This window comes from Mirounga angustirostris, unplaced genomic scaffold (assembly GCF_029215605.1).
Source record: "Mirounga angustirostris isolate CCGP_5_RB_7025 unplaced genomic scaffold, mMirAng1.0.hap1 SCAF_17, whole genome shotgun sequence".
NCBI lineage: Eukaryota > Metazoa > Chordata > Mammalia > Carnivora > Phocidae > Mirounga > Mirounga angustirostris.
The window spans coordinates 41,873,276-41,943,237 of record NW_026991725.1 but is presented as its reverse complement, the minus strand read 5'-3'; the positions used below and the strand labels follow the sequence as shown (position 1 = coordinate 41,943,237).

General features: G+C 56.6%; 1 long non-coding RNA gene across 1 annotated transcript; it reads left to right on the top strand.

Annotated features, from left to right (window-relative positions):
• The first annotated feature begins 11,717 nt into the window (after positions 1–11,717).
• Positions 11,718–45,527, top strand: LOC135363033 (uncharacterized). Its single transcript, XR_010408710.1, has 3 exons — positions 11,718–11,740; positions 12,085–12,124; positions 45,113–45,527. It is a non-coding gene; the product is annotated as an uncharacterized LOC135363033 (long non-coding RNA).
• Positions 45,528–69,962: the final 24,435 nt, after the last annotated feature.

Here is a 69,962-nt window from a genome sequence, read left to right as displayed (position 1 = left end):
CCTTGGGCGTGTCAGGCTGGAGAAGTCTGGGAGATACTCCACAGGTGCCCTTTGAGCTCGCCTGATCCTGGGGGACTGTGGGGGGAGGTGCCCCATCAGGCCTCCCTAGCACACAGGTGGGGGCACGGCCAGAGCGCGGACGGAGTGGCATGGGGCCACGGCACAGGCTAAGAACAGAAGGGCCAGGACTGAGCCCATGGGAGCCAGGATATTGCATCACCCACTGGAGGAGGCTGGAGCTCCAAAGGGGATGGGTTAGGAAAGGCTGGAGTGGCAGGAGGGGGACCGGGTGTGGGTGTCCTGTGCAAGACAGGGGCTGCTCAGGGAGGAGGGAGGGTCCAGTCAACAGGCCCACGTCCTGCTGAGAAAGACAAGGCTGACCAAGGCCACCTGATAATTCTGTTGAATGAGTTTGTCGGTGGAGAGAAAGGGGTAGGCCTTTTCCAGCAGGGAAAGGAAAGATCCAGAAGCATGAATGAGTTTATCAGGGAACCACAAGAAGCTCTACTTGGCCCAAGGGCAAAGCCGTGAGAGGGAAGCTGGGGCATGTGGGGCTACAAGGCAGGTTGCCACCGGTTAAGGGTCTGGGCCCTCCCGACCTTCCTGAGCCAGCGGGCGGCTGCCGAGGTGTCCGATGTGGTCGGGTTTGTGACGCAGCGTTGAGGCCAGACTCACAGAAGGTTGGTGCAGAGGTGCTCGGAGGGAGGGTGGGTAGAAGCTAGGGGGGCAATTCGGGGAGGACACCAGGGAGGAGCAGAGAGAGCAAGTCTCTGAGCCTGGGGTACTGGATCTGCATCAGTTGGGCTGGAAACTTCCATGCAGGAGTCCGTGGAGGGTGGAGCCAGGGCGTGGAAAACATGAAGGGCATGTGTTGCTTGGAAAGGAAGGGGCAAAGGGCGGGCAGCCCAGAGGCGCCGCTCGCTCACTCGAGAGGCTGAGCCAGCAGCTGGGGGACACGGAGAGCCAGGGAAGGGGGCGGCTGTCCAACGAGCCTTGCCAGGCATCCTCCCTGTGAACCTCAGCTCCACTCTAGTGTGTTTGTAAATCAGATGTCCTCCAGATCAGGCAGGGCTGTGAACCTCACCCCAGCATGTCTGTCTCAAAGTGAATATTTGTCCAGCGTGGACCAACCACGGAAGACGGTCTGCCCACACCTTGTCCTCATCAGCGGCCCCTCCCCAACAAAAGTCATTTTTGTAATTATTATTGAAAGTCCTGACCATGAGCCTCAGGGCCTCGGGAATGTCAGCATAAACACGTTCACAATTTATCATGTTTCCTGTCTCTGCAAAGACTTTGGGCGTGAGCAGAGGACAGCCACTATCTATTATTAAATAAACAGAACTGTCGATACAGGGCACAATCTGCAAATTAGCCGCTTGTCAATGTGGGTCAGTCGCAGGCAGATGCTCGCCAGGATGTGGGTAATAGGAGGCCATGTTCACTCTCCACTTCTGAGACCACTTCCAGCAGAAGACTCCAGAATTGGTAAGGCGAGCGGAGATGTGTTCATCCCGAAAGGGAGTCACTGAACAGGACTTTTTGAGGTGGCAGCGGCCGTTGGGGATGGCAGTCTCTAAGCCGGGCAGTGCCCTAACTCTCTCCTCGCCCCCAGGGGAAGCACTCAGCTTCACCCCTGCAAGAGCCGAGATCCCGAGGGGGAGGCCAGCAGGTGCTTTAAAGGGACCCAGGATTTGTCTAATTGGGCACGGTAAGACACACAGACACAGGAGTGATGGTCAGGACAGAATTTTTCTATGCTCACTGCTCCCTGGGAGCAGGAGGTGCCCCTCCTGGGGAAGCACCAGGGCCGGTCAGGAGGCAGAGGGAGCAGGAAAGTGTGGGCAAGAGCCTTCACTGTGGTTTCCATGGGAAGGACTGGGGTGGGGGGGAGGCAGGCAGGCATAGGACTGTCTAGTTGAATAATTGCAGCGGGCTCTGGAACAGGAGGACTGTCTCGTCTGGACTGGCCCTGGGGTGATGAGGGCAGGGGGAAAGCGTTCCCCAGTGCATAGAGGCTCTGGGTGTTGGTTTGCGTATTCAAGGCACACTCCTTGGCTAGTGGTCTGCTCTCTTTAGGAATTAGCCAGACCCCTTCAGGGTCAGGTAGGCCCCGAAGTCAAAGCATCAAGACGCAGAAGATAAAAGGCCTGGTTATGCAGTAGGGTTGGAGAACAGCCCAGGATGAGCCGGACAGAGGGGGTCAGTTAAGAGGGGGCTCTGCCTTTGTCACAGCACCTCCCCGTATAAACTCGCAGCCCCAGCACAAACGGGGGCATCGGACACCCAAGCACATCTTGGCTGCTGGTGCACAAGCAGGTGGCTGTGACTGTCGGGTGTCCAGGCTCCATGGCAGTTCCGGAAGTGGGTCTGCAGGGCTCAGGGGTCTCGGGAATCCTCGGTCAGCTGCAGGAAGAGGGAGGAGGCAGGTGATGTTGCTATTCCAGGGGAAGGGGCCTTGCCGTGGCCCTGCAGGGGCAGGTCCCAGCTCACAGTCAACACCCACCAGCCTTTTCTAGCCTCATCCCCCAGAGAAAGTGACAGTGACGCCCCTACCACCCGAGGCCACCAGCCACTGCCAATGTGGCCACCCAGAGAAGCCCCAGCTTCCCCCATGCGCTCAGGGACAAAGACACCCGTCTGGCAGCCCTGGGGGGGGTTTGGGATGATTTGCACCGAGTGCTTCCTAAACCACAGGAACACAGCACAGACTCGATAAATGAAAACCGCTCATCTTTGCTTTACACCTGTCACCTCCCGGGTAAACCCGCTAGTTTGGGGAGCACAGTTTAGCTCACACAGGTGGTGCCGCGCTCGTTTGGGTTTGGTTCTCCTTCCCAACAGAGGGGCACCTTGGAGCAAATGAAGCCCACCCAAGTCTCCAAACCCCCACCCTCCCAGGGTGTGAAGAGCTGCCAGCCTCTTCATCACTCTGGGGCCAGGAGGTTCGGGAGCCTCCTTGGAGTTTGTTGCCAACTTCCTTCCCTCCCCTGTGCCCCGGGGCTGGGGGCATGGAACAGCTGCACCCTTTCCTTCCTGTTGGGGGAAACCCAGCCCAGGTGGGCTGCAGGCTCAGGGAGCAGGTCCTGCCATTCTTGTCCGGGGATGGCCGGCCACCTCCTCCCCAGCAACGGGCCAGGCACCTGCTCTCCCTTAATCCTCACAAGGGTACTAAGGGGCTGGTAGTATCTTCACCCCCACTTTACAGGAGAGTAAACTGAGGCACTTGGAGGCTGAGTACTCTGAAGGTCTAACAAGCATGCCAGGCCTGGCCCTCTGCTGTGAGCACCCAGCACAGCCAGGGTCTTCCCTTCCCTGGGGGCTGCTGGAAAAAGCTGCGGGTCCCCCATCCCACGATTTTTCCCAAAATGGAAATCTCTGCGTCGCTTTCCTCTGTTTCTACAAGTGATTTCCTAGTTGTTGCGTTAAACTGGAACGGTACAGCCCTGTCCTCTGCGTCTCCCCGCATTACGGAAGCCACAAGGGGAGGTGCAGGAGGCAGACGGAGCTTCCCGATGTGGTCCCGGACGGGTCCCGGGCCTTCGGGCGCCCGCGGACTCTGCAGACAGCTTTCCTAACACCCAGCTCCCAGCGCTCTCAGCCCATTATCTACTTTTGTTTTCTAAGTAGGTTGATCAAGACCGATTTCTGAAAATCTTAGAGAAATGAACAGGTTGGTTTCTTAGGGGATTTGCTCAGGAAATGAGATTTTGCCCATCTCCCAGAGGAGAAAGGGCATGTCTAAATTATTGATAGAAAACATGCCTCCTCTAGGAAGCCAGCATACGGTCGTCTGTGAGCTGAGCGGCGCTGTCTGCCCCGCGCATTGTCTCAGTTCCCTGGCCTGTCTCCACCACCCTTCCCATCCCCCACTGGCGCCGCTCACAGACCCAACGGGGCAGCGCCACCCCCACGCGTCCCCCCCAGCGCTTCTGCCAAAGGGCCACGTTCTCCGTGCGGACCTGCCTCTCTCTGCGGAGAGGTCGTGCGTCTTCAGGTTTCTAAAGGTCACCTGCAGGGGATGTCGGATGGGTCTTGAGAACTGACTAGCATAGGAGACACCTTCCAACTATGGCTTTGAACCTAGCCCAGGCTGACTCAACGTACTCAAGAGCCAGCTTTTAAAGAAACAGAAGGGACAGGAGCCAAGACAGAGCAGCCAAGTGGAGACTGGACGGCCGCCCAGACATGGCCATCGCTGAACTCCATTTTAGCTGAGTGTTGTGGAGAACATGGCGTGCATGCCCAGCTCCGTGGGGAGCCGCTCAGCCCGGGCCTCTGCTGCCCCTTTGGTTTGCATTAGAAAGAAGAATAGCCTCCTCAGCATAATCAGACACCGGCATGCCAACGTGGCCAGGAAACCAGGCAACCAAAGGTGTGCAAGACCCACGGTCCGCGCACTCTCCAGGGGCGGGCACGGCATCCGTCTCGCGCATCGCCGTGCCCCTCCCGCCTGGACTCGATAGATAATCATTGAATGGGTAAACAGACTTGGAGACCGGGCAGCTGTGAGGTTGGGGGCGCTCTTCGGGAGGAGCGCGGCCCGGTGTGACATCAAGAACGACCGCGAGAACATGAGACCTCCATTGCTTGCCGCTTCCATCCCCATTGTGTGCTATGGACGGTTTTGTATCCATTTTCATAATGACATGAAATAAAATGGAAATGTGTCAGTAGATAAAAGTCAAGATCAGAGACCAGGAAAGATAGAACAGAAACAGACAGCTGTGGGGCTTTGAAATTCAACAAGTGAGGTTGGGCCACAGTTTTTGCTGTGGTTTTCTGAACTTGCAGGTGGCCAAACAGGAAACATGGGCAAATGTCTGATTCTCGCCCTCAAACGTGGCTTAAAACCCAAATGTTCATCGACAAATGAATGGATAAACAAACTGTGGTCCATCCACACACAGTGGAACATTACTCAGCCATAAAAAGGAAGGGCATCCACCCGGACACGTGCCTCAACATGGACGGGCCTCAAAAACCTTACAGTCCGTGCAATCAGCCAGTCCCCAAAAGATAAAGACCCTGTGGCTCCATTTACAGAGGTCCCGGGGGTTGTCAGATTCACAGAGATCGACGGTAGAATAGAGGCTTCCAGGAGCTGAGAACAGGGAGTTCGTGTTTAATGGGGACAGAGTTTCAGCTTGGGATGATGACAATGTTCTGGAGGCAGATGGATGCACAGCCAATGAGAATGTACTTAATGAACTGAACTGTGCACTTAAATGGTTAAAATTATAAATTTTGTTACGTATATTTTACCACAGTAAAAAAAAAAAAAAAAAAGAATTTCAAACAAACAAAAACCAAGTGGATTCAAAATACCCGCTGGGGGACTATCTGTTCTCCTGAGGGCCTCCACACCGAAAGGTTTTTCTCAGGGTCTGGTCCTGCGACGCCAGCGTGGGCGCCCAGCTCACAGAGGAGAGCGCTGGAAAGACCCCTGTGGGAGAGGTGAGAGTCCCAGGGGTCGGTGGTGGGAGTCAGGTCACGGAGGGTCACGCAGGGGGAGGGACGTGCTGCTAGGCCCCTGGACAAGTGCCGTGGCCGCTGTAAGGCACACGGAGAAGGCCCCAAGAGGAACGACCCGGGCTGCCATGACAAGTCCCCACACACGGACTGGGGACTTCAAACCAGGAAACGTGATTCCCTCACAGGCCTGGGGGTCAGCGGCCTCCCCCTGGAGGCCCTAGGGGAGAATCCTTCCTTCCTCTTCCAGCTCCTGGTGGCCCAGGCGCTGCTGGGCTTGCGGCCGCATCCCTGCTTCCCACGCCTGTCCTCTGCCTGCTGGCTCTTAGAGGCACGCTCACTGCACTTAGGGCCCCCCTTAATCCAGGGCGACCTCGTTGTGACCTTTAAACAGCTACATCTGCAAAGACCCTGTTTCCCGATAAGTGCGTGCATTCCTACCAGGACACCTGGTATCTCGTCTGCACGCTTTTGGCCTCTTGGGTTTCTGCAGACGTGTCGAAACAACCCGGCGCTGGACAGGTCAACAGGGGTCCCCACCAAAGGCCCACCCCCCTGCTTCCCTTCCATGACTGGGGGGCCCTGAGAATGTCCACGTCCACAGCAGGGCCTCTGGACGGTGTCGGCCTTGGGGACCTCGGGGCTCAGTTTCTACACCAGGCCGACCCAGGAGCAGGAGGGTGATACTCAGCAGTGCTCATGGACACCTTGGATGCTGTCAGTGCCCCTTGGCTGCGGACGACCACCTGTCCTGTAGCCAGTGGGCTCACCTCCCTTCCCAGGTCTGTGCTGAGTTCAGCTAACTCACGGAAGCATCTTCCCCACGCCCCCCCACCGAGGGCACCGTGCCTACAGACCCCCCCCCCCAACAGGCCTCTTCTATGGCATGAGCTCCGGGCTGAGGCCGCACAGGGGCCACCAGGTTGGGCCTGGCATTCATCAGGACGTTACAAAGCCCAGTGCAGCCCGGAGAGCTAGCTGGCCACAGAAGGTCAGAGAAAAGCAGGGCCTGCGGAGCAAAGAGATAGGAGGGTTTGCACAGATGCTGAGGCCAGAGGCTCACGAATCCACCAGGTGGGCTTTACCTGCCTTTGCTCACGTGCACGGGGTGAGTGTCAGCATAGCTATGATGACAGGGCCTGGGGTTTGTCCCTGCGGGCAGGAGGCGAGTAAAGCCCGGGGTGTGCCCTGCCCCCACTGGAGGGACCTGGAGGGACCTAGGTGGGGCACTCTGGCAGGTGGGCCCTGAGCCCCACCAGGCTTCCTAGGCCGCTCCTAGCACAGAGCAAATGCAGTCCTGCCCTGCCGCCCGTGGAGGCCCATAGTGGAGGGTGGGGGGCCCTTCCCTCAGGCCTGAGTGGGCTGTGTGCCCAGAACCCAAGGCCGCCCCTGCAGCCAGGCTGATGGCCAGAACCTGCTAGAACTTCCCAGTCTCTCCCGCAGCAGCTTGAGGCCTCTGAGACGTGAGGTAGCTGGCCTCCCTTCCTCTCTCCTCTCCAAAGGTGAATTTCTTTTCAGAAGGGAAAAAAAACCTTTAAATTGAAGTGGCTGTGCCATCATGATCTCCATCATCAAAAGTCATGTTTAAGCCACCCACAGTTAATTTTTTATTTATAAAATTGCGCCCTTCACCTCCAATTCCCCTTAGAGAGAGCACAAAACAGGCCATTTAACAAAATCCCAGTTAAGACGACAGGAGCACCAGCAGGCGGGCAGACCTCGTACAGCCACCCCAAGTCCCCCAATGCAGCCCTGCCCCTCCCCCAGGGGGCAGGGCCACCACCTGGGTGGGCAGGGGGCCCCCAAGGCCCTTCCTGGTGCTGCCAAAGAAAATCTGCCTTGACTGTCCCCGAGAGCCGGCGCTCACAACTCGGGGAAACGCAGATGGAGCAAAGCCCAGCGTGGTCGCTGGCCCTCTGGGTGCCCCGGACTGACCGAGCGTGTCCCCCAAATGCCCAGGCCGACATCCTAACCCCCACTGTGATGGTGTTGGGGGGCCTTAGCTGAGGTGGTGAGGGCGGCGTCTGTGATGGGATTAAGGTCTTTGGAGGAGGAGACATGAGAGCTCGCTCTGTGCCCACCCTGTGAGGTCAGTGGGAAGACAGGAAGCGGGCTCTTCCCGGGACGCCCGTCTGCCGGCATCCTGACCTTGGGCCTTCTGCCTCCGGCCCCGTTCAAGCCATCCAGGCTGGGGCGCTTTGTTACGACAGCCCAGCAGATGAGGACCCTGTGTCTTCGCAGGAAGACTCCCTCTCCCTGCTCCAGACACCCGAGCCTCCTCCTGCAAAAATGGGTCTGTGGTCTCCGGCCGCGTGCCTACCCCTTGAGCATCTGCAAGCATTGCCCTACTGGACCTCACTGCAAGGAGAGGCTTCCTCTTCGCCCTAGGGCCACGCACCCATGGCTCACTCGTTTATTCTTGCCCGTGGAGCTGAGAAGGTGCACAGGATGCGTTGTCTGAATACCATTCGTGGGAAGTGCGGGAGGCTCAGAGCAGGATGAACGTGTGATGACGGCCTCTTCTCTCCCCTGAACATCGGGGATGATAACGCCTACCTCTTGGGACTGATGTGGGGTTTGCCATGCACCCTCAGTGTCCGGCACATCAGAGTTGCTCAGTAAATCAGAGCCAAGACAGTGACGAGAGAGGCCCCTCAGCAAACAGGAGTCACAACCCGCCATGAACACTTGTTCTACTTTGTCCAGCCCTCTCCCTTCCTGCCCACGGCGGGGTGAGTCCATGCCCAGCCGGGGTGCCACAGCGGCGGCTAGCGGGGAGCCGTCACGAGGGAAGGGTCTGTGCTACAAACTTAGGGGAGGTTTTCTGGCAAATTATTTGGCATGATCCACACTAAAAACTGGTCTTACTCGTGGACACGTGTTCTTGGCATGATGAAGGCCAGACAGGCGGGCAGCAGTTTAATCTCTGGAGGACAGAACGTTTTATGGACAGAAGGAAGCAGGGTCACCGGGGTCCCCTGGGGCATCTGGATGGAGCTGAGTCGAGAGAGGAGCAAGTGCTGTTGAGGAGGAGATTTGCAGAGGAGAGCCCACGCGGGGTCGGCACGCAGGGGACTAGACCGAGGCCACGGGTTCGGCCGTGTGCTGGGAGCGGGTGGGCGCAGGCGTAAAGCAGAAGCAAGCAGGCAGGGAGATGGGGAGAGGGTCTCCATGGCGGGGGGGTGAGTCACATCTACAACGGGGATCCCCAGGAGCAAAGAGCACTTTAGAAGGACCCAATCCCTTCTTCAACAGTAGTGCAGTTCAGGTCCCTGGAGGCAAACGCTCACTGTCTGGTTCCTTCATTCATTCAGCAAACACGCACTGCCCCCTCTGTGGGGCAGCCGCGTGCCGGGCTCCGCACTTGGGATGTGCCGTCAAGTGTGGGAGGCGGCCGAGCTGGACCAAGGGAGTTCCCACCCCTGCAGGTGGAGAGCAGCCCCCCTCTGCATGAGTCCGCGCCCACCGGGGACCCCAAGCTGAGTCACCGCCCTCTCCTGGCTCCACAGACTTTGCATGGAGGCTGTTGCGATGGGGGTGGGCTGGGTGAAGATCCTCTGCGCTCAGTCGTTGCGCCTTGCTCTGTTTGGACTTCGCGAAGGCTCTTTCCACAAGCGCACTTGCGGAAGTCAGCACCCCTGGCCTAATGAGCTGTGTCCCTCTAGAAACCTGATCAGCCAGGCAAAAATCACCATAATTGATTATCCTGCTGAGCAGCGGAGAGCAGTGTTTGCTAACAGTGAGGCTGAGAATTGGCTCCGTATTTCCCAACCCACGAGCCTACCCTGGGGTATCATCAGCAGGGCCCCAGGCGCCTCGCTCCCTCTCCATCCCTCGCCCCGAGCGCAGGTGGTGGGGCAGGGTCGGCGACATGATGGAGTAGAAGACGGTGGGACGCCAGTGTTCATACCAGAAATGCAAGGCAGGCCCCATCTGGGTCAGCCTGTCCTTGTCTGGCTCACACCTGGAGTGTGGCTGGGCCACAGCAGGAGAGGGTCCAAACGGGAGCTGCTTCCCTTCCACAGAATGAGGTGTGTGGGAGAACTCCTTTACCCCGGGGATTCTGTACCCCAACAGAGGACAAGGAGGGGCCAGGGAATCTCCTGGCCTGAAGCGCTGGGAAAACAGGCTGGACCCTCGTGGGCCACAAATTGTGGAGGCATTAGGTTCAGCAGGCCCTCCAGATATCCCTCTGGTTCTGGATTTTTGGAAACACAGAGGCTCTTTGGAGATGAACACAGGTCCCAGCCTCTGAGTCTCCGGAGAGGGACCAAGCAGGTGTAACACTGGTATTGATACCAGATATTTTTGCTCTGACCAAATGAGGACGCTGGTGACAATGGGGGACATTTTGGGGAGCTCCAAGGCTGTTAGGGGTGGCTGGAGATCAGGGCAGGCGGGCAGGGATGGGGATGCCTTACCAGCTCTGACCTGCGCTGTTGCCTGGCTGGGGATTCCAGAGCGTCCCCAGCACGTGCAGGAGATTTGCAGGTTGGGCACAGAGCCTGGAGAACAGAGGATACGGAGGGGGATGTGGGAGTGGGAGGGAGGGACGCAGGGCAGGGCCAGGGCAGCGCTCTACCCCAAACCCCCAGACTGGCCTCGATAGAGCCTCCCGAAGGGCCGAGGAGCAGACTCGTCTCACCCAGCTCCTGAGCTGTGCACTCTGGGCTGTTTGCTCACCAGGGCTGGATGGATTGAATTAAATGGAACTAAATTGAATTGAATTGGGAGGAAAACTCACTTTAAGAAACCAAGAAAAAAGTCAACAATGAGAAAACCCCCAAATCAACTGAAAGCGGCGGTTGATGCGAGTTGATTGATTCAGTCCATCTCATTGTGTGACGGTGCCTTCTTCATCTGGCGGGGCCTTCCCCTCCCATCTGCCCCTCCTCACAGCCGCTCTGTGAGCCGCCCGTGGAAACGTGCCAGAAGTCGTTCTGGCCCTTTTGCCGGAGAGGGAAACTGCCGATCAACAAACAGGCTGCGGCGGGCCACCTCAATGAGGGCCTCCCCACCGCGTCGTAAAAGATCGCCGCGCGCCACGGCCCACAGCCCGCTCTGCTGCAGCCCGGGGGGTGAAGGGGGTGCAGGGGGGTGCAGGGAGGCCAGGGAGGGGAGATTGGGAAATGCAGTCACTGTGATTCGCACAAACTCCAACAGCGTTCAGGGCAGGCTCTACGCAGTTCAATGCTCCTTTGCTGCGGAGAAGGGTGCTGTCCACTAGGGGGTGACGGGGACCTGCCAGGGAGCCAGCTGTCCCTGCGACTGGGGGTGCCGCTGCTTAGCCAGATCCGTGCGTATTCTCATCTGAAAAAGGGGGACAGAAGTTGGCGCACGCTCCTTAGGGTTACAAGGGCCTAATGAGGCAATAGTTGTCAAGGGCCTGGTGCATAGAATGTGCAAAGCACATGACAGGGTCGACCTGCTCTTTGTGGCCATGTTGATGGCAGTAATGACCGCATTGTTTCTCCATCTCACGAAGGAGGCCCACTCTGATTGCCTTTGGATTCCAGAGGCTTTTCGCTTGCTTTTATCCTGTTTATGATAAGTTTAAAACACATGCACACAGTGGGGAGAGGGGAAGAGGGAGGGGCTAATTAATGAGTGTGCAGTTTTCTTTTGGGGTGATGGAAAGTTCTAGAACCAGACGGTGGTTGCACAGCAACGTGACTGGACTTAATGCCACTGAATTGTACACTTGACAATGGTTCAAATGGTAAATTTTATAACTATTTTGCCACAATTAAAAAAGACGTGCACAATATGTGCACATAAAATTATGAAACATTAGGGGCGCCCAGCTGGCTCAGTTGGTGGAGCATGTGACTGACTCTTGATCTCGGGGTTGTGAGTTCGAGCCCCACGTTCGGCGTAGAGATTACTTAAAAATAAAAATCTTAAAAAAAAAAGTTCTGAAATGTTATTAACATAAATAAGGAAAATTTAAGTCCAGAAAAAAGCACATGATGCACACATGCCCACACGCACATACCCCTCATTTCTAGTCTCTGAAGGGCCCTCGGAGGAAAGGGCAGGAAATCATGTGTGTTTCGGATTAGAATTCTCTTACTTCTCTTTAAGCAACAGTAGCCCGTCCTTTTTTCTTCATGTTAAGCTTTGACTAATATTAAAATCGATCTACATGCCATGACCCCACACAGAGTGACCCCTGGGAGGCGGGAACAAATCCGTGCTGACTGACGGGGCAGGGCCCAGGTTGGGATTAAATGCCACCATTCATAGTCTGCAAGGTCTCCATGTGTGAGTAACCTCAGAACCAGGTGCGGTGGGGAAGAAGAAGAAGAAAGGGGTCACTCCGAGTTTGGGGCCAACAGAAGAGAGAGAGAAAACAGAATATCCCAATGACAGAGACGATGCGTTAGGAAAATCTGTTTTCCTTTGTCTTTGTTAAACGGAACGTGGGCTCCCGGCCACGCTCCAGGTGCAGACGTGGACGGGCTTCTCCGGCCAGTCTCCGCGGCTCCCGGGGAAGCAACGCTCCCTCCTCCTCCAGACCTGACTGGTCAGCAAGCAAATAGCAGCCAGCAACGAGATATGCGCGGTGGCGACACTGATTGTAATTCTCTCTCCTCTCTCTTCTTTTCTTAGAGAGCCCACAGTGCCTCGGGAAAAATTGGCTGAATAAAAGGTATAAAGACTTTCTCTTTTTTTTTTTCCTGAATAGTTTTTGACAGATGTGAGCATGTTGAACATATTGGGAGCTGCTGACAATGAATGCTGGGGGTTTCTGGGGCTTCCTGCTCGCTGCGGGGGTGGGGGGGGTGGCTTGGGGGCAGAGGATGGAGGGTTTGGCTTGTTTAGCGCCTCGTCGTCGATGACATCTCTCTTGTCCCCCAAAGCGCCGGCCCCAGCTGTGCGGGTAAGGCAGGACTGGGGGCCAGAGGAGCCAGGAGGGAAAGGAGAGGACAGGAATGTGTTCATGGGCGACATTGCTCAACAACTCCCACCAGCCAGAGAAGCAGTCCCTCCCCACCGAACCCCCCCACTCGGCACGCAGGTGCATGTCTCTTGGACTGTGAGGCCTTCAGAACCCAGTGTGGTGCGTGTCCCCACCTGGCCTGGTCTCCTCGGGGATGGGCTGCGGAATGGGCTCAGTTTCCCAGTGGTCACCCTCATGGGGGCACACTGGACCCTCCTGACCCCAGCCCTCGGTCCATGTGCTCCTCGCAGCCAAGCCTTCATCACCCGCCTGCCACCGATCCTCTCTGCAAATTCCTTTGCAAAATTTTACTTTGGGGGAAAATTTTATCGTAGAAGTAATGTATGTTTGTTGTGAACAAATGAGAAAATGCAGGTTTGCCGTGTATTTTTAACCCTGGGCCCCTAGCCGGCTTCCCCTCCCGGGCTCCCGGCTCTCAGGCCTTGTGCACAAGGACAACCAAGAGTTGTCCACAGATCAGAAGCGCAATGTGAAGCTGTCAGGCGGCAGAGTCTGATGTCCTCCTGAGCCAAACACTGGAGATTTCTTTTGGTGACCTCTTTTGTATTGTTTTTGCCCCAAGTACACCCATGCCTCAAAAGTGGGCATTGCCCAAATGTCTAGGGAGCTCTGTCCATGAAGTCGGTCACCGAGGGGCCACACGGGTTCGTGGAGGGGGCAGCTCTGGCTCCACTCACTGGTGGGATGGGGACAGCAAAGCAGCATGTCCTGTGCATGACAGGGTGCCCTGGGAGTGGCCGTTCGGTCTGTCAGTGTTCAATTCGGTTCTAAGTGGGAGGAGATGAAGAGAGGGTACCACATCAGCCTCACGTTCATCAAAACGGTCTGCCCTTACAAGGCAGCCTCCTTGATGTGCCATTTTGTAAAGAGTCTAATTTTCCGGGGAAGTGACCAAAGGAGGCCTCGGGTGAATCTGTTTGTAGGTTAAGGTCTCCACCCTCTAAGGGATGATGTGATTTGTCTGGCTTTTGAGCTCAGATTCTTGCACATTTGTTTTTTGAACGGCTTTACTGAGGTATGCACATACAATTAACTATGAGTATTATAGAGTGTGCAATTTGATAAGTTTTGACACATGTTTATGCCCATGATGTCATTGTTACGGTCCAGATACTGGACATATCCATCACCCCCAGAAGTTTCCTTGGGCCTTTCGTCTCTTCCTCTGCCCTCCAGGCCCCCTTCCAGACAAATGCTGATTTGCATCCTGTCGCTCTAGAATGGTTTGTATTCCCTGGAGTTCTAGACATTTAACATCATACCAGATGTACTCTTCTTTGTTGGTGGGCTTCTCTCACTAAGCATGTGTATTCTGAGACTCACCCAGGTCACGGTGTGCGTTCGTGCCTTTTTATTGCTGAGTGGTAAAATACCTCTGAAGGCACCACAGGGTATTCCTCCATTCATCCCTGGAAGTATGCCAGGTCGTTTCCAGGTTTTGGTCATTACACATAAGGCTGCTGAGAGCATTGCTGCACAAATCTTTGTAGAGACATATGCCTTCTGTCTTGGGTAGAAATGGCTGGATTTTCTGGTGACCATAAAGTGAATGTCAAACTGTTTTCCAAAGTAGTTCTACCACGTCATACGCCTGCCAGCCACGTGTGGGGATTGCCGTTCTACATCCTCTCCAATACTCGGTGTTGTTGGCTGTGGGGATTTTCGCCATTATGATGGGCGTGGGGTGGTATCTCATTGTGGTCTAGTTTGCATTTCCCTGATGATGAGTGATGCTGAGCATCTTTTCACGGGTTGTTTGACGTCCATCATCTTTGATGAAGTGTCTGTTCAAACCATTGCCTGTTTTTTATTGGGTATTTGTCTTATTGTAGCATTTGGGGAGTGCTTTGTATATACTGAGTACAATTCCCTATAGGTACATGCTCTGCAGACATTTCCTCCTAATTCATCTATCTTTCCACTCTTGTAACAGTGTCTTTTAAAGAACTAATGTTTTAAATTTTGATAAATTCTAGTTTATCCATTTGTTCCTTATAGATCATACTTCTGATGTTGTATCTAAGAAATTTTAGCCTGATCCAAGGTCACAAAGATTTTCTTCTCCTGTACTTTTTTTAGACATTTTATGGGTATTAGATTTTGTATTTCAGTCTCTGGTTTATCTTGAGTTCCTTCTTGTGTATGGTACAAGGTATGGATTGAAGTTCATTTTTCTGAACTGAATCTGTGTGTTTTCAATTTTATTTATTAAAAAGACTATCCTCCTTTGAATTGCCTTTGCAAAAATCAGTTGTCATATATGTGTGGGCCCACTTTCGGTTCCATTGATCTATATATAGTCTATCTTGACATCCCACCCCACTCTCATGATTATCGTAACTTTATAACAAGTTTTGATATCAGGTCATTTTTTTTTAAGATTTTTATTTATTTATTTGATAGAGAGAGACACAGCGAGAAAGGGAACACAAGCAGGGGGAGTGGGAGAGGGAGAAGAAGGCCTCCCGCGGAGCAGGGAGCCCCATGTGGGGCTCGATCCCAGGACCCTGGGATTATGACCTGAGCCGAAGGCAGATGCTTAATGACTGAGCCACCCAGGCGCCCTGAAATCAGGTAATGTTAACCCTCCAGCTTTGTTCTTGTTTTTCAAAATTGTATTGGCTATTCTAGGCCCCGCAAATTTCCTTTTTTTAAAAGATTTTATTTATCTATTTGAGAGAGAGAGCAGAGTGGGAGAGAGAGCATGAGCGGAGGGAGAGGGGCAGAGGGAGAAGGAGAAGCAGGCTGCCCGCTGAGCAGGGAGCCCAGTGTGGGGTTCAGTCGCAGGACCCTGGGATCATGACCTGAGCTGAAGCCAGATGCTTAACTGACTGAGCCACCCAGATGCCCAGGCCCCTTAAATTTCCATATGAATTTTGGGATCAGCATGTGAATTGTAGGGGGAAAAAAAGCCTACTGGGATTTTGATCAGGACTACACTGAATCTATAGATCACTTGGGGGATCATTTATATCTTAATAATACTGAGTCTTCTGCCTTATAAACAAGTTATGCATCTCCATTTATTTAAGACTTCTTTAATTTCTCTCATCAGTAATGTGTACTTTTCAGCATATGGGTCTTGCACATCTTTTGTCAAACTTACCCTAAGTATTTTTATTTTTATGCCACTTTAAATGGTATTTTTCCTTCAATTTCTGATTGTTGCTAGTGTATAGAAATTTTTAAAAATTTTTGTATATAGATCTTGTACCCTGCATCTTTACCAAACTTACCTACTAGTTCTAGTAGCTTTTTTGTCGATTTCATCATATTTTCTACAGATGATCATGTTATTTGTGAACAAAGACGGTTTTCCTTTTTCCTCTCCAATCTGGATGTCTTTTATTCCTTTTTGTTGCCTTGTTCCACCGGCTAAAACCTCCAGTACACTGTTAAATAGAAGTGTTACGAGAGTAGATGTCCTTGTTTTGTTCCTGATAGTAAAGGGAAACTAATTCCTTGACCATTAATTACGATGTTAGCTGTAGGTTTTTCATAGATTCCTTTTCATCCCTAATGTAATGCCAGTGTGCTGAGAGTTTTTATTGGCTTTTATTAAGAATGGATGTTGAATTTTGTTAAAATCTTTTCCTGTGTCTATTGAAATGATCAGATGCTTTTTGTTTTTTAGTTTGTTAATTTGATGAATTAGATTGGTTGATTTTCGAACTTAAAGCAAGTCTATCACTCACTGGTTTTTTGTTGTTGTTTTTCCTATTTTTCTTTATATGCTTTTTCCTTTTTTTTTTTGGTCTTCTTTTGAATTTAGTTTTTAAAATTATTGTATTCCATTTTATTTCCATTCTTGACTTATTAGTTACAGCTCTTTGTTTTTTTATGTTGATGGTTGCTTTAGAGCTTATGGGGTTTTTAAGCTGGTTGCAGTCTACCTTCAAATGATGTTAATCCACTTCACATGCAGTATAATCATACTTCCATTTCTCCCTCCTGGCCTTATATACATATGTTATAAACCTCACAACACAATGTTATTTTTATTTGTTTGCTTAGATAGATAGTTGTATTTTAAAGAGATTTAAATAATAAGAAAAAAAACTCCTATGTTATCCATATAGCTCCCATTTCTGATGGTCTCTATTCCTTTTTGTGGATCCATATTTCCATCTGGTGTCATTTCCTTTCTATCCAAAGGACTCCCTTCAGTATTTCTTATAGTGCCAATCTACTGGTGATAAATTCTTGCAGTTTTTGTATGTCTGAAAAAGTCATTATTTCAACTTTGTTTTGGAAGACATTTTTGCAGGATGCAGAGGTCTGGGTTGACAGGTGCTTTTTCTTTCAGTGCTACAAAGGTTCAGGGCTTTTCTGGCTCCCATGGTTTCCAAGCCTGCTGTCATTCCCTTCTTTGTTCCTCTGTACAAAATGTGTCCTGTTTTCTGGTTCCTTCTAATATTTTCTTCTGCAATGTTTAATCTGCCATTAATTTCATCCAATATATATATTTTTTTACCTCAGACGTTGTAGTTTATATTTCTACAAGTTCAATTTGCACATTTTTTTATATCTTACATGTCTCTACTTAAGTTCTGGAACACGTGGAGTATAGTTATAATTGTGTTAATGTCCTTGTCTGCTAATTCTAACATGTGGGTCAGTTCTGGGTCAATTTCAAAGGATTGATTTTTCTCCTCATTTCTTGCATGCCTAGTAATGTTTGATTGGATGCTGGACATTGTAAATTCTACCTCGTCGGGTGCTGGTTACTTTTATTCCTATAAACATTCTTGAATTTTGTTCTGGGACACAGTTCAATTACTTGGATACAGTTTGATCCCCTTCTCTCATATCTTACTTCTAAGATTTGCTAGATAGATGGGCCTGAGCCATGGTTAGTCTGGGTCAAATAATCCCACTACCAAGGCAAGGCCCTCTGAGCACTCTACCTGTTGCTCCATGAACCGTGAAGGGTTCCAGTCAGTCAGGTGGGGACACGCACTTTTCCTGGCCCCGTGTGCATGAGCACCATTTCCCATAATCCTTTCATGTGGTCCTTTCCTGAGCGTCAGGGCTTTTCCTCCAGTGCATGGTGATCAGGACTCAGCTGAACACTCCTGGGACCCTCGGTGGTTCTCCAGGGTCTCCCTCCGTCCAGCTCTCTAGCTCTCTCTTGTCCAGCTCTCTGTTGTACAAGCCTAGCCATCTTGGTGTCCCCGGACTCTCAGCCCTGACTCTTCAGCTCAGGGAGCTCACCGGACTCGACTTGGGGTCCCTGCATCTTGGCCTGAAAGCTCTGCACACCGTGAGCCATGGGGGCTCCCCTCCATGGTTTCCTACCTCTCAGGGATCCCTGTGCTTCCTTGTCTGCTGTCCCGTGTCTTGAAACCATTCCTGAGTTGTTTGCTGTTGTGTCAGGTGGGAGAGAAAGTCAGTCCCTATTTCTCCATCTTGACTGGAAATGGAAGCTTCTTGCTGTTTAAACACGGATCCTGTCATGTACAGTGACCAGGAGGCCTGTCTGGAGACGCGCACGCACGTGCGCACACGCACACACATTTAGCTCCGAGGATGCACAAGTGCGTTCCTGGCTCTTGTCCCCATTCCCCTTTGCAGCTCTGGTAGGCCTGGGAACACACAGTCTGAGTACAGAGACAAATGCCATTGTTTTGTTTGTCTTGAGATTGGCCTCCTTCTCCTCAATGAGGAGGAATCTGCAGGAGCAGGAGCTTAGCTCTTGAAAGATGGTTACAAAGTGCAGAACCTCTTCTCAGGAATGTTTTGATGAATATGGAGCAGAATAGTACCTCAGTGGGGGGGAGGTCAGAAAACTGGAGCCCCCAGCAGCACCCCCGCCACCCCGCCTCGCTGTATAAACGCATCACAGCATACTGCAGACAGTGTCCTCCTTGCCCCAAGAGGCTTGGGGCCTTGGAGAAACCAAGCAGGGAGGAGGGCCCATCGAGGCCAAGGCCATTTGCTCTTCCCAATCCCCGTTCCTACACCCTCCTCTGCCAATCTAGGCATGGACAGAGACACACTCTTAACCTTTATCTGTCCCAGAACCTCAGACAGCCACCAGCACATCCAACACGTTGACCCTCACAGAAGGGCCCATTTTATAGATGGGAAAACTGAGGCTTAGGATGGGCAAATGATCTGCCCAGCCTCCCAATGCAAGTGGCTGTGGCAAGACCATAGCCCTGGCTATCCAGCGTTTCTTTTCATGCCGAGAATTTCCCTTGAGCAAAGTTGATGCTCCTGGTAAGAAAGCATGGTGTTCTTGAGCTTCGGTGTCTGAGCCTTTCTCATAGATGCCTCCACCTGCCACACCAAAGAAGCCAACTGACCAGCATGGGACACAGAGGACTCTACCCCTCCTGGCCCATGAGGGTTCTCCTCTCCTTCGAGAAAGCATTTCCATTGTCAGGGTCATTGCTGTCTAGTTTCATGGGACTACAAAGCTCCTAACTAATTGCAGAGCCTTTTTAGGAATATCTGATGTTTGGAGCTCTCGGATCTGTATGCTCACATGTGTTTAGACTAGTGCATTAGTTAGGCTGCCATGGTGGAAAGAAAAGGGTAGGGGGAGTTGACCACAAAGAGTTCACCCAAGCCCATGGCCCTTTCTGACTCTGCTAAGACCAAAGCTACCGCATCAGCCACACGAGCACCACAACCCAGAAAGTCAGCTTCCAAATTCCCACGTTCTGTGTCACAGGAACTGGAAAGGGTCCCCGATGCCTCCCTTGGATTTCAGGATATATCCAGCTGGGTGGTTTTGTGCTACCCACAAAAGAAGCAGGACATTAAATATTTGAGAGGGGATTGGAGGGTAACAGAAAGCAGAGTCTGTGTACTCACGCGTGTTTGTGCGAAAGTATAAAAACCCCGAGTCTGTGTTTTCCCCAGGGTATTAATTACAGTTGGAAAGGAGGCTTGTCCGGGCGTGTTCTGCTTGGGCAGAGTAATTTATCATCCGGTTTCGGGAAGCGGGAGGCAGGTCACGGTGCAGAGAGCAAGACACACATCTCTCTCTCTCAGACTTCACAGCCGCCCCACCTCCTCCAGGGTGGACAGGTCTGCCCAAGGCACGTGCCCGGGGGAGCACAGGGAGAGCTCTCCAGGGGAGGGAAGGGAGATGGTGAGGCCCTGACATGATTCTCATAGGACAGAGCCATGATGGGAGAGGCCTGTGCAGGTCCAGGCACTTGGATACCTGTCCTCGATGGGGGGAAGGCCAGCCTGGCTGCCCACACCTGATGCCTTATGATCCGGTTGGCCCTCGCGGAGGCTGACGGAAGGGCAGGTGGTCTCTGGGGGGGAGGTCCCAAAAGAGGGCGGATTCTGTTCCTGTTGATGGCTAAGATCAGTGCCTGTGTCTGCTCACCACGCAGCAAAGTAGAGTCCCTGGCAACGTGGTGGTTATACTTCAGGGCGCTGCTGGCCTTGGCGAGATGGCCAGAGAGGAGAGATCAGCACAGAGGACCCGGCCACTCGTCCCTCTGCCTCTGGGTCCCTCCACCCTCCCGCGAGCAGCAGGGCCACCCCTGGGCCCCTCCAGCCGGTCAGGGTCTTGCCGGCACCTGGCTTCTCTCCTGAGCCGTCACACCCCAGCTCCTCCCTCCCACTGCTGCAGGCTAACACCGACACTAGAGCCTGGAGCGACCGGACATTCGCTTTAAGCAACTGAAAAATTGTTCTTCTGGGAAGTTTTACATTATATAATAAATATTTATCATTAAGCCAACTCCTTAAGTGGACTTCTCCACGCCACCCTCCGCCTCCACCCCAGTGGGCAGACTACGGGCAGGGCCCCGCCCCCGCCCCCGCCCCACATCCTCCTGTGAAGGGACAGGCCTGGTGCAGCACAGGGACCCGTCAGCGCACGTGCCGTGAGCACCTACTGTGCGCCAGGCGCTGTGCTCAGTGCTTGGGATACGCTGAACCAACCAGACCGAGGCTCCAGCAAGTAATCATTCCCCGCAGGGCGGCGGGGCGGCGGGGGGGTCCTTGGTTTCTGCCATCACTGAAGCCACCTCCAGCAAGTCTGTGGGAACAAAGGGAAAACCACTCAAAAGTGGAGGCCTGCCTCACCTCTGCAGAGTCCCTTGCCTTGCAGCTCCGTCTCGCAGGACTTACTCTGCTATTCCTCTGCTGGGACTAGGCCCGCAGCATGGGTGATCTCTGCCAAAACCAGCAGGAAATCTCCACGGCTCCCTTGCTGGGAGTCCAGCCTGCCAGCTCACTGACACTTGCCGATGAGCTGGCGGGGGAGGGAAGCAGGGGGACCCAGGAATGAGGGCAGGAGCGGAGTCTCTGCTGCAAAATTCTGCAGCTGCCCCGCCCAGGCCAGGCAAGAGGCCACTGCAGAATGCTGAGAGGGGGTCCCTGAGGCCGGCTGGGCCCCAGCGCCTCCCCGACAACTTGGCAGAGTCTGAGTTTTTCCTTCTCCTGCTTCACAGTGCATATGCTCCCTTGCCTCCCCTTCCTCGATTTCCCCTGATTGGGTCTGTAATGCTGATCATTTCTCAAACACCCCTGTGCACCAGGCCCGTCACCTCGGCAACTCTGAAGCCCTATCACCATCCTGAAAGGTAAATGTTGTTATCCTCACTTTGCCAAAAAGGAAACTGAGGCTCAGAGAGGTTGAGTAACTTGCTCAAAGCCACACAGTGAGTCAGCAGAGCTGGAATTGGAGCCCAGGTCTGAGTGATGCCAGATCCAGGGTCCCCCCGCCGCAGCATCAGTGAAGCCACACCACGTGTTATCCTGATCAAGGTCGGAAGGGTAGGAGAGGACTGCTAATCAGGCCAAGAAGTCATCCCCACTTCTCCGTGGGCACTGGCTCTGAAGAAATCTCCAGGGTGAGTGGAGGGGATCTTGAGGTGTTCCTCCTTAGACACCTGGCCCTCCCCGTCTTTTTAAGGAATGTGCTGCTGGAGGTGATGATGATGCTTTTAAAATCTAAATTGGACTGTGCCCCTCCTCTGCTCAAATCTTCCTATGGCTCCCTGTTCTCTTGGAGAAAGGCAAAGTCCTCACAATACCCTCCCATGTAAGACCTCATGTGATCTGGCGCCATCACTCCTCTGACCGCCTCTCCTACTGCTCCCCCTCATTCTCATGACTCCATCTCATGGGCCACCTTGCCCATTCTCTGAATAGCCAGGCACATCCCATGAAAGGGCCTCTGCCTTGGGCTCCCTCTCCCAGGAGAGACTTTTACTCCTCCAGATGGGCCTACAGATCACCTCTTTAATTAGGTCCAGCCTGACCATCCTCTCTTCTAATCAAGGACTGGATAACGTTATGGTTAGGTGCTTTCAGAGTTGTCTGAATGACTATCTCCAAAGAATGCTGGCTCCCAAGATGTCCTTAGTGGTATGCCACAAGGCTCTGCTCTCAACCCTATCCTAGTGATGATATTTATCGGTGATTTACGTGAGCATATCATAGGCATGATGGTCAGATTCTAGTCAATCTGGAGCTGAGAGGATTAAGCAATAGATTACTTGGTCTACTGGCTAGAAGAATAGTTGAAATTTAACTACACTTAATGAGAATTAATGTAAAATCTTGCTCTTGGGTCCAAAAATACTAAATGGATGGGTGTAAGAGAAGGAAGACTTAGAGGTTTTAATTGATGGTGAGTTTGGTATGATTGGGAGGACTGTCTTAGTCCACGGACTGGGGAGCCTGAAACAACAGACACGTGGTCCTTGCAGCTCCAGAGGCTGGAGTCCAAGACCAGGGGACTGGCACAGTCGGGTTCCGGTGAGGGCTCTCTCCTGGACCGTGGACAGTAGTTTTCACATCGTGCCCTCACGTGGCGGGAAGCTGAGGCAGGAAGCAAGCTCTCTTGTGACTCTGATTAGGGCGCTTATCCCATCACAGGGGCCCCACCCCCCATGGCCTCATCCAACTGTAATCATCTCCCAAAGCCCCCCTCCAAATACCAGTGCACAGAGGGAGGGGCTTCAACGTATGACTTTGCTGGGGGGACACGCTGAGTGCATCATGGTGACCAAGTAACTTATCATCGGAGCTGGGGGCCCTTCTCTTAATCATGGCGTAAACCAGGGGTGTCCCAGGCATGCTGGAGGGTGTGGTCACCCTAGGTATCGTGGGAGCCCTGAAAAGCCGATTTTATGCGGATTGCATGAGTAAAGGCACATTCCCAGATGATGGGAGGTAGAAGTTGGTCGGATGGAGCCTCCCTGGAACATTGGGTTCACCTTGGAGGTGGCTGCCATGAGCCAGGGGGACATTTCAGGGGTCATCCTCAGGGAGATGGCGTTAGGGATGAGGGCTGTTCACCCAGAGGAGGAAGCTTCGGGCAGCCTGATGGTGTGTCTCTGGTGTTTGAGGGCTAGCCTGCAGAGGACAAGGGAGGCCCTCAGGCCCTGGGGGGCAGATCTCGGGGGCTGCCCGAAGAAGAGCTTTCTAGGGAAGACAGCTGGCCCGCGATGGGTGGGCTGCCTGAATTCCTCCCCATGCTCAGAGTCTGCAGAGGCAGTTCCTGTGTCGGGAGGGGAGGGCCAGAGGACTCCTCAGGCTCTTCGTGGCAGGCAGGGCTCGGCGGCCACCCTATGTCACTGCTCAGGAAGAAGAATCTGTAAGCACCGCTTTCAGTCAGGACACAGAGAGGTGTGAGGGAGGCTGAAGGCCAGCCTGCCTCCCCCGGCCCTCTCTGGCCCTCCCTGCTTCCTTCCGCTCTCCCCGCCCCCTTGCTCTGGCTCCTCTGGCCCCCTCTCCCGGGATGCCAGGTGGGTTTTTCCTTCCTAAATCCTCTCTCCTGCTGCTGAGTTATTGGAAGTGTTGTTTGCTTTATTGCCGTGCTGGAGGGGCGCTGCCGCAGAGCAGCTGAGCTCGGAATGGGTCCACGGTCCGGAGAGTCACGGTGGTCCTCAGAATCCCCTCCCCGGTCCCCTCGGTGGAGGGAGCTGCTCCCAGCCCCTTTCCTCTTGCTCCCCTCATCATTTATTTATAACCAGTGGCGTTCTGACCGGAGGATGCTGCGTCCATGCCGCCAGCCTGGAGGGCCGTGGATGGAATTTGTGGCAGATGTCAGGCCTGGCCCAGGGGTGGGGCCCCATCTCCACGTGCTGCGCTGGCACGTCCCCCGGCAGCTGACCAACCGAACAGCTCCAGGGCATGTGTGGGAGTGGCCCACCAACGGTGGGGGGGTCACGCCCATGTGTGTGCCACACTGGTACGTTTATGGGGGCAGGGTTGGCGTGTAGGTGTGTGTGCACATGGGTGCGCATGCGTGTGTGCGAGAGGGCCCCGTGCATCGGTGTGTGCGTGTGCAAGCAGCTCTGGGTGTATGTGGTGCCTGCGGGCCCACGTGTGCACACAGGTGTGGGTTTTTACAGCAGGCATCCTAGAGCTTAACTCAGCATGGGCCCTGTTCTCGAGATGTTGCCATCTGAGCCCATCTTTCCAGAAAGGGAGATGGTGTGGCCACCCCAGAGTTTAGAGGATGCCAGGAGACATGTGGCTTATTTGGGGAAGCTTCTGGCAGCATCGTCAGGTTTCTGGGGACAGAGCAGCATGCAAGAAAGGGTGAGCAGTCAAAAGGGGGACAGGGGGGAAGAGGCTTCCCCACTCACTCCGCAGAGGTATGGTGCAAGGTCCCCCAAGCCCCCAGCCTGGAGCCCAGTGGATGCTGGGCTGGGAGACCCAGACCGCAGAGGTGACTGCTTTGTTCTCCCCACGAGGAGGCGCCCCCACCCCCACTAAAGGCAGCCTAGCCAGGCTGAGTAGCCTTTAGGTTCTCTACTCTGCCCCCTTTTACCGGCACCTGCTGCGTGCCCAGCCCCAGGCTGGCTGCCCTGGCTAGACAGGGGCGTGGCAGAGGCCTTGATCTCCAGGAGCTGCCCATCTGCCCAGGACAGAGCAGCATGTCCGAGCACAGTGGCGAGGCCACGTGAGCAGGCTGGGTGCCATGGAAAGTAAGGACGGGTGCTCAAGACCATCTGTGGTGGTCCCTGTGGTCCCTGTGAGCTTTCTGAGCCCATAGCCCAGCTCCAGAGGGCTCTCTGGACAAACCCAGAGGAAATGTGAGCAGGTGCCAGGCCTGAGCTGCGTCCACAGGGTGGGGCTGCTCATCCACCTCGGCCAGGACCCAGAGAAGGACGCCCAGGGACGGGGGGTGGGCGTGGGGCACTGCTCCCTCGCCATCCCCGGAGTTCTGGCCTTTTGAAAAGCGCAGGTCACCAGACTCTTCCTCAAACCACAGGGAGGCAGGAGGCCCATCCAGCCCCAATGTCTTATTCCTGGGTCACTCACTCCCCCAGGGTGCAAGGGTGCTTTTCTGCCTGTCATTTGGTCAATCTCATCTGATATTTGAAGCAGGCTAGGAGCAGTTAGAAACAAGGAACCTGAGGCTCAGAGCAGGGCTGTGAGTGGCAGAGCCGGGTTCGGTGGCCCTCGGACCTCCAGACCCTCTGGCTGGGTTCACTCTTGGCACAGGTCGGCTCCTAAGTGCTTGCGTCCCCAGGGGGCTGAGGAGATCGTTAGACCTGCTGTAAGTCAGGCAGTGGGTCCCCGGGGAGGGAAGCCTTCTCGGAGCTTCTCCTTTCCCATCCTCCAGTGTTTATAGCTTGGGAAGGGTTTTGGGAAACAGTTCTAGAGAGTGCAGTGTGAGCCCCTTCCCCATGCCCACCAGCATCCTGCCAACCCCAGAAGCTCAAATTTCCCTCCATCCTGGCGCCCCCCCTTAAGCTCACCCAGCCGGGGAGCCACAAGCTGGGTCTTGGAGGGGAGCCAGGGTGCTAAGCCAGAGGCTCCCCACCACCAAACTCCTCCTCTCCCTTCCCCGTTGGGCCTTCCTCCGGCCCAGCCAGGTCCCCTTCGGGTGGGGGTGATGGGGCATGGATGGGGTGGTCCCCACGGAGGCCACTCACGAACCTCCCTGTGCCCCCCACCTTTCCATGTCTGGCCTCAGCAGGGTGGGAGGCGCTTCTCGCTCAGGCCACAAGCCACTGTGCGGTCCAGAGAAGTGCTGAGCTGCCACTCCCAGCCTGAAGACACCAGCCCATGCCCGAGTGACAGGAGGCCTGCCGCCTATCACTCGCCAGTGTGGAGGACCCCCACCCCCACATGCAGCCTCTGGGCCTCGGTTTCCCTCACTGGAAGAGACCGTAAGAAGGGCTTCCTTTTTTCTCCTCCTTTTCATCCCTTTTAAGAGGGGGTGACAGCCTGGGTGGAGCAGCCTGGGTCCCGAGGTGGCCTGTGGCCCGCAGACAGCGCTGGCTGGAAGTGACAGGCAGCTGAGCAGGAATCCTGGAAGGCTGGATTCTCAGGCCGCACCCCCATCAGCACAGGGGTTGGAGGGGCAGCATGGAACCTGAGGCAGGGTAGATGCGGGCAGCCCCACCCCCCAGCACCCCTACCCTATGGCCCCCCTGCACCCCAACACACCTCTGCACTTCTGGGCTGGCCTCCTCTCTGCTCAGCCCTGCCAGGCACTCCCACTCTGCTCCTCCTCCCTCCCTGCTGCCTAGCAATCTTGGGCTGGGGGCTGGGGCTGGTCACACCCTCTGCCTCTGCCAGCTCCCACCTTCCCACCCTCTGAAGCCAGGAGGGACCTTCTGAGTTCCCAGACAGCGGCGCTTTCCCCTCTCCCAACCGTGAGACTTTTCTCCAACCTCAGGGCCGGTCGCCCTTCGGCACCCAGTGCCCTGCAGACCTATCAGGCTTGGGGAGTCAGTGCCCCACCCCCGAGGGAGCCTCCCCCCTGCATGGGGCGCTCGACTCTGACCCTAGGGCAGGCACAGAGCTGAACACCCTGAGAAATAAACCCAGAGAGGAGGGAGGGGAGAGGACTGGTGAGCAGAGCGACAGGGCAGCAGAGAGGAGAGCCGCACTTCTTAACCCAGCGGCAAGGGCCCGGGGAACAGAGCGCCAGAGTGCAGGCCAGGCCGCTGCCGCCGCCCCCAGGTGGGCCTCCACCCCGCCGCCTCCTCGAGCCTGCCTGTCCTGGAGCCAAGGGTCCGAGATGATGTATTTTTGGGTATGTACCAAGCGGGGACCGCTGAGTTGTGTTCTTGGCTCCGGCAGACCTGGGGCTGAGATGCTGAGAAAGCACAGAATGCCCCCCCACTCCCACGCCGGCAAGTGCCCCCTCCGCGCCTCTCCCCAGGACCCAGCCAGCAGGGTGTGGGGCTCAGGGGTGTCCCCACAGGCCAAGTGCTGCCTGTGGTGGGCAGGGGGTCCGAGTAGGGGGCGCTGGGTGGAGACCCCGAATGCCCTGCGTGGGGTGCACTATCTGTCCCCCTCTCCCTGCTACCCAGCCTGGCCCTTCCTAGAGTCCCCAGGGCAAACTTGGGGTGGCTCCCAAGACCCAGCACACCCAGCCCCACATCTTATCTGCTCCCTTCCTCCCTCCCTTCCTCCCTGAGCTACAAAATCAGGGAGGAAAACTGGATCTTGGAAAGAATAATGGGGAACGTAAATGTGAGCCCCCAGCCAACAGCCCCAGTGCTCTGAGCAAGGGGGTGGGGGGACCCAGGACGCTAAGGGGCCCCCCTGGTGAGAGGAAGCCTCTGAGCCAGCACACCTTCTCCTTCCCCCACCCTTGGCAAAGGAAATGACAGTACACAGGCCAGGGCGGGGGGTCTCAGCCAGCCCTGGGCAAGGAGCAGTGGGGAGGCAAGGCAGGAAGGGCCCCCACTGCAGGGTGAGGAGAAACACATCCTTCTAGTTAAGCTGGGCTGAACTGGAAGGAGAGGACTGGTGTGTGAGTGTGCGTGTGCGTGTGTGTGCACGCACAGCACATTTTTCCCACGATCTTTGGCCTCCAGGCTCCCATGGACGTGGTTTGGAAATCTGTGTGAATTTTGTGCTTTCCTTTGAGGGAGCACTTTTCCCCTGGGCCCAGCCCAGTGGCCCCAGCCTGAGCACTTCCCAGGCTATGGGCTTCCCCACATCTCAGTGCTTCTCCCTGGCCCTCAGCCTGTCCTGCGGCTTCCTCATCCAGGACCACAGCCTGTCCCGGGCTCCAGGGGAAGCGCTCAAGGGCCCAGGGGACCCCACTGGGAGGGACTGACCCGGGAACAGGTGTTGTGGGGTCCACCCTGGGCGGCTGGACCAGGGTTGGGCCGGGAGTCAGCAGGAGAGACCAGGCAGCCACAGAGAAGGGATCAGTGGCCCCTGGTAGCCAGGACGACTGTGATCAGGTTCCTGGCGGTAGTCACAGGCCAAGCTCTGCTGAGTCCTGCAGACCACTCCTAGTCCAGGCAGAATTGGGGCCAGGATGTGCCCAGAGGCTCCAGGTCTCCATCCTTTGCCAAGGCCGTTGGCTCTGCTGTAAATGCCCTGGCTGTCCCCGCCCCCCCCCCCCCCCCCAGTAGCCCAGCTGTGTCTGTTCTGCAAATTCCTCCTTCTTCAAGGCCAGCCTCAGGGGGCACTGCCCAGGGGACACATCCCAGCACATGCAGGCAGAACAGCGTCCTCTCTGCATCTCGACTCTAGGCGGTGGCACCAGCCTGGCATTTGTGAGCTGGCTCCTGGTCCCCCCTGTGGCCTGAGAGTCCCTTCGGAGCCTGGCAAGGGCAGGAGATGCTCCTGTGGGGCTGAGTGGGGGCAGAGTGGGCACTCTGCTTCTCACGGGGCTGCCGGCTCCTCTGGGGTCTTGCCTCCCAGAACCCCCTCCCTCTGCCAGTGCTGTCTGTCCTTGCCCACACTCCCTGGCAGGCCCTGGGGACGCATGGTCCCTCGCTGAATCTTTGAGGCTGTTTTAGGACAGGGGTGAAGCCTGCCCAGGAGAGCCTCCCCATCTCATCTTCCAGAGCCAGGCTCCACGTCCAGGCGGGGGGCTGATGCCCTAGAAAGAACGGTGGGTACAGGTGGCACGCACAGAATCTCCTCTCCTGGATCCACCTCCCCGAGCCATGCCCCCCACCCCAATTTGGGACACGGCACCCAAACTGCCAGCCCCCGAGTCAGCACCCCCCAGCCCCAGCCCCACACATTTCCTCGTGTCTGCGAGCTCCTCAGACTCAGCCGACTGAAGCTGCTCAGTTCTCTTCTGACCACTTTTTCCTTCTTTGTCCTACGGATCGCGGGAGGGCCCCCTGCACCAGCCAGCCCCATGGGCTATGCCATTTCCCTCTGCCCCCTTCCTCCCTGCCCTAGGCCCGGCCCCCAGCACCGGCAGCCAGGGTCATGCCCTCATGCCCTCCTGTCCCAGCGGGTCAAGTCTAACTTTCTTAGCCTGGAGCACAAAGTTATTTCTGATGGGGCCTGTTTAGTCCCAGCCTCAGCCCCTGCAGCTCCTTCACCTTCCCATGACCCCTGTGGTACAGCCGGGCTGAGCTGGCCCCCTCCTCAGGCATGTTCCTCCTAAAACACCCTACCATCAGTCCCCCCCCAATCTCTCCCCTCCATTAGCTGGCTCCTCCCTTCCCTTCAGGATAAGCCTGCTGGGAGGGAGACAGGAGGGGCTGTGGCATGGCAAGGGCCAGGCAGCTTAGATGTCACCGCCTCCAGGAAGCCTTCCTTGACTACCCCACAGCGAGGTGTTGTTCCTTCCTCTTTTCCTACCCCTATGCACTGGTGGGAGGGTGCTATCATTACCCATATACTCTGCCATCTCTCCTCCTCCAGCAGCCCCCTCCAGGGCCCTGACTGGGTCTTGCTCAGCCTTTTCTGATGCCCACATTGTGACTGCCACTTGCCAGGGGCTCCAGAAACCTTGTGCGCTAGAATGAATGAATGAGTACATTCCAAGGGGCAAGGTGGGGCCTCTGAAGGCCTTTCTAGCCTTCCCTCCCATGCATCCCCAGCTGGCCTTGAGCTGAGGGTCACTCAGCTGACCACACATCTTCCCATGCTCTGCACACCATGTTTCAAGGGGACATTGGAGGTATTGTTGCTCCCACTTTAAAGCTGAGAAAGTTGCAGCCCACAGTTCGTGGTGAAGGGAGACAGTGATGAGCTGGGACCAGGGCCTGGCCGTGGTAAAGCAGGGGTTGGGTGCAGAAGGGACCAGCCGTCCCTGGCCTATCCAGCCCAGCCATGGAGGGTGCTCCATGGTGAGTTTGCCACTGGTCCGTGAGAGAGGCCTGCCACCTGCTTTGGGGGCATCTCTGTCTTTGGACCGTCTGACCTGGGGACTCAGCTGGAGGAGGCCTGCCACTGAGGAAGGCATACAGAGGGGCCTGGGGTGGAAAGGGCCTGGCCTGGGTTCCAGCTCTGCTGCTCAGAGCTGTGTGACTTCAGGGAGTCACCAAACCTCTCTGAGCTCCAGGTACCTCGTCCGCAGAATAGATCCCGATGCCACTGTGCAGACGGATGAGAATCAGACACAGGTCACAATTCTGTGCCCGTCACAGCAGGAGAAGGGACAGGGTGCCCCGGGCTGGCGTGACCTTCTGTTGTTCTCACCCACTTGGGCTCTGCTCAAGGACTCATCTCCTCACCCAAAAGCTTCCTCTGGCTTCGCTGCTAAGGGACAGAGTCTACACCTGTTGTTGGGCCTGTGCTGTTGGTGGCCTGGGTCCACCTTCCTCCCCAACACCCTACAGGATGTGCAAGGAGGAAACGCAGGCTGACGGGGTGTCCAGCGTCCCTTAGCTGCCCCAGGCAGAGCCAGGACTGGAACCAGTTCTCCCCACAAAGGCTTTCCTGCCCTCACTGGCCTCGGAGCATGCACTCCTGCGGGGTCTCCCCTCCCACCCCTTCCCAGTCCACAGCTGACGTCCAACCCTCTGCACCCGGTGGGGCCCCCGTGAGGTCTTCCCTAAACCCTGACCATCGATCCTCTCTTACGGTTGGCACCCCCAGACAGGGCACCGTGTGTGGGCAGGCGACGTGTCTGCACGGTTGTTCTAGCCGTGCCCGGCCCAGGGAGGAGCTTGGCAAACACTTGTGGGAGGGAGGGATGGAGGGATGGATGGAGAGAGGGAGGGAGGGATGGAGGAGGAAGGAAGGAGGGATGGAAGGGCTGGTGGTGGCACGTCTGTGAGTAGCAGCATACCCGCCATAGCTGAGCATGAGCAGGGATGCTTTCCAGAGCCGCCTCCTGCGTAAACCCCAGGCGTGGGGCCAGAGTGTGGTGTGACTTGGTGGTTGATGGGGCTGTGGCCCAGAGCAGACAGGGGACCCACGGCCAGACTGTCCTCCCACCATGGCTGGGCTCAGCTCAGAGGTGCACAAGGTTAGGGTGCGGGAACCGAAAGACCTCAGACAGATGGATGGTCAGACAGATGGCCTGGGGAGAAAGGCACAGGCCCAGGGTGTGTGAGCACCTGGGGGGGTGGCTGGCATTTGCCCCTGTGCAGGAAGAGGAGGAGTAGGGAACTGGTAGCGGGGCTCTGTCCTGCAGCCTTGGGTTGCTGGCGGGAGAGGCTGGGGGTGGGGGCGCCGGTGGGTGGCTTCGTAATTGGCTGGCAACAGGCAGAGATGCCAAAGCAAAACTCTCCAAATTAGCAGTAATTGCAGGAGAAATAAAGAGCAAACAGGGCGAGCTGAATGAGGTTTTCTATAAATATTATGTTTTTTAAAGTTTGCCCTGGAGTAATAGAAGCTGTTTAAACGCTAATATCCTGTCTGTGCATTTAAAAAGCCTTATAATGAGGATTTAGTGTCTTCTTTTCCTGAGGCCTGGGATCTGGGGGCCCCTGGGTCTCCAGCCTCCTCTCTCCTGGGCAGCTCAGGATGGGCACCCCCAGGAGTGTGCAAACCCCCCCTGAGCCGGACTGGATGCAGCCTCAACACCCCCAGGCAGTTGCAGGTGCCCCACGGTGCCCGGGGCCTCCAGGAGCCCTGCACCCCCTGCCCTGCCTGGCTTGCTTTCCTTGCTCCTTTCCCCTCCTTTCCTCCTCCTTCCAGCCAGCGAGGCCAGGCCGCAGCAGGATTCTCTGGGTCTGAATCCCTTTGCTCAAGACTTGGCCGCCCCTGGCTCATTTTGTCAAGGCCGAGAGCCGCAGGGTCGCCTAGACCTGCCGGCCGCCTTTCCCCTCGGCCAGCAGGGGGGTAGCTTGTCTAACTAATGAGGAGATGGGCGCTCCTGGATGAGGCACCTACAGGATGATGTCCGGTTTGATTAGAACCATGAAGCCAAGTGTTCGTTCATGCCAGCAACAAGTGCACAGGCATTTTCAAGTGGTGAGGGAGAATAGGGTAGGAGACAGCCCCCTGCATCGCCGGAGAGGCCGCTCGGGCAGGGCCCAGACCCAGTTCGGAAAACTCTGGCTAGGAGCCCCCAAGGGAGCTCCGCCTTAGGCCATCGGAGAAGAAATGCAGCCCCCCGGATTCCATTTCTTCGTATGCCTCTGGTCTGCTGGGGCTGCATGGGACACAGGCTGACCCTGGCCTTGTTCACGGAGGGGCTTCACGACACTGGTCCACCCAACAGCCCCTGGTGCCACTGTCAAGCGCAGAAACGGGTCTGGATGCCGTGGCATTTCCTGGGCTGGTGCGGGCGGCCCCCATGTGGAAGCTTCCCCCTCGTCCACAATTCCCAATCCAGGCAGGTGCAGACGGGCAGGAGGAGATGCCCAGGCTGGGGTGCTGGGCTGGCCACACAGTCCGATTGTGACCCCAGCAGCCCATCTGCCCCCCGGGGCACGAAGGTGCCCGGTGCTGCGTCTGCGGGGGGTGGGAGGCAGGAGGAGAGATCTCACTCACAGCCCATCAACACCTGTTGGCAGCGCCGGGTCCGCCGTGGATACAGTGTCCTGGGTGTGAGGCGCCTCCAGTGGGGTCAGCAGTCCTGGGGAAGGCTCAGTGCCCCTGCGCCCGGGGAAGGACTCAGCAAGCTTGCAAAACAGCAGCTCAGGAATAAATCAGGCAGGGCAGGAAGCTGTGCTCTGAGCCGTGCTGACCCCAGTCACAGGCATGCCCACTGGCTGCAGGCTCCTGGGGAGGGACTGCGAGGCGAGGGCTGCTCGCCTTCTGCCATCATTTTGTCTGGCCCAGTTTGACGATCTCTATACACAGGGCCCTGGAAGGAGGCACAGGTAAATAATGTGGGACGGCCCGAACTGATGGGCGAAGACGAAGATGCTTGGGGTGGTTGAGTCCCAAGGCCTCTAGACCAGGAACTTGCTCCCTTCCCCACATCCTTCACCATCCCTGGAAGATACAGGCAGGGAGATGCATCCCACCTACCTGCCCCCCCGCCCAGGCAGCCCTAATCTGGTCACAGGAGAAACGGGGGACTCTAACCCGTTTCCATTATTAAAGTGTTCCCGTCTGGAATGAGGCTGAGGTGACATCCACATCCAGGTCCCAAGGAAGTGGTGGGGAGCCGGGGACGGGGGGACCCACTCCTGTTTCTAACCCAGTCCCATCCTCACCCTTCCCAGCCCCCTAAGCTACTGAGAATTGGGGACTGCTAGAGACCTTTGTGGTTCCCACAGAGCCGAGAAGTAAAGACCACGATGGCGACCACGATGGCAGCCACGCTCCGCAGGGCTGGGTGGGCGGTGTCTGGATTTTCTGCTGAAAGAAGCAGGTTGCTCTGAAATCTAATCTCTGCAGCTAATGAAGAACGAGGCACGAGTGGGCAAGTGTGGGGCAGGGAGTGGGGTCCCTGGGGGCAGGAGGCAAGGCAGGGGTCCTCCAGGAAGGAGAAATTGGGAACAGAAGCCAGGCTGTAGGGGAGAAGGGAGGAGCATCTGGGGGGGCAGGGCACATCGGGGAAGAGTGGGGAGTGGGCTTCCTTGGACGTGGACCCCTCCGCTGGGCCGAATGGCTACGAGGAGAGAGGGTGGGGACAAACCTCGGTCAGGCGCGAGAGGACTCCCACTCTAGCCTTGAGGAGGCGGGGGTGGCCAGGGAGTCTAGAGACTTGGATGTCTTCTCTGAGGATAGAGGACAGAGACCCTGCCCCCGCTCCCCACCCTGGCCCTGGTGTGGTTGAGGATCTTTGGTGTTTGTCAATTCCTAAAATGCAGCAGAACCCAAGCAGGGAGGGCTGCTGGCTGGTTGTCTTTGAAGGCACAGGGGACCGGAGCCTTGGGGGGTTTGGCGTGTCCAGGGCCTCCTGAGCCAGGCCAGGGAGCTCCCTGTCCTGCATCCCCATCCCCAGCTGTGAGCCTGGTACACCATGGGCGTCCTACACAGGTGCCGAGCGAGGGAACAAGCGGATGTCGGGGTTTCACAGAGCACTGGGCAAGCGCCATGGAGCATTTTCAAGGCGAGCCTGGCCATTGGAAGCTGCCCCTAGTTCTGGTGAAGGCGTTTGAGATGCCGGAGAGTGGGAAGTAAATCCTGGCAAGAGGGGGTCAGAAGTGGGGAGCAATCAGGGGATGGCCCTGCCGGAGGCTGAGAACTCACTTCAGGATGTCTGTGTCGGAAGGCCCCCAGGGACCGGACCCCAGGAACAGGGCACCTCCTGGCTGGGCAGGGCACAGGGGTCCTCCGGAGCTGCTGGTAGGGCCGGCAGGCCCCCTCACCCCCGTCCCCGGGGCCCCACGCCAGCGTTCACCCGGAACTGATCCATCTGCTCAGCCAAAACCACAGTTCTGTTCATTGTGGTTTCAAAACTTAATTATGGAAAGATGTTGGGATTAAGGACCCCTCCATTTATCTTCCTCCAGCCGTTGCTTGTCGGCAGCTGGGATGTGGAGCGTCCCGCGCACCGTGCTGGAGGGGAGTGGGGAGATGCGGCCCGGGCTGGCTTTGGCAGGGTCAGAGTCTTTGTTCGGCCCTGTCCCTCCCACATGCCCAAAGCCACAGCCCCCACAGGACACAGACAGTACGGCCCCATTGCACATTTCACTCCACATGTGGGGAAACCTCCTTCCTGGGACGCCTCCCATCCAGCCCTGCCGGCCCCGCCCCTGCTCCACCACACGAGGCATGTGGGCTGGTTTAAGACCACGGGGCCCGGGTAACCTCCGAAAGTCGGTGTCCAGAAGCCGAGGCTGCAGGCTGCTGCCTTTCTCCACCCCTGCACACCCGGCGGGGCACGAGATGCTCGGTGACAGGGCGGGTGGACGTTCACACATCACCTACCTCGGCCCCATCTTCCTGAAAGGCAACCTGGCAGATTGAAACAAGAGCAACCCAACCCTTTGACTCCATAATCCCACTCCGGGGACTGGATCCTCGGGAAATAACTCAAAGGAAGAAAAAAGCTCGAAGCACCAAGCTATTTATAGCCGCAGAAGCAGCCCCACCGGCTAGATCCTACCTGTCCGGCAGCCAGGTGTTAGTTACGTGAACTATACAGTAGCCGCTCGACAGGGATATTATGCAGCCTTTAAACCTGAAGCTCAGGAAAACTGGACACGGGGAAGGTGTCTTTGAAATATCATTAAGTGAAAAAGTAGGACACCTGATTACAACTAGGTAAAAATTATAATTACATAGAGATAAAGCTCAGATGAGGCCACAGAGAAATAGAGATGGTGGGCTAAGATGAAGAGGTTGGGGGGTCTAACTCTGAAAAAAAAATAGAGGAAATAAGTAAAAGTTAACAAAACAGTCTCCCTCCAAGTCCCCGGCCCCATGTGCTGTGGGGGTTATCTAAGCCGGGGAGGAGCTGCGTCCGTCTGTCCCGTCTGCCGCCAGGTTCTCTAAAGCACCCTCCTTGCATCCTGGAAATGCTGTCCTTATATGGGCAGCGTGAGCCCCGCACACACCACCTCTGGCTGAGTGTCCCCAGGCCGTGCCTTTATGGAGCAGAGGCAGCGCTGACCCTTGTGTGGGTCACTGGGAACACGAATGGGGCCAGTCCCCATGCTCACAGGTGCAAGGAGCCAACGCAAAGGGAGGAGGCCCACAGCTGGGTGGCCTGGGCAGAAGAAGGGAAAGACTGTGCAGACCGAGAGCAGCCCGAGCCGGGATGCAGGGTGATAGCTCACCTGGTGGCAGGGTGGGAGCAGGGCCAGAGAGAGCACGAGCAACCCCAAGCATGGGGACGTGGCCGGGGACAGTTCTCACTCAGGCTCCAGCAAGGGGCATCCCTCATCCGGGGCTACTCAATTCTGTTCGCCTGGGACCGACATTCCGTGAGAAGGCCAACAGCTGACTGTTTTTTCAGGCAAAGACGACACAGGGGAACCAGCCAGAAGCTGGAAATTGTCCAGAGAGAGGAGAAGTCAGCCGGTGGTTGGAGACCCCAACAGAAGGGAAGCCAGTGCCTCGATGCCCCCTGCCCCAGCCCAGTCCCTGAGTGCCGCTGAGCCCGAGGCTCCCCTCTGTTGGCAAGTGTCAGGACCTCTGGCTGTTGGCTGGGCTGCCCTTGACGGGTGAGGATGTGGTGGAGACGTTCGGGCGGGCAGATGGGGAACCGTGCTTTTCTGCGGTGGCCGTAACAAGGCTCTCCCTGGAGCTGCAGGACAGAGACCAGAGCGAGGCAGTGGGATGAGGACAGAGCGGGGACACGGAGCCCAGCCGGAGCGGCCGCGCCACCTCCCTCGGGCGGTTGTAGCCCATACTGTTTACAGAGAGAGGCAAGACGTTGATTAATCGCACAACTAAATAAATCATCATTTCCTTAATGCAGGGGCAAGACTGGCCAGATTGGAAGGAGCTGAAGTTGGAAAAGGAGAAGGAACAGGGAGAGAGAGAGAGCACGCACATGGGGGTGCCTGGGGCCCCGGCGTGTGCTGAGAGGAGTTCCATGAAGGCAGATGCTCCCCTGAGGGCAGGACTGACACTGGACAGATGTCCCCCTACAAAGGGGGTGCCTGGCTCAGGACCTGGGCTGCAAGGGAGAGGCACCCAGGCAGGCCCGTGTGAAGAGCCCTTCTTCTAGATCATCCTGCTCCTGGGGGACGTCTCGAGAAAAGCCAGGTCCCTTTGCCCCAGGGGCTGACCTCACAGTCCACTGGCCCAGGGTCCCAGCAATGGCCCGGTCACTGGGAATGGCCTGGGAAGCCTCCCAGCTGAGTTTGCAAGGCACACCGACCAGCTCCACTTGCTAGGGGTGAGTGTCTGGGAGGCACAGCACCCAGAGCCTCTGGCCTCAGCCCACAAGCGGGGGATGAACCGAGGGCCCTCTCAGGTCCAGCACTCATCTTAAATATACGTGGAGAAAGGTTTTCACTCTGCGTCTGTCACTGTGGGGTGGGAAGGAGCCGTGTAATTACCAGCCCCAAAGTGCAAGAAGATCACTAGTCACCGGTAATAATCATATTCATATTTTTTTTCTTAATTTAAAAAAACCTACTAATTATAATAGTAGGAAGTACTTTTAACCCTACAAATGTTTTTAAATAATTAATACCATTAGGGAGACTGAAGAACAAAAAGTTGTTATGGCTCTTTTTTCTTGAAGTGAAAAACTCTGGATTTCAAATCTTGGCTGCCTTAGTCTAGATCTTTCCCCCCAGAAGCAGAGCTTGAGATAAGGTGTTCTGTGCAGGAGACTTATTTTGGGAAGTGATCCGAAGGAAAGCGGGCTGGGAAAAGTGAAACGGTGGGGGTGGGGGGGGAGGCTGATCCAGGGTAGATGATTGAGTTGAGTGCAGGGGCAACAGGGCAGGGGGCTCAACCCCCATAGGATTTGGGGATGCACCTCCAAAGTGTCCACAGGAGGGGTGGAGGAAGGGAGTTGTAACCGCCGGCCCCCATAGCCCATTGGGAGGATCGTACCACAGGGTGCGAACTCGCAAGTACCTCCAGGTCTGCTCCTGCATCCCTTCCTGCAGACATCGCACGTGGTCGGGGCCCGGGGGGAGGGGGGACAGAGATGCATCAGGCAAGGGGCCATCAGGGTACACCCGGGGAGCCCTGATTGCTGGAGCAAAAGCTGGGGCAGAAAGGGAAGCTGGGGGGAAGTGGGCTGGGGTGCAAGAAGCACATGAGTCCATCCACCTCTTGCACCCCCATGTCATATCCAGTCCATCACAGACCCTTCAAGGTGGCAGCCAGCCTCATTCACCCTTGGGAGTCAGCGCTCATCTCTCCTTTTGAGATGAGCCAGAGAAGCCTCACCACTTCTTATTCGCCGCAGTAGATACACCTCTAGCACCACTGGAATGTGTGAGCTGTGTCTTGGACCCGCTGCAGAGCCTCTCTGGCTCTGGGACCTCCTCAAAACTGGTAGCCTTTGGAGACCCTAATATATGCTGCCCCCAGGTCCAAAGAGGCCACTAAGTGCCTCCTTCTTGGTGGAAGGAGAATAGGACACAGCAACTTGCCTTTGCATAAACATCAAGGCGATGTTCCAGAATGTCCCGGACTCTAGGTACTTCATCGATGTGGCAGGCTATGGATCTTCCTAGAGTTCATTTCTCACCCCCAGACACACGTATGTCCTCCTGGGGCATTCGGGGTACTTACCTCTTCCTGCTCATCCGATCCAAACAGCATGGTGGGTGAGCATGGTGTTCTCTACAATGTCGAAATGACCGGACAGCATGATAACAAGCCACAGAATCATAACAGCCCTGTGGCAATACAGTACATGTGTGTTGCTGTGCTTTTTGTATAAAAGCAAAGAGGTTTTACCCCTCAGTGACCATGTCCCAAGTGATGCAGGCGGTGTTGGTCAGCTCCGGGGAGGAAGCATGCAGTCTGTTTGGAGGCGTGGGTACCTCCATGCTAGCCCACCATCCTCCACCATGATTCGTCTGCTCCCTATGGGGGAACTTGACAGGGATATGCTAGGGACCTCCACCCTTGCTTCCTTCAAGTCTAATCTTGATTGCGGGTCTAGTCTCCACAGTTTTCCCATGCTGGGTGGGGTGTCCCCAGCGGTTGTCACAAGCCTGTTTGGCATCAGCAATGGGCTCCTCAGCAGTGTCTGATTTTGACCACCCAGCTCTAGAATCCCTTCCTGAAGGACTTCGTTAGCTCGGTTCCCCCAGAAACCAGGCCCTGGGAGAAGTGCTGACTGGCAGGGAGTGTACTGTGGGAAGCACACAGGAGTGAGGGGCACTGGGGATAATAAATAGGGAAAGAGGGAGTACCAATGCAAGGGCATTTCATTGAGCTGATCACCCCTGTGGGCAACCAGAGCAGTCCCAAGAGGGAGCTTAGGAAGAGCCAGGAGTGAATCGACCTGAGGGGTGGAAGAGGGAGCACTATCCTCTGGTCAAGGATTGCGCCACACAGCTTTCACCCCTCTCCACACTCCCAGGTTTGCCCATGCATCAGAATGGCTCCTGGTGGTGTCCCAAACGGCAGCAACGGAAGAGCCTGTGAGCAGAGAGTGGGCGATGGGCAATGTGCTGGGGGGTGGCGCTGTCAGAAAAGATGGGTGGGAGGTAGTGCGTGGGAGCTGTCTGATGCGTGGGCTCAAGTTGGGAGACCTTGGGCAGGTCCCCCGCCTGGGCCTCACTCTTCCTGTGTGTAGCACTGGATTATTAACCATTCTCCAGGGGGTGTGAGAATCACTGGAGATGGTGCTGGCGAAAGCTTTGTGAACTGTACAGCTCTGCCCTGGCGAAAGGGATTTGCTGTCATTGTGCAGGAAGCTGGCACCCTGGATGAAGCCCCCATGGTTTCCTGGGGCTGCCTCTCCTTCCAGTAGTGCTCTGATTCCCAGGCTTCCCCGCTTTCGATGGGACAAGAGGTCCCTGTAGATTAGACAGCAGGAGGCAGCACATCACACCTCAGATGCACCCTGGGGTTTGTGCTTCTCCCTCTGCAGTCCTCCCCCATCTGGCCCCTGCCCCACTCCACCCCCGGTGCCAGGAGGGAAGCCTTGTCAGTACCTCCGAGAGCACCCAGGGGACCGAGGGCATTCTCCCAGTAATGACTGCTGATGTTTCAGAGACGTGTGTCATCACCCCAGGCTTGTGACAGCTCAGTGAAGCAGGCAGGGGAGGAGGACGAGACAGCCGCTGTTGAGAGGTGGTGGCGTTGGTTTGAAGCAGAGCATTTGCGTTGTCTGCTGCAGGGGAGGAGGCGCAGAGGAGGTCTGAAAGTTGAAGAAAAGTTTTCAGCAAGTTTGCCCGAGTCTGCCCCGGGCTCTCCATCAGTCTCCCCCAGCCTCCAGTGGAGTCAGAAAGGGGGGGGGGGAGTGGGGGGGAAGGAAGCATGTTGCAAGGGGTGAGGGGGCAGGGATGCGAGCACAGCACTGGGGGAGCGTGGAGGGACAGGGGTTCCACCTCCGACATCTCCGGGGAGCGAGAGGAGTTTATGATTGCAAAAGTGTGATCGTCTTGCAGAAGCGTTGGAAGTGCTCTAAAATGATGGCAATCTCTGGAGAGGGTGGATGGAACTCACCAGTGCCCCAGAGCCGGAAGAGCCCCCACGCCCACAGGCAGGTTCAGGACCAGGGACAGCGGCCTGGGCGTCTTGAGGAGCCTGTGTTTGTTTGGCTCACTATCCCCTGAAAACCTCACCTGTGCTCAGGGCGGGAAGCTCTGTTTCCTGTAGCCATCCCCAGTGCTGCAGGGAGCAAGATATCCCCCGGTTCCCCCACCTCTCCCACTCCATACACCTCCCCACATCCCCCTTGAAAGTATCCAGAATTCCCTCTCTCGGCCCCTTGACTTTGGAGCCAAAAAGGGCAGATCTATTCCAACTTGGCAAACAGGAGACAGTACCCCTTGGTGGAAGGAAGGGCTCCTTGTTCGGGCAACACTGTTTAGGGGCACCTCTGTTGCCCCACTTACAGCTGAATTGGGTCAAGATGGTTTTACGTGGCCCTTTTTTGTTTTTCTTTTGTGGGAAGCGAGGTGATGTTTACAAGAAACTAGGAGAGGATGGGAGAGAGAAGTGGGGTCTTAGGAAGAACAGAGGTGTGGGAATGGATGGAGAAGGAGCTGAAGGCGGTGGAGAGCTGGAGGCTGGGATGGGCTCATCCTGAGGGACCCGGGACATGGCTGGCCCAGCTGCCCACTTCCAGAGATGCCCAAGGCTACGTGGGTTTCTTTTGCTTTGGCATCCCCCACATGGCCTCTGCACCTTGTCTCTGCATAAGGCAGCGGCTCGGGGGCTCAGACCCACTCTCGAGGTCAGTTTCTTGGGTTTTGTCTCCTTTCCCTCACAAAAATGTGCTCTCTGTGCAAAGTTCCCTTTTGTTTTTTTTATTGTTGAGTTGATGTATGGGTTTTTGCCAACCCAGCAAATCTTTCTTGGCTTCAGCGACTCCCTGTGGACACGCCCCGTGAAACCTCCTGGTCCAGCTCACTGCCCCTTCTCCGGTACAGCAAGAGCTAGATGGTGTAGAGTCATAGGGCTCTGCTCACTCACTGCCAGCCTCCTGGGGCCCCTCTGCCCCTCTTGGCTTTCTGCTGAGGCTGCCCCTAATGCTTATGCCCCACATCCTGTTGTGTCTCCATCTGTGGAGCTTGCGGCTTCTTCTTCTTATATTCACTCCCGGATTAGGGGGCAGCATTAGTGATGTGGCCGACCACCATACCTGCTGATTGATAAGGGAACTTTGGGTTTCCCCCTGGAACCTGATCTTTTGACCCACTGGGGTTGGCCAGGGCCAAGAGCACGTGTCCTGTGGGCTTGGCACTCTCCAGGGGCCCGCCGGTGCTCCTGTCCATTTCGAACACACTGACAGGTTGAGCCCAAACCGTGAGGCTGCTCTGTTTAGGACACATATGCTTTAGCCATTTGCCACCTCACCGAGCCTTGGGCAATAGTTAGGGTACTTTTCTCCCCATTTTACAGATAAGGAAACAGACTTGGAAAGCTTTAGAACAGGATTATCTGGTAGACCTTTCTAGAACCGTGGAAATGTTTGATATCTGCATTCGGTCCAGTAGCCACTAGCCACATGTGACTGCTGACCCCTTGAAATGTGCTGGTGCAATGGAAGAACTAGAGCTTCTCTTTGACTTCATTTTAATTGAGGCTTTGGAGACTTGCTTAGGAGCGTCTACTTACTTTCATAGCTGGGACTCAACCAGGCTGTTCTGAGTCACTTGTTCCCACCCAGAGATCACTGGCGCCTCAAAGTCCGCTGTTGGGTTCAGACACTCCAGATGCCTGGCCTTCACCTCTCCCTTGACTCTCACCTGGGCTAGTTTCCCTCTCCGGAGAGGAAAGGTCTGTAGCTCAGCATGGTGGGGCCACCAGGCGCACTCCTGCCCTGATTCTGATGCCCACCCTTGCTGGGGGGAGGGCAGAATAAAGGAGAGCTATAGGAGGGACCCGTCCCAGTGAGACAGCAGGTGTGAATCCCTCTGAGGGGCCTGGCCTGCTTCATACCAGCTTGCGGGAGAGGGGGTGCCCCCCCCCGAGTGGCTGGTGCTCGACTGCAGCAGTGATCAATAGCTTCCTTCTCTGACAGCCACTGGCCACCCTGCCTCTCCCTTCGGAGAAGACAGACTGAGCCGCTCAGACCTTATAGCACATCTTCCCGCCCTGTTACCGCAGTCGCACCCTCTCTGTGGGGTCTCACTCCACGGGGCCCAGGGTCTTCCAGATCCGCTCCTCCTCTCCCTGGGCACTAGCTCTCCTTCACGGTCTCCCAGCTGGGCTCCAGATGATTCTCAGCTTCGTGTGCTCAGCATCTTTGTGCGAGTGGATTTGTATCTCAGCCCTGGACAGTGTAGAGAATGAGGCTTCAGATAGCTCAGAGGCATGGATGGGGCTGCTGGCTTCCCTGAAAATCACACCAGAGTGGCCAGAAGGCCGGACAATAGGCTGCAAATGGGAGGGGGGTGCCTTAGCTTCTCTGAGCCTCAGTTTCCCCTGCTGTAACTGTCCATCTCACAGGGTTGCTTGGGGCGCGTTGAGGGGACATATGTGAATGAGCTTCATGGGCTGGAGTGCAGGACACAGATGTCACTGTGGCCTTGGTGCTGGAGCCCCTGAGAGCCGGGAGGACATCCGAGTCAACCTCCCCTCAGTACGGCTGTGTGGGTGGAGAGGAGGCAGGGCGTGGATGGGGCAGAAGCTCCCAGGAGGCAGCAGCCACTTAGGGAACTTCCCTTCTGGTCTGGTCCAGCGCAGAGAAGGACCAAGTGTGCCATTGCCGGACAGCTCACCCCACACTCTCCTGACACAGAGCAAGGCCCCCAGGTGGAGAAGTCAGCATGCTGGGAAAATCGAAAGCACATACCAGAGTCACGGGTACATGCTGTCTTGGTTGCCTTGTGTAGGGTCAAGACACGTCACCCCTCCCCATACCTGGAGATCTCTGTGTTGGGGGGCAAGGATGGGGAAGAGAGGGGACAGAAAGATAGATTCATTGTGTCTTCTCCTTCCCTCCCTGCTTTGCAAAGGGACATGGAGTGGCCATAAAGAGGGGTATCCAGTTAGATACAACCACCTTGGCCACCAAAACTCACAGTTCTAGAGGGAAGACAGGTCTCTCTGCCCCGGCGCATGGAAGATATGTCTATTGAAAGAGATATCTGTTCCTGGGTTGCCCTGGGGAGAAGAGAGCTTGAAATAGCACCGGTGGAGGAAGGCGTGGGGAATGAAGGAGAGACACACACAAAGACAGAAAGACAGAGGGAGAGACACAGAGAGATAAGCCCAGGGAGAGACAGAGAACAAAATGTGGACACCCCTCCAGGGAGGGCTGCACGCAGGTGCCCACCTCATCTCTGCTTCTGCCTCTGCGGGAGAGAAAACACAGCTCATGGGATCCAGTGTGGCCCCCATTGCCCGCCTGTGCCCACCACCCGCGTAGGCAGAAGCCTGGAAGCAGAAATTAAGGTGTCTTCCATCCTCCTCCTGGGCTGAGCAGACATCAGGAGGGAGCCTTGGCATCCACCGCTTCGTTCTCAGCACATGTCGGTCCTCCCCAGGGGGTGGTCTGCGGCCCCGCCCACTTCTTCCTAGGGCACGCCCCTCACCACCAACCAGGGTGAGTTCTGAGAATGCAAACAAGTTTGAGCATAAGCCAGAACAAACAGTAATTAGGAAGGTAAATCCGATGCAAAAATAAGCATAATGCATTTCAAATTCAAATAAGAATATCTGTGGACTCTCTGCTCTTTCTGAATTATCAGTGGAACGTTCCACTCCATTTGCATAGATAATTTAGAGTTAACTGTACTTTCCATACCAAGGCCTGGGAGATGATCAGAGCAAATTCGGTCCATCTAGGTAGAGAGAAAGGAAACTCCTCTGGCCACTGCAGAGAGAAGGGGCCTAGAACAAAGCCCGGCTTTTGGAGGCACTCAGTAAATATTTGTTGCATTAATTAGCATGATTTATTGAGCATCTACTGTGTGCCAGCTCCTCTGTATACAGGATGTCTTTGAAGCCCCACAACCTTTGAGGGAGATATCGCTGTCCCATTTTTATAGATGCAGAAGGTAAAGCTCAAGATGTTGAGCTGCTTGCTCTGAGTCACATGGCTGGTCAGAACAGAAGTGGGCTTGCCTCCAGGTCGGGGTGGGTCCCAAGCCTGAGGGTGCACCACCTCCTGCTGGTGGAGGGTTCCAGAAGGGCTGAAGCTGCGTGTGTGATGGAAGGCAGGAGATAGGGGATTGCAGTTTTCCTACAAGCTCAGCTCTGCTTCTGTGCCTCCAGGAGAAGAGGGCAATGACCCAGACCCCACGGCTCTAGGGTCCCACTTTCCACCCTGGGACATTGTCTACTCTCTGTCTCAAGAGAAGGGCTCTGTTTCTTCTCCATCTGATGAAATGGAGAGAATGAGATGCACCCTCCTACCTCCTCCTCCCTGCCCTCTGGGGGCCTGGGGTGTAGAATGAGGCTGAGGGTATTCTGGGTGCCTGGGAACCGATCTGTCCAAAACACTGGGATGATGACGATAATTATTGCCATGCCCTGTATCACTGGAATGGAATTTCCAAGTCCTCTCATTCTACGCTGGAGAGGAAAATCAATGTGCTCTCCCAGGAGCCGAATGCAAACAAGGTGAGCCGCATGGGAGCTCGCTGCTGGGATGCTTTCTCCCATTGCAGGTCGGGAGGCAGAAGTGCCAGCCATGAGCTAAGCCCCAAAGCTGAGCAGTGCATAGCCTGTTCATTTCCTTGTCCCATCCTGGGCAGGAAGGAGACCAAGAAGGAAAGCTACCGTTGGCTTCTGGGCTGGTGGGGCCACCGTGGTGGGACATAACAATGACCCTGGTCCCAGACATCAGGACAGAGCAAACAGAGGGTCTAAATGGAGCAGACCCCATGGCTGGACATCTGCGTTTGGGGCGGGGGAATCAGTGTGTGCTTCCTGCCAACACAGACTTGGGTCTTCTGGGCCCCACCCCAGGAGGAAGCCCAGCTCACTGTTCCTTCTGCATCCTGCCATGGGCAGCCATTGTCACAGGCAGCATGACAATAAGGAGAGGATGGAGCCAGGCTGAGTGTGAAGACCCCGTGCCCCCGAGCTCCAGACCAGTGCTGCGAGCTGCAAATACAGCGCAAACCACAGGTATCCCTGTGCCCCCTGCCAGTAGCCACGTTCAGAAAGTGAAAAGAAACCAGTGAGATTCATTTTAACAGTATATTTAACCTGCCATAGCCAAAATACTGCTGTTTCAATGAGTAGTCAGATACACAAATTATTTTTCATTCTTTTTCGTTGTTCCAAGTCTTTGAAATCCCACTTGTGTTTTGCGCTCGCGGGAGCTCAAGGTGACTGTGTTCGACAACGCCAGGTCCAGAGAAAACTCTTGAAGAACCCGGAGGTGATCTGCACCCAAATCCTGGCAGAAGTCCCTTACTCAGGACTAGAGTTTCCTTATTAGAAGCCCCCTTGGGCCATCTGGTGCCTGGGATCCTAAAGAGAAGCGAAGAGGAGAAAGTAGCTCACATCCCTTTCTGCCACAGGAGGTGTAGGAATGAAGGCTGAGCCATGTGGAATATGGACAAAGTTGGTGTCTTGAGAAAGTGATCTATCTGATTTTTCTCTTACCATTTTTTTTTTTGCAAGGAGAATTGATCCACCAGATGGAAAGAACACCAGATTTTTTCCAGTGCTACCTTCTGTCTCCATCTCAATGATCACTTTTGCTCTGCTGATGATGACAGTTTCTCCTTCATAGTCTCTCCCACCTTCTCCAGACCAGGCTGGGAGGCATCAGGGATGCCCACCCCAGCCCCGATCACCCACTTACCCCATTGGTGTCTGGCCACCTTCACGTGTGCCAGTTTAAGTGGTTCTCCTAAATTGCCTCCAGAGAGGCGGTGAACCAGCTACTCCGTCCTCCAGAGAAGAACCTGGCCAGCTCAAGCCTCCACTGACCCTCTCCACGGCATTTACTCTCAAAAATACAATTCCAGTACAGTAAAGATTCTAGTCTCCCGGCGTGGATTTCCAATTACCCACACTCGGCCAAGTGGCAGCCACTTCATTATAATTCTGTAATTGCCATATAGAATTCCTATAAATTTGCTGTTAATTTTTAACCACCACATCCTTCTCTTAGAAAGTGTGACAATAATTTGAAAACCTATAGACGATATTTTTAAGTGGATAGAGGCAGAGTGGGGGGAATAAATCCAGCAGGGGCTAGGTCTAGAGGAAACCCTAATGGAACAGCAGTGGTGGTGAGCGTGAGAAGGTGAGTCTGGGGCTTCTTTCAACTTCCACGCAAACGTTTCTTCCTAATGTACGGCATGTTGGTGGCAGCAAGGATTGATCAGAGTCTGATCTGGGAAGATCCTGCTCTTAAATGAGAATGGCTTTGCACACGGGGTTCTCCGCTCACAGGCGCATTCCCTGCCCCCACTGGGAGGTAATTTACAAGCCCGGCTTCCGAGTGTAATCTTCCCGCATTGTACTGCTCCACGGTGCCTCCCCGAATTGCAACACGGACCAGGTCTATAAAAGATGCTTTGGAGGAACAGAGGAAATGGCAGTCACACAGGCATCCCCCCCACCTCCTCCACCGCCCCCCCCCCCACACCAAGCAAGTGAAGACCCAGGTGCTTAAGCAGAGAAATTAGCCTGCCTTTCAGGAGATGCTAATGAGGCAAGTTGTAAAGGGGATGAGGTTGAGCCAGAAAGGAAATTGTGGGGGCCCTGCAGAAGCCATGGGCACCAGGGACTAGCAGGGAGACTGGCCAGGTAGTCCTACCTAAGAGCAACCGGCTTCTCTTTGGGGTGGGGGTGGGGGTGGGGGTCTCAGGTGGTCAAAGAATGAGAAAGCCTAAAGACAGACTGCACCTGTGAGAATGTGCAGGGTCTCAAAGGGGTTTCATCTGCCAGGGAGGATGTTTCCATGAAAGGTGCCGTCATCAGGGCTAGCCATCGGCCACGTCCAGCAAAACAGTGAGGTCATTTACACCCATTGGTGCCTTGGATCAGGAAGGCAAGTAGGCAGTGCTGGACACCCTGGTCTGGCTGGAGCTGTCCCTGGTGCTGCAGATCCAAGTGCCAAGTCCTTCCAGCTCTCCTTCCCGCCTGCCAAGTCTGGTCCCTGTCCCCGCTCCTAGAAAAGGGGGATATTGGCTCCAGGCTGGGAGGGTTATCAGGCAGCAGCAGCGGTGAGAAATTGGGCCACAGAGCGATTTGAAGGTCCCAGCGTTTGATCTATTGCAGGGCTGGCTCCTTGCAGCTTTGCTGCCCCCGAGTTTGGTGACCTGAGAGAATTAAAGCTGCCTTAAATACAGTCTCTGTTGGCTGTATATTAATCAAGCAGGAATCAAAAGTCACAGCATCCTAGGGAAGTAAGAAAAGGCACAGACGGCCCCCCCTGTCCTAATGCAGCAACTCTCAGTGGGAGGAAAGCCTGGAGCTGCTAAGACAGCACACAGGCCCTCAACCGGCTGCCAGCCTTCCCCAAACCTCCTTGCCAGTGAATTCTCAGAAACCTTGTGTCTTGGCACTGGAGGGTTGTGTTGATGCCAAACAGTGCTGGACCCCACTGCCAGAGTAGATCAGGAACGAGGAGGGCTTCCCCCCCCCCGCCAGGTGTGGCAGGGAGCAGAAGGATGGAGGGCCACTAGGGGTGGGCGCCCCAGAATAAGCTCCCGCCCAAGGCCCCCACACCTCCCCCAGAGATGTTCCGCTTCCCCTGCTCTTGGCACCCTTTAGAGAGTCTGATGAGACAAGCAGCATCCACTGCCCCTTTCTCTGCTGCATTGTACTCACAGTGGGCAACAATTCTTACAACTTCTCGGAGCTGCCAGGCGCCACTGGCACTAGCCAGGGTCCTGCCTACCCTTCCCTCCTCCCTGCCCTGGCTCCCTCCTCTCAAAGCCTGAGAAAGGACCCCATATTGGGCCCCCCTCATGCTGGAGCTGTGGGGAAGAGGGTCTGCATGTAAATATCCGTTCCTTCACTTCCTGACAGACAGGCCTGTCCTCACCCCTGTGAGTCCTGGGACAAGCTCAGCTCCCATGAGGCTTCCGTGTGAGAAACCTCCCAGCTGCCACCCCCGCCCCACCTCCTACCACCTCATCACTCAGGTCCTGTCTGCAGCTTGGCACTGGCTGCCTGACACAGTGCACCCGCCTCCCCTGGGCCGTGCGCTTTGCCAGGACAGCGCTGCCTCTCTGGGCCTTTGCTGCCTTGGGCTCCTAATGAGCTTTTAATGAGCTGATGCTTTCGCTCTAAGGGGCACAAAGGGGCAGAGGAAGAGTGGAATGCCAGCCCCCTCACATTCTGCTTCCTGAGGCTTGAGGCTGTTTTTTTCTTAACTAGCTGAGTGCTAGGGCTGGGGCTAGAGGCAGATGCTCGATTCAGTCTTTCAGACTCGCTCAGAGTTTGGAAGGCCTGACTTTCACTGTCCTTGGGCCCAGGTGACTCCCTCTCTACAGGGCTGCCCTGCATCTGTCCTTTTGTGGCCTTTCCTCACCCAATGCTGAGGGAAGGAGCAATGGTTTCTCTGCTAAGTAAGATTTATTTTAACTGATGGCAAAGTGAAGAGGCCAACTATTTCAATTGCTGGCTTTAGAAAGAGGCAGGAAATCCAAGAATGGGTTCTCGCTGCCTCCCCCCTGGGCAGCTCAGCCCCCTCCATGGTGGATGTAAGAACAAACCTTGACCCCCTTCCCATGGCTGTCTGCTTAGGAGCCCTGCATGCCACGTTTCCTCAGTTCAATCCTAACTGAACTTGACACAAATTCATGCCGGTCACAGCCATGGGAGATCCCCAAACGGCCACCCACGTCATGGGCATAGTCCTCCCTTTCCCACACCTGAAGCACGCAGTGCTGCCATTGGGCCCCCAAAGCACACAGCCTTGTTCTACAGGCTCTGCTGGGTGACCTGCCGCCCCTCCCGGGAGTTAAGAGGACGGGACAGTGGCTTCGGCTGCTGGTCCGAGCTCCCCCTTGGCCCTCCTTCAAGGCTTTTCCCCTTTGAAAAAAATTAAAGTGGAAAGGTTTGTTTGAGACACAAGGCAGAATCTCTTGACAGTCAGGGTGATAAAAATCTGAATGGGCTCCCCAGAGAGATGTCAGGGGTCTCCCTCGGTTCAGTGCTTCAAGAAAAAGAATTAAAATAAAAAGACAGCGCCTGTCCCTGAAAGCTAGAAGGCAGGGGACTGGACAGTATGATCCCGAATTCCCTTCCAGCTCCACTGCCCGCGCCTGGAAGCCCTCTCTTTTCCCTTCCAGGAAAGGACGGAGACCTGAGAGCAAGGAGCTGGCGCTGTCCCTGGTGCTGAAGGGCAGCAAAGGGGTGGGAGAGGCCGAGGGCAATTTTAGTGCAGAGCCTGGGTGGGCTGCAGGGAGCGGTGAGTTATGTAGGCTTTCCTCAGCCCCGCAACCTCTCCCAGTGATAAACGTAACATGAGCCCTGCCCTGGCTCGCTTCAGTCATTTCTGCCCTGGGGACCCAGCCATCCAAGGGTATTCCATGGTGGGCAATCAGAGCTAGAATCTTCATCTTCACACAAATATACAGCCTTCTTGCGCCTCTCGGGACTCTTTCTTTTCTGTGGCCACTCGAGGTGTTGGCACAGGGTACCAAGTGGACACGTACAGATTTAGGTCGGACGGGAAGGCTCCCGGTGGTGGGCCAGGCTCAGAGTGTGGGATGAGGATATGTAGGAAATCAAGCGTCTCGTGGCAGAGCAGCTAGGAACCCCGTGGAAGGCCTTCCTCTGTCCAACAGCAACTTCTCTCCTTGGCTTGATCATAGGGTTCAGCAACCCTACTGAGTTCTCACGACCTCCTGCCTAATGAGAAAGAGGAAATTTGAGATAATTGCTGTGCAGACCGAGCAGCAGTGTGATTAGTAAATGCCCAAGCTATTGCAAATGGCGATTACATTAACAGATTGGTTTGGGGTTGATCCTGTTAGGAGAGAGAGCCAAGGGCTAATGATGGGGATGCTCACAGAATGGCACGAGCCAAGCACAGTTGTAGGAAGGAGGCAAGAGGCTCATGAGAATCCTCAAGCCCAAGGCTTGATTTCCAGCCTAAACCTTGCCTCTGACTAGTTGTGTGACCTTGGGCCACCTCTGTGATCCTAGAAGTGCCATCACGTACCATGTGGGCCTCATCCTACCTTCCCTCGCCACCTTGTGAGGATCCAGGAAAATGAGACACGTTAAGGTGTGTTGGGAAAGTCGGGAAAGCACTGAGCAAATAAAAGGTATGGTTACGGTTGGCAATCAATAACGATAATAAATCACCATCTTTTTTTCCCCGTGGACACTCTCATTCCTGTGATGTTTAAGCAAACATTTCAGGTTCTTGAGGCTTCACATCAGAGATAGAAATACGAAGTCTAACTCCCCTTCCTCCTGTGGCTTCTGTGGCATTCTGGGGCCAGTACCCTGAATGGTGGCTTGGCCGTAGCTGACACCATAGAGCACAGATCTGTTTCTCCAGAGCTCTCTCGCCCGTTCCGTCTCCTTGCCAGGAGCTCATGGTCCAGATGCAGCAGGAGCCTGCAAAGAGCTTTCCAGGGCTGCAGCTGCCGAGGCCTCTTACCCACCAAGCCCCAAGCTAGAGCAGCACAGCACTGGCTGGTTTCAGATGTTCTTGTTACTCTGTGATGAGCTCTCTCCCCCTCTCCAGAAGAGGAGAAGGGAGAAGTCCTGGGGGCTCATTTAAAATAAATAAAGCTTGGCATCAGTGCTGAGTGGAAAGAGCAGAGTCGCACCGCACCCACAGCCCCTTCTCTTAGAGCCTTCCTCTGGCTCCCAGGCCCCGAGGGGAGGGGAACTTGCCAAAGAAAGATGTGCTTATAACTGCAACCCTGTGCAACTTCTGGCTTTGCCCATATATCTCGAGTGTGCCCTTTGCTTTCAGTCTCCCTGTATTTATTATGTTTAATTTTGCCGGGACATGGTTGTAAGTGAGGTGATGGACCCGAATGTGGCTGGCAAGCGCCTCTTAATTAAACAGATAAATAAACTTCCTTTGCACGTGGATTTCTACTTTTGCTGCAGTCTGCTGGAACCAGGGGGAACAGCACTGGTGGGTGTGGAGGGGGTGCCGCAGGGCTGAAAGGTGGGTGCTGGCCCCGGCAGCTGGACCGGGCCTGGCTTCCCCTCTGCACCGCCGAGTGCCCTGTGGCTCAGGGGTGGGAGGAGCCCACGGGTGGGGAGCACCCCCAGCGCCCCCTCCTCATAGGCCTGGCCGCAGAGGGGAGGCTGTGGCCGGTGTGAGTGGGCCCTCTGCTGGACGTGTCCAGTGTGGCCTCAACAGCCAGGGCAGCTCACTCCCATCCTGGCCTCTAGCAATCCTCTTCCTCAGAGGGGCTCCCTCTCCCCCACCAACTCTTCTGCCTTCTGGGTGAATTGGACACACGAGGATGAAGCAGAAATGGCCTCCCACTCCTAAAATAGGGAAGCTGTCACCTTTGGGAATCTAAGGGGCTCCCATATTTTATAGGGAGACAAGGACCTCCCTGTCCTCAACCTGACATTTCCCCAAGGGGGTCTGTTGGAGGCGCCCCCAGCACCTCGGGGCTTACCCCTGACTCCACTCCTGTTCCTGTAGCTGTGGAATTGGGGTGTGAATCCTCCTGGAAGAGAATTCAGTTGGTTGCGTGGTTGGGTGTCTGGTTAGTTCACCTGAAGGAGGTTTCTCGGGTCACCCCAGCCTCCCTCGTACCCACCCTGAGCCATGCCCATCCTAGCCTCCCGTGCCATGGAGATGCCATGCACACTTCTGCCACTCCTGCCTCCTTGGTGCCCCCAGTGCTCATGCCCAAGCCTGTGCCCAACCCCCCGAAGTTGGGGCAGGGAGTTCTGGCTCTGCCAGAAGCGTGGGGCATGCTGTCTCCATAGATCATGGCCCAGCTGCAACTGGAGACTGTGAGCTCACCCCTTGTCCCAGCACGCCTTTGCCAAGCTCCAGGCTGTCCTCCGCGCATAGGTGAAGGCTAGGACGCCAGCCTGGGCACTCAGAATGAGGAGAGGGGCAGGCCCGTGAGTAACTCAGCCCCCCACCCAACCTCCTCTGAAGGGACTGGGAGCTTTTTGTTTCCTGGGGGAATATACCCACGTGTGGCCTTGGGAATTTCCAAAGGATGGGGAGAGTGTCATAGGCAACAGCACATCAGATCATTTGACCACAGAACTGCCACCTTTTGTTAAAAACACAGGCCATCTTGAATACTTTTTGGCATACACTTTCCCAAAGAGACTCCATGTCCCCATTTCACAGAGGGACACACCAAAGAGACTGAGGATGTTTGCAAGGCTACTCAGGCCTGGGTCTCCCAGAGAGGGTGGGAAAGCCAGGCCCTGCCCTGCAGGGGGAGAGGGGGCAGCCCCTGCACCCAGGACGGCTTCCTCGGAAAGGTGACACGTGGTGTGGGGAGGGGGGCAAGAAGGAGCCAGGAGATCTCCAAAGCCTTGGAACCGTCCAGACCTTTTGAGGTGCCTCCTTGCCTGATATTTATAGTGGTGCCCAGGAGCGCAGAAATAATTACAGCTCAGTTCCTGCCTCCCTAACAAGGCCTTTCTCAGATTCAGGGCGAATGGGATATTTTTTTCCTTGGCTTTTTTTAAGTAGTGAATATTAACACTGGATTGACAGCCCTTCCCAGTACGCAGCCTCCCTTCACCCCAGAAGCGGGGGCAGCAGAGCCCCGGGCCCCCGGGCTTCCCCCACCCACCACTTGGGAGGCACCAGGGGCTCTGGAGGGCTGCAAGGGGCCCCAGGGGAACTGAAGAATGTTGTACCCCACTGTGTAGGCACTGGAGGTCCGCGGTGAGGAGGGCAAGGATGGCACAGACTCAGAAACAATCACAGCAGACGTGTTCTGTGCCACTGTGGTGCTCCCGGGAGCACCACTGGAGGAGTACAAGCCCCTCCTCTCCTTCTTCCTCCAGTCCGTGGAGTAGAGATGTCCTGACGCCCCAAGCAGTCAGGACCCCAGCCCCAGGGGCTTTTTGCAGCAGCTCTGCCCAGCCTTCTCAGGGCCCAGGCTGCTAAGCCCCACTGGCCGCTGTGGTCACCTCAGCACTGGGATCGGCCTTGGGGTGGGGGTGGGCGTGGGGGCAGGGACACCCGCACTCATCCCTGCCAGGTGCCCTTCCAGGCATTGGGGTGATGCTGTGCAACCCAGCCAGCAGGTTTCCCGCCCTCCTGACACTCAGCTCTTGAGAGGAAGACCCAATGGGTTACAGTGTTTGGCTATTCAGTGGCCTAACCCCCCAAAGACACCCCCTCCCCGTGGACAGAGGCCTCTCTCAATTTGTCAGTTAGTAATTGGCTCGAAGTGGAAGTCACGAGCCCATGGCACAGCATAAGAGGTGGGGGGCACACCGCCCCTGTCCTGAGAAATAAGCCAGACACACACGTTGTTCAAACCCTTCTTCTGGAGGTTTTTTTTTTTTTTTTAATTCTGTTTTGCTGTTCTCAGTCTCTCTGGAGCCCAGGTGTGATTAGCTGACTGATGGAGGCAGGTGTCTAGACATGCTCCCAGGGCCTGACACTCTCTGGAGGTGAGGCTTAAAGCCAGGTGGCTGGGCTGAAAGGCCCCACAGATGACCAGGGGCAAGGATGCTGGAAGCCATACCAACACTGAGCCTGGCATTGTTGGGGCCAATGACTGAGCTCAGGGGTCCCTCTAGGAAAGCTTCCCCAACCCCACCCTCCTGTCTAAGCTCACCCCAGATCTGAGCTCCCACTATCCTGGGCCATCATAGGTCTCAGCACAGTAGGCTGCAGTCTTGGTGTGTTGGCTTGCTTTCCCCACCAGACGGTGCACTCACTCCAGAGCAGAGCACTTGGTTTCTATAGCTCCAGCACCTGGTGTGGTATCTGTCTGCACGTAGTGGGTTCTCAGTAAGGAAAAGCAGGAGAGTCAACTCAAAGGGTGTCTTCTGTGGGCTGGACGATGTTTAGGACACTCTCAAATCCTCTTATAAGAGGGATAAAGCCTCCATCTCAGCAGATGCTTGGTAACAACGGCAAATTAATGAGTGAATGATTCACACGGAGCGTGGACTTAGAGCCCAGGGCTGGGGGTGAATGCTACACAGCTGCCCCAGATTCCCGAATGTCCTCTGGGGATGAAGCAGCCAGGGCGGCGACAGCAGAAGGGAGGGAAGGCTTCTGAAACAGGAGGGCAGAGCAGCAGGACTTGGGGGGCAGGCGGCCCACAGGGCCGCCCCTGTTCTTGGAGCCAGGACCACTCTGTGGCACCACCCTCCACAGGACAGCCCTCTCCCCTCTCAAATGCTACCCCTAGCCACGTGTTCCTCCCCCAGATGTGCCAGGCCTCAGCACAGGGCCACCCCACCACTGTCGCAGGCCGTCAGGGTTCCTCTTCTGGGAGATGAGTTAATAACTGTTCACAGCCCAAAGGCAGGGGACTGCCTCTGCAAGTCCATAGCCGAGCGTGCCACCCCTGAGGGGATCACAGAGAGGGGCTTCCGAAAAGGGTCAGCAAGTGCAGCTACCTGCTGCAGGACCAGCTCTCCCCACTGTGGTCTCTCCCTCAACCCTTGTCCCTTCTGCCATCTGCCTCCCTTCCAGACATTGCACCCCCTTTCCTTCTAAGGAAGATGAACTGCAGGCTGCTTTGAGAGACATGAGGTGCCTGACAGAGGGGCGTCCAAGGGACACACACCTGCCTGCCTTGTTCAAACTGAGCTTGTCCCTGAATAGTGCTTGGCAGAAGCCCATCCTCTATCCATCCCTCTGATTCTCCTTGCTGCTTCCTCCTAAATGGCCCTCACGGACATGCACGGCAGGGAGCACAATAAGACATCTCGGGCATCATCCGCCCAACCTCTCAGGGCAGGTGTGGAAACGGAAGCCCAGAGAGGACAAGCCACTTTCCTAAAATCACACAGCAAGTGAAGAGGCCTCCATGTGATGCTCAGCCTGGTGGTCTTCCCATTCCAAGGTGGTCCCAGCCCTCCCTCACTCCAGAGTGGGGCTGACTCTCAGAAGTGAAAGAAAGAGAATCACAGGTGCCTTAGGGAGGATAGGTGAGTCCAGAATTGGTACTGGATATTTGTGAGATTCTCCCCTTTCCTGGAGAAGCGTGCCTAAGTGGGGCAAGAAGTTAGGTATGTCCCCCAGCTGTCTCTACCTCTAAGGGTGGCAGGTAGCAGACTGTCCCTCAGAGCCTCACAGGCTCACCTGTGGCTTGTCCTGGTTAACTGAGCCTGGTCAGGGGCATGTGTCGAGTGTGAATGCGCTGCAGGCCGGTGGGGGTGTGTGTGGCTGGTGAAGCTGCAGGTACACACACATGCACACACACACCTGTGTCAGGACCCGTGCCAAGCCGTGACCGGGCCCAGGGGTCGGTACGTGCGCACTCCTGCTGCATTGTGGGCACACACCAAGTCCAGCGTGTTTGGGTATGGCAACAGGAGGACGCATCGTGGCCAGGGCCCCTTGTCCCCGCCCCCTCCCCCTATTAAATATCCACAAGACCATGTGCCTGTGGCAGGCCTAAGGTGTAAATGGGGTCTGGGGGCCAAGGGGTGGGCAGGAGAAGCCCCCGGGGGCTCCAGCTGGGTTCCCAAGCTCTGGGCAGCGGAGAAGCGTTCCCCGGCTAGGAAGCCTCTGCGTAGATGCCCTCATTACATCACCGACATCCCCGCCACTGAGCCGGCCTCCCTTCTGAGAGGCGCCTCTCTGAACGCCAAGCAGGACGAAGCGCCTTCCGGTCGGGCCGCAGAGCCGGCAGAGCCTCTCCTCTCCGCAGCGGCCGGCGGACCGAGCGGGGCCGGAGGGAGATTCCAGACCCCATGCCCGGGGCAGCCGCTGGATGCGGGGAGGACGAGGGCCGCCGAGGGGCCCAGGGAATGGCGCCGGCGGGCGAGGGGTTAAGCGTGTGATCAGCTGTCGCGCCGTCGTTCGGATTCTCTTCCCTCGGTGCGGGGCTCTGTTTGATGTTGGAGTACGCCAGGGACTCCCCCTCCCAGCGCTACACACGCGCGCACACGCGCGCACTCACGCACACGCACCACTCTTCGCAGACAGGGCTCCGGTGGCTCCCAAGTGACGGGCGCCCACTCCCCCGCTGCCCTCACCCCTTCTCTGCGCACACAGCCTGCCGGGCCGTGCTCTCGCGCGCGATCTCCCCAGCATCCCCGCCCGGGCAGGGGAGCACCCGGCCGAGGCGCGCCGCTCGCCGTCCATGCCTCCCTCCTGAGGAGCGCCGCGAGGGGGAGGGGAGGGCCGAGGAGGAGGAGGAGGAGGAGACCGAGAGGGCGCCCGGGAGGCAGGGCGCGCGCACACACCGAGGGACGCGCGGAGGGTGCGAGCCGCGCAGCGAGCGCAGAGCTGCCTCCGGCCGCCGGGCGCCCCCCTGCCGCCCCATGCTGTGCTCCATGGCGAACTCGGGCTGCCTCCTGCTGTCCAACTCCGGCAGCATGCTCCCGCACTCCGTGCCCTGCCCGCCCGCCTTCCTCTACCTCCAACAGGTAAGCTGCCCCCGGCCCGGCGCGGCCCCCCGCCCGGCGCACGTGCGCCCCGCGCCGCCGCCCACCCCGCGCTCGGCCGCCTCCGCGCCGCCGCCGGGGCCCCGCTGCGCGCCCCGCGTCATGGCGCCGGGGCCCGGCGCGGGGAGCGGCGGCCGAGCGCGGGGTCGCCCGGGGCGCGCGCGGCGCGGGGCGGGGGGCCGGAGTTTGGGGCGTCGCTCGCAACTTTTCCGAAGGCGCGGGAGGGGGCGGCGGGCGGAGTCTCGGGGGAAGCCGGAGGGGAGGGGGCGGGGGTTCTCGGTGCCGCGGTCACTTTGGGGAACTTCGCGCCGGGCCGCGGGGGGCGCGGGGGCGGGGAACGGGGCCCCTCCCCGGCCGCGTCGGGAAAGCCGGGGGGCCGCGAGGAGGCAGCGGCGGCAGCGGCGGGGGAGCCGAGCTCTGCTGCAGCGGGGACCGCGCGCGGGCCTCGGGGGAGACGGGCCACCTGCCTGGTGGGGCTGGCGAGGGAGGCCCCGGAGCTTCGGCCCGGGGGAGGGGGCTGGGGCCAGACTTTGCAATCTGCTGGGCTGCGCAGGAAGCTTGGGCTGGCGGGGGGGGGGGGAGCAGAAAGCCAAGCGACTCTGAGCCCCCAAATCCCCAGGACGCTCCACGGGAGGTGCGCGCAGAGCATCAGCTGCTGCCTGCCCGCCTGCCGTGGTGTGCGGGGCGGGGGTCCTGTGATCCCACCCAATGCGGAATCAGGCGGTTCCAGGCCTGCATTGGGGATGGAGGGGGGGACTTCCTCGCCTCCCCCAGGCCCCTTGGTTTCTCTGGGCTGCGGTTCCCAGTGCCAGCCCAGCCAGAGCCGGCTGGGGGCTGCAGTACCCTGCCTCACCCGCCCTGGCCGCCCACACCTCAGGGCTCGTCCTCCCTCCTGGCACTCTGGGGCTGCCTTCTTTATCTTTAGCACCCGGAACCTCTGCCTGGGCCTGCAGGGGTGGGGGCGGCTGCTTGCTTGGAGAGGCCTGGGGCTTGAAGGGGGAAGACCTGGAGGCCTGGAGATCTTCAGGCTGACTGTCCTGGGCCCTGCACACCCCAGCAGGAGGACTCCCTTAGGACTGGGTCTGCACCTGGGGCTGGGTGTGGAGGTGGGAGGCAGAAGGTAGAGGGGATCAGGCCAAAGCTGATGGTCCGGGTCAGGTCAGGCCTGATAATCTAAGTGGACATGTACTTCTACCACCTCTCCCATGTATGCATTTGAAGGTGTGTTTCTTGGAGACAGTGACAGGCTCCAGGTGGGGCTGGGCCTTTGGATGGTGGGTTCTTGTCTTTTTGTTCCCCTTGGGCTCTCCGGGGAGCTAAGAAAGAAGGGGCCATTGCAGGTGGCTCAGGAGGAGCTGTGGACAGCACAGGGAAAGATGAGGCCCTCAGAGCTGAGCCAGGTCAGCCGGTCCCTGGGCTGCTGGGCACTCAGGTCAGCCCCTTACAAGGATCCATGCAGCGGGCATTGCTGAACGTGTCAGCAGCTGCAAAGGAAGGGATGGGGGACTGCCGGGTGGTGAGGAGCAAAGGGCCACCGAAGTGGCCTGTGGTCCACAGACCCTGGCCCTTGCTCCCACCCTCCCTAGGACCACCTGTGACATCTGGGCAGTCCTGGGCACAGCTCAGTGGCAACAAGAGCTGCCGAGGGGGCCCCCACGCCCCTAGGCAGGCAGGTATCCAAGCCCAAGCCGTGGCTGACTCCCCAAATTCCCCATCGTCATTTGAGTTGCAAATGGTCAGGGTGGACCTGGGAGGTCAGCCTTCCAGGGCACCCCAAATTTCCATGAGTGCAACAATCACTTGGGGACCTCTGGGGGGGGCCAAGAATCTGCATTTCTAACAAGCTCACAGGTGAAGTCACTGAGCAGACCACTCAAGTAGGGAGCATCTGCCCTAGCCCCCACAGCCACACACAGGAATGCCCCGGGGCTGCCAGACCCCAGGAGACCCCAGCTCCTGAGGCAGACAGTGGGATTAGAGATTAATCCACCGTTTACTGGCTGCATTAGGCAAGTCAGTTCACCTCTTTGAACCTCAGGATCTTCCTCTGAGAAGGAGGACAAAAGCATCCCGTCCTCTTGGGCTGAACAGGAGGGTTGAGTTAAGATGAAGTAGCATCATCAAGCCTCTGAAAAATGCCGAATGTTGGCATTGTCTTGATGGTGTCAGACCTGTGCTGGTAGTTGGGGTGAATGTACCCACATGACCTGTAAGGAAGGCACGCCAGTCCCTCCAGGGCTGGGTGAATGCATCCCCAACTGGTGGTACTTGGAGCTTTCTGTAGGGGCAGCGGTAAGGCAAGAAGATGCCAGTGAGCCGTAGCCATCCCAACTGGGTGTCAGCCGTGAGCAGAATTGTCTCTGGGAAAACCAGAGCGTGCCCACTGGATCAGGCTCTGAAGTACCCTGTTTCCTCCGAAGCGGTCCGCAGCGGGTGGCCATGGGTCTCCAAGGGCCGGGAAAGATCTTGAATGCAGCCATTTCCTGGCTGTCTATAGGGACACATGCTTCTAGGAGGACACACAGCTCTGGTGGTCCAGGGTCAATATGAAACAAATAATGATGGGTCGTTGGAGACTCTGCTTGTCCCCAACCACCTCTGGAGTGAGACAGAGCCTCCCATGTCCCCTGGAAGTGGAGGCCACATGAGGAGGGGGCCCAGGGCGGCCCCCGGGCAGGTATCCAGGCTCAGAGCTCGCTTTCCCTGCAGCTCCACTGAGGAGTCGCAGGTCTGCATGAGTGAGCCCTGGTGCTGTATGTAGGCTGTGTGTTCAGTCTCAGCAGCACGCCTGAGAGCAGGAGCAAATACGGGAAATCAAGCAAGACAAGAGATGTGGTTTGCGGCACATTGAGATGCAGCCTTTAAACAGGCAAGTGTTGGAAACATACAGTCTTTCAAACTTGAAATTAGAAGGTAAAACCTCAACCAACAGAATTCCGTTCTCTGTTAACGTGACAACAGAGAATGGAGCCTTTTCCTGCTGCATGGGCTGGACCCCACATGTGCGGAGACCGGGTCATGTACCCGCCGAGACACAGCGACTCTGTAATTCATTAGACACTCATCATCAGGCGTCCCTCCTCCCAGCCTCTCAGTGGTGCTGATATTTGTGAGAGTCCTACCTGTCCGCTGGACAACTTCAGGTCACCCGACACCAGGAGACATCCAGCTGCAGTTTGGGCCCTGGTATTTGTTAAGAGCTTACCCAAGGGGCCCCGGGCAAGCTCGGTTTCCCCACCTGCCCAGCCAGCCACTGGAGCCCACTTAGGGCTCCCTGTGAGCCCTTTGGTTCCCCCCAGGGCAGCCCAGAGCCCTGGTCCCCCCATATCTGGCCCCTCCTAGGGATCCTGGGGTGGGACACAGGAAGATTGTCGTCCGTAGTGCATTATGGCCAGCCCAGCAAGGGGTGAGATACAAGGGCCTTAAGTTTCGTAAGAAGGAGCGTCGGTGATGGAAGGGAGGAGCCGGACTGGTCGGAGGGAGAGTGGGCCCTGGAGACTGTGAGCACCCGGACCTTCCTGAGGGCTGTGTTCTGAGCACTGTTGATCTCATCTTCCTTCTGCTCTTAATCGAGATGAAATTACAGATAGCCTTGCTTGCCCTCGAAAACACTGGCAGCCACCGGAACTTTCCATGGAGGATGTGGTGTTTCCACCCAGCTGCCAGCATAAGGCGGGTTGCTTCTTGGAGTTGCTAACAGCAAGGAGCGCTCGCTCGGGCTCTGGAACCCAAAGGCTTCTGGGGGCGGTCAGGGAATTCTAGGGTCTACTTGAGATTCATTAGGAAGCTCTTCTCTTATTAATAATCGTTTTTTGGGGATAGCAACGCTGCTAATCGCAGGAACTTTTAGTAGGATTGATTACCGTAGCAAAGTCACCTCGGCTTCTCATGCCATCTGAGAGCACCTGGGCCGTTGTCTGTTCCCTGGGCAGTTGGCCTGTCACCTTGGTGTGACTCCAACCCCATCTGAGACATGCTTGCTCCTGGTGACATCACGTGCCTGTGAGTACACCCTGGCCAGTGGGAGGGCCAGGCACACAACAGAAGTGCGTTCGAGTCTTCAGAAAGACGTGCTATCAAGGTCTGGGCCGTTGGTGTCGTCTGGTTGCTGAAGTACCTCAGTTATTTCTGTGGGTTCCTACCCGGTTTGTGCTCTGACAGCTCACGTTTGTGGCAGAATCTGCCGAGCATGCATGCACATCTCACGGTTAAGGAAACCGAGGCACAGAGAGGTTAGGAGTCATGCCGACTCATAAAGCCATTGACAAGCAGAGCCTGGCTTCCACCCCAGAATCAAGGCTCAGGTGTGTCTGGGACTGACAGTTATCGAGGACCCAGGAGGTTCTGCCCTCTGACCGACTCCCAGCCACATGCAAAGCAGAAGTGTCTCAACTGGAGCCTTCATGCGGCATGAGCTCTCATCTTGCCTGCAGATTTTCAGGCAACGGCATTTCGGAGATTCCTTTTGGGTTGGAGAGAGTGGAAGTGGCCTGCTTTGTTGAATCTTGTCCTGCAGGGTGAGTGGGCTTCCCTGGAGAGTGTGAGCAGGGACCTTGGTGTGCCGGCCGGGTGAGCACGGGAGATGGGCAGGGCAAGGAGCAATGGCCCGGAGGGAGACCTGGCCGGGAGCACAGGTCGAGGGCCGCTCTGTGGAGGGTGGCAGGATGTTCCATGTTCAGACCCAGCCGAGCATGAAGTCTGTGCAGAGCAGAGTGGCCTGGGACCCCCGGCTACCCCCTGGGGCATCTCTGCCCAGAGGTGGGGGGTGTGGGGCATCTTCTGAACCCAAGCCAGCACGTCACAATGTGGACAGATGTGTGTGCCTTGGGGCCTGGAGGGGCTGGGGTGGCCAGGTCAGTCACTGGTCCTCGAAGCAGGTAGGGCGTGACTAACTCCTCTCGGGACAGCGTTTCTAGGGTTTTCCAGTTCCATTCAGGATGCCTGCGTCTGTTTCCCATAGTTACGGTTTGTGACTGAGGTTTGAATGACACACCCCGTTTCCCGGAATCACAAGTGAAGGGTTGGCTTGGCCATCATCTTTCCCATCTCCTGACCCCCAGTGAGTCTGAGAAGGGGGTTCACTTGTACCGAGGCTCCAGGTGCTTACTAAGTACCGAGAAGCCGCCTTCCGACGGCCCCACATGAGGACCTGTCTGCGGCCGGCAGGACCGGAAGAGCAGGCACGGTGGTCCGTGGGGCTCGGCCAACAGCAGTTGGTGCGCTGGGAGGTCAGCAGAGGGCAGGGAAGGACACTGCAGCAGGGCAGACTCTGCCCGTGGCCTGGCCCTTCCCCCGGCACAGCCCAGAGCCTGTGCCCACCGCACCGGGCTGACCAGTGCTGAGCCACTGAGCTCAGTGGTCAATCACACGTGGCTGCCATCCTTGGAGGAGGCGAGGCTGAGGTCCCAGCACAAGTGTTCTCTGCCTCCTGACTTTGGTCCTGGGGACAGCTGCCTGACGGTGGCTCGGAGCAGAATGTGGGGCTCCAGGGAGAGCAGGGGCCAGCAGCGCCTCAGGCCAGCTCTGGGATGGTGCCCACGACCCCTGGCGCCTAACTCGGGCCCAGAGCCAAAGGTAGTGGTCCTGCGGGCCAGGCCCAAAGCTCCTGGTGGCATGGGACCAAGGGACCCTCGGGGGTCTCTGTGGCCAGGGGTGGATTCTAACCCAGACCCCAAGATGCAGCAGCTGCAGAAGGGGCTCCCTTACTCCCCAAGGGCAGGGCTTGGCCAGCCACCCAGACCTCTGGGGTCCTGGTGACACTGTCCGTGGCTGTCCCCACCTGCCCTTGGCCTCTTTCCTCCTAGCGTCTCTCTCTGTGCTTCCTGACTGGCCTCCAGCCTTTGTCTTCTGCCTTCGTGTCTGTTCTCGAATCCAGAATTTTCCATGCTTCTAAGCCTCTCCCCCCTCTTCCCTCCCGGCCTACTTTCTCTCCTTTCCTGTATTCGTTTTCCCTCTGCTTCTCCCCTTCACCCCCACTTCCTCCCAGGGGATTCCAGCCCCTCTTCCTCCCCTGAACTCTGGCCCACCCGTGTAACCCCCTGCAGCCCCCTCCACAGCCTGCCAACCCACGGGCAGATGGTTACGTGGTCCCATCAGGGGCTGCGCAGCCTGGAGCAGGACTGCATGTCTAGACTTGGGTGCCGCCCACACAGCGGCGGTGTCTGGGCCCCCGGAGAGAGGGAGCCCAGTTCTGGAAGGAGACCCGCTGGGGCTGGGGCTGGGGTGGGGGCTGGAGGCCCCGGACTGGTCAGCTCGGTGGGCCAGAGGCCCCGCTCACAGGAGCCCTGGGGAGGGGCCCGGCCCACCTGCGGCAGCCCCGAGAGGCCATGGAAGCAAATCCTAGCTCCCCCAGGCCAGGAGCTCCAAGGGGCTGCCAAGGTCTTTGTAAGGGCTTGTAAGCAGCAAGGGCTGCTCGGGTCCCTGAGCAGCTGAGAGAGTCAACAGAGGAGGGGGAGGTCAGCGTCCCCTGAGCGTCCACGAATTATTCATGGAGTGGCTGTTTGTACCGGGCTCTGCAGTAGGTCCCGGGTGGCCCAGGTCCTGTGCCTTCTGGGGCCACAGGCTCAACTCAGTCACGACCAGTTAGTTCCAGGAGTGGTGAGCATGTATCTTCCCGCCGTGGCCGTGGGGGTGTGCGCAGAGCCCACTGCGTGATCGGAGTGTCTTCCCTTCCAGGCCTGGGCTTCTGTGCCTCTAAGATGGGATTTTACGTCTTCTTTCCTTCCCCTCCAGAGGGCTTTGGGGGCTGCAGAGGCTCCTGTGTGCTCCCCCCAGCCCATGCCTGTCCCGTCAACACCAACTCAGATGTGGCGTCCAGGTCTTGGGCATCCCGAGTAGGCAGCTTCGGTGTGTCGGGCAGGGGAGTGTTAGCGGGGCTGCAGGTGCCTCGTGTGTGTGTGTGAGTGTGTGTGAGTGTGAGAGTGAGTGTGTGAATGTGTGTGAGTGAGTGTGCGAATGTGTGTGTGAGTGTGTGGCTGTACGTAGTTGTACATCTGTGTGTTTGTGCATGACTGTGTGTATGCGTACGTGTGTGTGTGTGCACGCACCTGTGTTGAGAAGGCAGAAGGAAGCCACCATGAAAACATGGCCCCAGCCCCGGGGGAACCTAGCACCCAGCATTTGGGGATGTTCTGGAGGGAGGGTCCCCTTGTGCCTCCTCCGCTCGGGGCCTCCTGGCCCGGAGAGGGGCCCTGTTCGCCCGTTCCAGACGGTGATGCTGGGGTTGGGGGTCACTGAGACATCACTGATGCACCATCCTCCCTCTGGGTCAGCTGCTCCTGGTGATGTGTGCAGAGCTCAGTATGAGTATGGGGAGGGGAGGCCCCATGATGACGCACGCAGAAACCGCCCAGGAGCAGGGGAGCGAAGCGGGAGCTCACTGCTATCTCCAGCTGCGTGGGGAGGCGCAGGGGTGAAGCCTGGGTTAAAAATCAGGAAGGGTCGTGTTCCGATTGCAGCTGTGCCCAAAATGCCATCCTCCTCCTGGGCCTCAGTTCCTCACAGTAAATCAGTGCAGGGACCAGTCGGGGCTGCCCAGACCTGGGAAGTGGGGCTGGAAATGGAGAGCCTGTGCTCGGGGATTTGTTCCGTTATCAGCAGGGAAGGCATGTTTATGGGCGGCTGATCAGAAGGATCAGCTGAAGGCATCCCAGGCTCAGCCAGGATCTGGAGAGTCTGACCATCTTCGAAGGCTAGCAGGTGGGCACATCAGGGAGAACAGGTCCTCTGCGCCTGGACAGGACCAGAGAGTGGGAAGGGGCAGTGGCTTTAAAGGAAAATCTCGAAGGACAACTATAATCTCCTATAATCTAACTATAATCTCCCAATTTTAGCATCGGTTGTTATGGGAGGTGGTAAGTTCCCCATCACCAGAGGAATTCAACAGAGGCTGGCTGGCTCACTGTCTCAGAGGCTCCAGAGGGATGCTGTCCAGTACAGATGTGGTATCAGCCAGTAGGAAAGTTTACCTTCTCTAGTAGCCACTTAAAAGAAGTGAAAAGAAGCAGAAAAGATGAATTTCGGTATTACATTTTAGTTAACCCAGTATATCCCAAATATACCCCCAACATGTGATCTGTATAAGTTCTTAGCGAGGTGGTTTACTTTTTGTTTTTGTACTGTCTTTGAAGTCCGGTACGCGTACGGCACATACCTGTTCGGACCAGTCACATGTCTAAGGCTCTGTGCCCATGCGGGATCGTGGCTACCCTGCTCAGCAGAGCTAGAACATTTCCATCATTGCAGAAAGTTCCGTTGGATAATGCAGAAGTCAGTAGGTCTCGTGACTTCCAGTCTGGTCTTTGGACCAGCAGCCCAGGGAGCCAGCTAGAAATCAGACCCTCCTCCATCAGAATTGGCATGGATTGGCAGGTCTAGGGGAGTCACACTGCTCTGGAACTCGGTGTCCTTCGGGGGGTGTGGACGGGGTGGCCCTGTGATGCCTCCTGTGACCGCAGGTCTGAGAGCCCCGTCACGTCCCCCAGATTGTGCCCGCGCCAACCTGCACATGGTCTGCGTCCCTGACAGAGCCTCCACCTGCCCATGGTGGAGGAATGCTGAGACTCTGAATGGAGGAATGTTTTCTGTAAGCATAAATCTGTTTTTGTGCATAAAATGCCCATTTGAGTTAAGTTACGATGATACCTATTCTTTTTTTTTTTTTTTTTTTTTGGATGTTCTTATTTGGCAAAATAAAAGGTTGGCAATTGGAATTGATCTCCCCCATCCCCCATTTCTAAAAAATACATTTTACTAAGTAGTCCTCTTCAAAAGTCTGGAAACCGGCGATCTACAGCAGAGACCACTGGGCCTGATCCATCCCACCGTCTGTTTTTATAATAAAGTTTTGTTGGAACGCGGCCATGCGCCTTTGTTCACGCGCTGTCTGCGGCCGCTTCCACGAGCAGCGGTGTTCACCAGTGGTGGTGCAGACCATGTGGCCCGCAAAGCTCAAAATATTTGCTGGAAAAGGTTGCAACTTTGCAGGAAAATTTTGCCAACCTCTGACCTGGAACAGCGACGTCCATGGAGGTATAATGGCGGCCACATGGGGTGGGGGGCCGAGTTTTCTAGAAGCTCCCTTTGCCAAAGTGCCAAGAGACAGATGAAATTCATTTTAATGATATCGTTTATTTCACCCAGCCCAGAATATGTTCATTGCAATATCTCATCAATCTAAACGTGACCGAGATATCCGGCATTCTTTTTTCACGCTGAATCTTTGAAATCCACTCCGTATTTTTCACTTGTGGCCCGTTGCACATGAGACCAGCCACCTTTCAGATGCTCAGTAGCCACATGTGGCCAGGTCTGGAAGGTTCCAGCAGGGCATCTGCAGAGGCGGCTCAGAGCAGCTGGGCTCTGCCTTGGGGGTCCGTGGTGAACCTGGACCATCCCAAAGGGAGACAGCAGTTTATATGGAGAGACACAGAGGCAGGTGGGTTCAGGGCAGCTTCCTGGACGGCCTGGCGCCTGGACAGTAAGGGAGAGGGTGACGGTAGGAGTGTTTTGAGGTTGTGGCCTAGAAGTTTGGACTCTTCTCCATATCGGTAGGGAAGTACGGAAAGCCTTGAGCAGGGCAGTGACGCGATCAGGTCTATGAGTAAGGAAGATTAGTCTGGAATGGGAAAGGAGACTGACCCAGGGCCGGGCGGCAGGGAGAGGGATACAGTGGGCTGAATAAGGAAGATTGTGCACATCCCCTGTGTACATGGGCCATGCAGAAGAGAGTCCCTGTGGAATCGGTGGTTTCTGGCTTGAGGTTGGTGCTGATGCATGGTGGGTGGGCCATCCTGGTGGCCGTGGCCCTGACCCTGGCCTTGTGCACTCAGCCTTCATAAGCCCTGGGCCCTGGCTCCGTGGTGGAGAAAGGCCTTCGTCTGCTGGCCCAGGAGCCCTCCTGCTGGCGCCAGGCTGGGCCACACGTCCCAGCGGAGGACCCCCGGGTCCTGCGCCCTCTCCTGGCCTCCTTTCCGGCATGTTCAGCTGGACCAGAGAGAGTGCCCCCGACAGACATGAACGTCTGCTATACCGTTTTGGAAGCTTAACACTTCCCTCAACATCTGGTCTGAGCCCGGCTGTGGCCCGGGCGGCCCTCCTGAATCCTGGCCTCAGATGCGCTCAGAGCTTCTCTGCCAGGTAGTTGGGGCCGCCAACGGCCTCGTTCCAGAGAAGCGGCAGCCCCACGCCTGCGCCCCAGTGTCCCCTGCCACGGCCAGACACCTGGCCAGGGAAGCGCACAGCAGGGCCTCAGGGCCAGGTGACAGCCTGTGAGACCCTCCAGGGTGGAAGGTGACGGGAGCCCGCACAGCTGAGGGAGGGGCGAGCAGGTCACAGGTTGAGCTCACCTGCGCACCACCTGGGAAGGCCTCACAGACGAGGGGGTGGGGGTGATGCCCGGCATGGGGCCTTGCGGGGGGAAACAGGCTGACATACAAGGGCCCCTGGAGCCGGGCTGAGGGTGTGGCTACCTACCTGGTCTTCACCAGGCAGCTCCAGCCTCCTGGCCTTTGTCCTTGCCATGCCTTCCCCCGGGAGTGCCAGTTCCCAGACACCGGCCCAACCTGCTTTCTCATTTCCTCCAAAACTTTGCTCTCTCTCATGAGACCTTTCTTGACTGTTACTGAGCCGCCCCCCACGTCTCCGCCTCACTCCCTCTCTCTGTCTCTTCGCCTTCCCCTGCTGTATTTTTGTTCATAGCATTTATGAATATCTGACACGTTATGTGTTTTACTGGTTTATTTGCTTGCCTCTACAAGGGGAAGGACTTCTTGTCTCTTGTTCACTGCTGGTTCCCCAGCACCTAGAACAGTGCCTGGCACGGGGCAGGTGCTCAGGAAACCTGCTGATGGAGACCCCGCCCCCCTCCACTGGCCGCCTCAGGGACCGAGTGGTCTGCCCTGTCCAACCAGCCAGGCACCGGCTCTGTGCCCGGCCACGTGCACAGCCAGCAGGGAAGTGACAGAGATGGGAAGGGGTCTTCCCTCACAGCCCTGGGGGTTCTGAGCCTCGAAGAGCAGGAATGTCCTAGACATGAGCAAACTCGGTTCATCTCCTCCGCCATCCACTGTTTCTTCTGTCTGTATGGTTCCTATCTCTGGTCCCTTTTTAGTACACTCACAAAGTTTTGCACCTGTCACTAGTGTCCAGTTCCGGAACGTTCTCGTCCCATGGGCATTAAGTAGCCGCTCCTCCACCCTTGCCCTCAGCCCCTGGCCAACCACCGATCGCTCTCTGTCTCTGTGGATTTACCTATTCTGGAAATGCACGTTAACAGAATCTCAATACGGGGCCCTTCGTGTCTGGGCTCTGCAGTGTGGGGCGGCTGCCGCAGGAAGCGGCGGGCTCTGCCCTCGAGGGCTCACAGACCGGGGAGGCAGCGGGTTTCCGGGTGCCGGGCTGGTGTGACCTTCGGAGCCAGCCTCAGCTGGCCTCTAGAGGGGCCTCGCAGGAGAGGTTCACCCTGCATAGGGTAAGTGGGTGTGTGGGCTTGGGATGAAGAGAAGGAGCCCCTGCACAGCCGGGGGGTGGGGGGGCCCTAACCTTTCCCAGTTTGGTCTCCTTATTGCTACTCTAGCATCTCAGTCTGAGCCTTGGCCCTGCCTAGGGTGCGTGGGAAGAAATCGGTTTCTTCTGATGAAGCCCAGACGACGGATGCCCGTTGAGTGGGTTCCTGGGCCCGAGCACAAGTGCGTGCGCCGCCCCTGAGCTAAAAGGGCCTGCCGGCCACCGCTCCTCCAGCCCTCGTGCAGGGCCCGGCTGCCCCGGCCCACGCCCCCGGTGGACTCGGAGCTCCAGCACTGTGCGGCGGGCCCTTTGTTGCAGTGGGGCAGGGGCCCAGGTGGCCGTTTTGGAGACAGCCTGCCGAGAGCATGTACATGTTTGATGCGGTGTTTTCAGGGGTGGCCCGTGCATACATACGGCTGCAGGTCTGAATCGGCCGCAGCATGGCTAAGGATTGGGGACTGAGGAGAGTGCAGAGTGAGTGGCTCAAGACCCTGGCACGTCGGCCCCGATATGTGCGCCACGGCCCAGGTGGGCGCCAGGACAGGGCCAGGGAGGATGAGCCAGCTAGTGGCCCTCATTCCTACACAGGCGGCAGAGGAGGCCATGAATTGTCCCTTGCCCGGCCACCCTCTCTGTCCCAGTCCCCAGAGCCTCCTGCAGAGCCCTCAGTTGTCCTGAAGCCAGGCCTTCCAGAGCATGCCTGGTTTCCACCCTCCCAGCCAGTCCAGTGCAGGCTCGTGGTGGGCAAGTGAAGCAGGGTGCAGAGGGGCAAGCAGGCTGGGCCTGCCGGTCACTGGCTCCGTGACCCTGGCGCTTCACCATCCTGGTCTGTCTCCTCCTGGGTACATGGGATATCTGTGCCTCCTTCCCTTGCATCTGGTGGGGGGATCATGGCATGGCACAGCCAAAGTGGCCAGTCCCAGGCTGGGGATGGGGTCAGCCCTGATGGACGCTGGCCTCTTTAGAGCTGCAGATATGTTAAATCTAGAAATAGGAATTGCTAAAATAAGGTCACAAAATGTGTAGTTTATCTTAAATATTTCCATTTAGCAAATTAACAATTTAGACCCATGCTTGAGCAAATGCAGTGTAATTGTGCTATTCACAGTTGACGATGGGATTTATTTTAATTCAGAATTGAAAGTGTACATGGGAGGCAAATGTTCCTCACCCTGTGCAGCTTCCCAGGGGGCCCAGTGGATGCTAGGGTACCCCAAGAGTTGGGGGGCAGAGTGGTGAGGGCCCCTTGGGGAGGATGTCACAGTGAGCTTGTGAGTCCAGAGCCCCCGGGGCACCTGAGTCTTTCATGCAGCTCTGCTGTTTTCCAGCTCCCATAAATACAATGCTGACCACCACCCCTAGCTCTCTATCCCCCACCCAGCCCTATGGCTTGCATCCAACCTGGGACCCCCACCCTCTTCAGTTGGAGAGCTGATATCCGTGCATCTTCTCCCTCCCTCCTCCTTGGAAATTGCTAGAATTTTGCAGGCTCCATGCTGCCCCTGGGCAGGGGACTAGAAGAGACCCTAAGAGGATCCAAAGCTTCCTGAGGCCCCTCTGGCACCTCCGGCTACCCTCTGGCTACAGATTGGCCAGGACCCTGGGCTGGGCTAACTGAGAATCTAGAGCCAGAAATCCAGGAAGGAGATAGCACAAAGGCACGAGGGAGACCGAGGCACCCACCAAGGGACTCTCCCTCTGGGGTTGCAGGCAGACCTGCCCCAGGCCATTTGCAGGCTTGGGGTGAGGAGTGAGGATGCTGGCACAGGATGGGGTGGGAGGTCAGAAGACTCCGGCTTAGGGGCCTGGTGCCCTTGTCTGTGAAGTGGGGCTCAGCGGCCGTGGCATCCCTGCCAGACCCGTGTGTGCAGGGCAGTGCTAGGACACACACACCCCTCCAGATCAGCACCACCTTGGAGAGGGCCTGATGGAGACTCCAGAGAGCGGTGGCAGGAGGATTTACCCAGCCTCGTGCCTGGCTCGGCACTGCCCAGGGTAGAGGTCACCAGCCCATTTTACAGAAAAGAAAAACTGAGGCACAGAGAGACTAAGAAGATGGGGGCAGCTCTGGCCCTGGGACACCACCGGCACAGCACCCAGGCTCCGCGCCCTGCTCCCCCAGGCTTGGGTCGAGGCCTGCCAGGGTGGGTGGGCCTCCCTCCACTCCACTGCCCCCAATCAGGCGCACACTCTCAGGGCTGCGTGTCCGGTGTCCCTGTCCCTGTAGCTGTGTCCTCGCTTAGGATCCTCCTGAAGCCCCCCCCACCCCCCGCACAGATCAGTTCCCCCGGGTGGCTCAAGGACCCCCTTCATCTGTGGCTCAGAGCTAAGCCGACTTAATTCTTTTGATCTTGGTTCAGAAATCATCCCCTCCAGCCATTCCGCTGCTGCTTGGCTGGGTCTGCAGCCCTTCATAGCGGGCTCCCCTGACACCTGCCCTAGCCTCTGTCCTGAGCACTGCCCC